Below are 71531 nucleotides of genomic sequence, written 5' to 3' on the forward strand. Positions count from 1 at the left end.
TGGTGTCACACGCTGCCTTGGGAAAGGCCCAGAAAGCACCGGGGAGGCCAAAAGTGCCACCAAACACCCCAAATCCCCCCGGCGGGAGGGTGCTCCAAGGCAGCCAAGGGCCTTCTTGCTGAGCACCTTGTTCCCTACAGAGCTGAGCGTCAAAACACAAAACACTGCCCAGCCAGGGGCACAGTCTGCAGCAAAAAGTTGCTCCAGAACCATAATAATAATAATAATAATAATAATAATAATAATAATAATAATAATAATAATAATAATAATAACAACAACAACAACAATAACAACAATAACAACAACAAAGTAATAATAATAATAATGATGATGATGATGATGATAATAATAATAAATACAACGTTCTACCTGGCAATGCAAACAACAGAGAGAAAAATCAAACACTAACAAGCCTCTTCTTGCCTTTTCTTAATAATAACAATTCCTATAATAAGACCACAGAGCTATCTTGTTTTCTAACAGGACTAAAGAGCTAGGTTACATGCTAAGAGAAGCAGCTCTGTTTCAGAGCGGTGCATCTGACGTGGGCCAAGGGCACTTGGGTTTTTAACCCCAGCTCAGAGGCAGGGAAAACACACTGCAGTGGGTTGCAAAATGCAGAGCCCTCCCCTCCTTCCTCCCAGGCTTTTGCACAAGCTGTGGCCAAAACCGCCGCGTCCTTGTCCCAGCTCGGACCTGGGGCAGTGCCCACACCATCTCCTGSCTGGGCTCTGCACGGGCACCAGGAAAATCTCCCGAGCTGGCACGGAGCCTGYGTTGGGTCCCAAGCCCAGAGCAGATTTTCTGAATAAGGCAGCTGAAATAAAACACATTGTGTTTACACACAGAGCTGAAATATTGCGTTGGGTCCAAAATGGCCTGCTTTGTGTTTGATTAGCTTCAACTCTGTTTTCATTATTAACTTAGGTAATCTTCAGAATACGATTTCAAAATGAATAGCTAAAGCATTTTAATTGGAAACATGTAAAAATGAAACCTTCTGATTTCCATACCTATGTATTTCATACCTATATTTGTTATCCTGGCGACAGGAATCACGGGAGCTCCCGGGGAAGGTCTGCAGTGTCCCACGGTATGTGACACTTCTGCAGTGTTGTGATTATGTGAGAATCCTGGCTTTCCTTCCAACCCAAAGGGAAGCTTCTAACCATTGAGGAAATGCGGAGAAAAGCTGGCAAACGCCACTTCCCAAAGGCAAGAAAGATCAGAAGACAAATGAAAAAGAATCTCAGCTGAATCAAGGGGCTGATTTTCAAGCCAACTGCATAGTTTTGAGGACCAGCTATTGACTTCTGAATACTCGGCGCAAGAAATGATACTATAAAATTCTTCATGAGGGGAAAAAAATGCTATTTACTTGCTCCCTTCTTCCCTCCCTCCCCTTCYTCCTTCCTTGCTAGGGCTCAAGGCTGTTGTTCGCCCTCCTGGATGCTTCCTGCTCTGGAGATGCCACTGGAGGAGGATGTTGTGAACCCGTCAGATGGAGTGCGAGGCCCGGGGATTTTCCAGCCTTACAAAATGTTTTCCTGGCGTCTGCCAACGGCATCGGCAGCAGTCGCTGACCACGTGCCCCTGGAAAAGCACCGGCGGGCGGGCTGCCCAGCGCTTCGCACAGAGGCRCCTCGGGCTCCCGCGAGCGCGGAAGGACGCAGCCGGCACGCTTGCCAGCACGACAGCACCGGTGTTTTTAATGGCTTTTATTCTTAATTCCACGCGTAAGTGGAAGGAAGGTGGTGAGCCTGGATTGAAGCACCACAGCTGGTGGCTTGCTGACGTTCAGGTCACCGGGGGCGCCTCCAACACCCCGTGAATCTCGTGCCAAGTATTAAGTCCCTATCACTTGGCTAGGGGCACTTGCCAAAAAACCAAGAAAGAAACACTGAAAAGAAGGCTGCCCTGGAATTAGTTTATTGTGAGCACGTGAGGAGGAGTGTTGCCGGCATGGGATGAGGAATTTTGCATTCGTGCTCATCACACAGTGAACGAGCAGGACTCGGACACCAGAGCGGTGTCCACACTAGGTCAGCCCCAGGGCCTGCCCAGCCCTCTAGTCTGATCCCTGGCACTAGCTCAGGGCAGGGGGAAGACACCTAAGGCCACAGCGGGGTTTCTCTTGGCCTCGAGTGGGCTCRGACCTGAGGGATTTGGCAGGGCACTCCGTGTGCTGCATGTGCAGCCAGTAAGTGAACAAGAAAGGAGATCTTTTCTACCTCTCATAAGGAATCCTACAGCTGTCACTCTGCATCATCCAGGGAAAAGCTGRTGGGATGGCCTGAATCCGTGTTACTGAGAGAGAGCACAATTTTCAGTATTATCTGTCCTAGCAAAGGTTTTGCCTTAGGTGAGCAGAAGAAAGCAGAGGATTCCCCCAGCAAGGCATACCCAGCACAGGACAGCCCACAGCAGGGTAGGTGCTTGGTTATGGTTTTTTCTTCTTTKCAGCCAGATTCTTCAATTAAAAAATCCATCTCCGCAGGAGAAGAGAGTCAAAGGCATCCATATTTTCAGGATATGACTTCCAGGGAGTTAGTCTTTATTTATACTGGCTTAATGAGAACCCGAACGAAGCTCCATCTTACAGAAGGTTCTGTCAAAACACTTAGGTCCTAAATTCTGCCTGCTGTTAACAATATGAATTTTAATCAGGTGCTTGAAATTTATAGCTTAATGTAAATTATGTGTGAATATGCTATGTGCCAAGCATATATATACCTGTTTGAGGCAGCTCCAGAGAAAATCTCTCTCTTGGATGTCAGCAGGAAAAGGTGGAGAAGGTCACATTTCCAGGCGTTATACACAGCCCAGAACTTGGTGTGTGCTTGGTGCAGAAAGCAGCCCAAGGAGARGACCTGGCCGTGGATTTAAGCCTGTGCAGAACCAGCCAAACTGGGGCAGCCTCAGGGTTCGGTGCCTGTGGCCCTACGAGGTTGTTCCAACTTTATGTTTCAGCACCACAAAGATGCTGCGTGGGGCCAAGAGAGTGGCAGGAAGAGACTGGTGAAGCCAAATCTTCACTCCTGGAAGAATCCCTGGGAACCAAGGCAACACACAGCCCTTCCCAGTACTGTGTCCATGTGTTCCTAGACCGGACTCTGGGATTTGGCTGTTTGAAGTCGCCCACATGCACCTGCACACGAGCGCTGCTATGTGTGAGAGGCCCCAAAGCAACCACCTAGTTGAGGCCATCTCGACTTTCCTGGTAAGCTTTCTGGCCTCCCGCAAGGTTTTCTTGTGGAAAAGGGCTGATGGACGGCCCAGGCTGGGGCCTGCACAGCAGGACACGCAGCATGGGACACGGGTTCGGCACCCAATGCAACACGATGGCTCCCTGCCCACCTGGATCCTGGCCAGCCGCCTCCTGCCTCCAGCTCCCGTCCCAGGAAGCCGGAGAATTCCTCCAGGATTGATTAATACGAGAGAGATCCCATGAAAATCCCATGATGTTGCTTGCAGAGCTGAACAAATTAATAATGGTGAAGGAGGTGTGAGGGAGGGAGGCGATGGCTGAAGAGGGAAGTCAAGCCTACRAGGACTGACATAACTAGTTAGGCGCCTGAAGAGACGGGAGTGCCAGGAGTCACTGGAATGGGCAACGTGGAGGAAGCACCAGGCAATTTCTTCCCTCTCGGAGGCGTGCAGTGTCCCGGCCATCCCACAGAAAGCCAGGGCCTATGCTAGAAATGCGGGAGTGCCAAGGGGCGCCGCTGCCCTGCGGAGCCATCGGTGCCAGCAGCACAAGGAGGGCGCTCCCGGCACCCATCTGCCTTGGGCAAACCAGTGCGTGCCCCGAGCTGGGAAAACGGGGGAAACTCTTCAACGGGATCTTAAACCTGCGTTTCTAAAAGCTTTCTCTAAGGACTAGGGCATGGAGAGATGGTTCCAGCTCACATACCTGACGGTCTAAACCTGTCAGGTAGCCTATGGGAAATGCTCTCCTCCCGATTTCTCTGCCATAGTGTTTTCCAGGGATAATCTGGAGATGCTGCAGCATCTTCTTTCCAAGCTGGTACCCTCATTTGCTCCGTTTTCTGCCCAAATCGGGCTCCGGTTGAACACCCTGTTGATGTGAGAGGCGGCCGTGGACAGCGGCTGAGTTTATTCCCGCCTCGGAGCGCAGCTTTAGGAAAGGGCAGGGGTCAACCAGGCGCCGACTCAGGTTGTTGCTGCTAAATGTCAAGTGCTGGGGCGGCTCCCGGGGAAGACATTAAACACGTAGCTCCCAAATTAAGTGCCAAGGGCACCGAGTGCTTTTCCTACGGCAATCGAGGCTGGGCCAAGCTCTCAGCTTGCGCTCAGGAGCGACCTCACCTTCGTATTTTGAAGGCTGTGAACTTTTGGACTAAGCACTTACTACTCACGGAGCAGCATATGTGTTTAATGACTTTAGGAAAGCCCTTTATATTTACAGCAAATGCTTGAGTCTTTTCTTTTGTTTTCTAGCAAATTTAATCCAGACTGCTGAATTAACAGTTTATATTTTTTATATCCCTATTTCAGTTTTCACTTTGTTGCTCGCTGCTGTTTGTTTAATCCATGCACTTTTTTTTAACTTATGACCTGAAGGATAAGATCTCTCAGTTCACTCCACTGCTTTTAAATTCTTAACAGATTCCCTAAGAACATCTACTGTGTCTCAGTGACACTCATTGCACCATTTGTATTTGTGCACGGTTATTCCTCCCAAGCACATCAGACTTCCTTTCCCACAATTCAGAATGAGAGATATTTACACTGTTGAATAGATTAATTTTTATTTTGTGGCCTCGTGTCCATGACCCGGATTTGAATTATAAACCTGTCATGTGTTAGATGTCATTATCTGCTGATTGCAGGAGCTAGTGTTACCAGGATAAATTTAGAATTCATATGAAATTCACCATTATTAATTTGTTCAGCTCTGCAAGCAACATCAGCAAACATTCGCTGCCTTTAAGTTCATACATAATTAAGTTTGCCCCCCCAATCTTCTGAGTTTTAGCTGTCTTTATTTGTTTTATAATCTGATATATCTCATTTCAGATTCAAATTACTTGTATAATTAGCTCACTAATTCAAGTGTGTCAGCATGTCTTTTAAAGACTAATATACTCTAAGTATGTGCATAGACAAAGTAGTATTATTTGAAAGAAAATACTATGTATAGCCTTCAGTTGTTTTTTTCTTTTAAAAAAAAACCACAGAATCTTGTACTTAGATTTTGCTTTGAGATGATTCATCTGAGTCCTATTTTTTTTTTCTTTCAAACCCAATAATGTCTCAGGACTATTTCCATCTGGTAGTAATAGTCCTGTTTATTCTGGAACATCTCAGTTTATATTATGCCTCTGTGTCACAAAATCTATTCAAATCATGCAAAACCAATCTCGCTGCCAAAGTCAATAAAATTACCACTTGTTGAAGAAAATAGCAAACAACGGAACTTCACAGCGATGTCAATAACACATCTTTTGTCAACACTAGGGAAATCTGCAACCTTAAAAAAAATAAACCAAAGTAAGGCATTCAGCCTAGTTATACTATTAATTATAAATTATCATGTCCTTTGAGAGTTGAAAGAGTTGTGTAGGTCTGAGTTTATGCCGAGCCTAGTGCAAGAGAAACCAGCACATTTTGGAGCTCCCAGGGGGTTCTCTCTCAGGCTGCACTTCCAGCTGGGAGCTGAATTCTCCTGCCCTTTGTGGTCTTTGTGTGACCACATCCAGGGTGCCATCCTGGAGCAGAATTACCTTCCCTCTTCCTCCCAGTGACAGCTCTTGTAGGAGACAGATTTTTTTCTTTTTCTTTTTTGAGTCCTTTGCAATTTAGTCTTTGGCTAAGAAGAGATCTCTGGGACAAAGTAGCTGAAAAAAAAAAAAAAAGAAGAAGAAACAGGTATGTCCTTTCTCCAGCTTCTCGTTGCTGCCCCCAAACCATCTCTTGCTTTGTGCCAGCTCAAGTGCAGCCATGTGATGGACCACCCTGTGGAACTGATCCAGAAGAAAAATAACCATTTCTGTGGACTTATTTTTTATCCTGATCAGGTCAGGATGTGACAGGACACAGTGCTGCAGAGTGCTGCAGCCACAGATGGGGAATGTTTGTAAGGGGCAGGGCCAACCAAGAGGCTCTAAAATCCATCAAAAGCTTTGTGCTTTGCAAAAGATACAGATCATATACAGTAGTAAATGCTAGGCTTTAGAGGACACCAATGTGTATTAAGAGATGCCCACACCAAGCCTAACAGGTTTATCTCCTACCACCTTTTCCTACCACCTTTTCTCTRTGCTTTCCTCTCCCAATATCTGCTTTTAATCAACATCTTTGGGACTCCTACCTGTCTCCCCTTCAGCCAAGAAAATCACATTCAAMTCATTGATCCCGGGTTTTACAGATGATGAACATAAATTAGCAATCATTTGTTACACTAAAAATAGCCAGCTCATCCTGAGAATGAGGCAATTCCCATCGAGTGCACTATCCCAACATGCCACTAGATGGTACAACAGGATTCTGTGTGCAGGATTTAGCAGGCACTTGGTACTGCCGGGTACAACCTTCTCAGTGAGCAACTCAATTAATTCTGGCTGGAGATACGTAAGTCTACAGTGTCGTTCAGAGTTTCTCATACAAGGACRCACATCATGTCCTTTCTCCTTTACCGGGAAATGTTGTGTTCCAGCACTCTGTCTCGGTGATGACTTTCCAAGTATTTTAATCTGTAAGGTATATTTACAGAACGATTGCACAGAAGAAGTCTCACAACCACCTAGTTAATACCTACAAGACGATGAGCTACCAAAATTAGGCCATGGGCTTCTCTTTTGGATTGCATCCCSTATGGAGATCTGTTTAGAAGGTGACAGCACCCAAGAGAGACTCCTGCACTGATGCATCTTCCACAGGAGCCCTCCGCTCTTGATGGGCACTTCCCTCAAGTGCTCTGCAAATTTACACAGAAATGTTGCTTAGAAATGTTAGCTTAGAAACACAGGAATGTTAGCGTAGAAACCCACAGTACAGACCTCAGAGCTGGGCTGGGTAGTCCCCACCTGCTCCATTCAAAGGGACACCAATCTCTGCCACCTCCTCTACAAAACTCCCCCAGAGGCCAACGTCCCATAGCAAGTTGCATCTGAAGAACATTTCATCAGTTCAGCCAGATCCACAGTCCCCAAACTGCAGGGAAACCTCATGTTGAATCATTTGCTTGGAGGGGAAAAAATCTTACAGGTTCCCCATAGATTCCTATAGATTGTGTGGCCTTTCTGGGGGAAAGTGTAAGGAGACAATGACTTATCCTTCAGTGGATTTCATGGAATGACTGACTAGCAGGATACATTAATGCTTGATCACAGGGCCAAGGGAAATAACAAGATTTTTTTGCACATGCAGAAGCTGCAAATTAAGGCTTGAGATGATAATGGTACTAGTAAACAACACATTAACTTCAAAATAGCTGAGCTGCTATGAGGGGAAGAAATAAAAGGCAGTCAGAGTAAAATGCCCAGAATTTATTAAGGCATTTTCATGCCTCAACAGTGTCTCGCAAAAATCCAACTTATTTTAAGCACAGTATTTGAAACTGGCTCAGATATGAGAGATGAAAGTCACAAGGAGTGAAAAATCTCTTCAGGACTAGTAGCAAAGGGCAGTGATTTCCAAAGGCTTGCAGAAAAGGCAAACAGGTGCCACAAAAATGGGAAAAAGAGGTAAAATGTAACTTAGCAGTGTGATTAGAGTGCCAAAAGAGAAATAAAAAAGATTAATAAATATACCAACAGTTATAAAGATTGTTAGTCTGCTTTAAAACATCAGAGTGCACAGGAAAATAATATCAAATGACGCAAAGATACAGGAAAGCAGGCAAAAAGTTAACAGAATGGACAGAAAATCTATCTTATTACATTGAGAGGAACTATCTGTAGACAGCTACGTGCTGGATATATTTCATATGGGAAGAAGAAAAGCACTTTCTCCATCTGAAGCTTCARAAGTTCGGGCAGACCTGCTGAATAGACAGTATTGCCACAGCAATACTGTGCTTCCCCTGCCACATAAGCGTCCACTTAATCATCCACTCCTGACTTATCTGTAAGCACAGAGCCCAGGACTTCCCTGAATTAATCTCTGTTTGGACTGTGCAGGGAATTGGGATAGGAAAAGACCTCATGAGTCATCAAGTTCATTCCTGTGCTGTCACAAGCMGCAGTATCACAAATATTCTGAGCCGCCTCTTAAAACAACTTGCAGGGTCTGCCTGCCATCGAGAGACACTTCCAGAACCTGCTGCCTCCACTTCATGTTCAGCATAAATTTATTTTTTGATTATACGCTATGATCCCTGTAGTAAAAATGCCTTGTAGCATAAATCTGCCTTCTCTGCCCCTATTCCCTGGCATACTTCAGCACAAGGGTAGTTTCTTCAGTTATCCTTCACTTCGCTAAGCTGCATCATCCCAGCTCTTCCAGCCCAAGAAAATGAACTCTCCGTGATCCATAACCATCCAGGTCATTTGAACCAGACAGGTTGCCCAGGGAGGCTGCAGGTCTCCATAGCCAGAGCTATCAAAAAGCTGCCTGCACGTGGTCCTGGGCGCTCCAGGTGACCCTGCTTGAGCAGGGGATGGACTAGACGATCTCCATAGATCTGTTAGGATCAACAGAGCTCCTCCATTAGGCCTGTCCAAACTGGGCTTGCTGGGGTCGACATCTGCTGATACAAACCCTCTAGCAGCCATGACTCAACATTTTCCTGAGCCTTGCTGGAGTGGAAAGGATTTATTACACTAGTGGCATACTAAGACTTTCCCGCATTTTTTTTCCCAGTACAAAAGGTAATATTGATCATTCCTACCTTTTCCTGGATTGGCATTTCCACAATTTCTGTCTATTTGATTTGTTAATCTCTTTTCTGTCTCCTGTGTTTTAAAAATGCATTGCTATTGTCCACAAGTCTGCAGACCATTCTTCGTTCTATTCTCTTTCTTATCACTTTTCTGCAATCACCTATCTTCTAATTCACATTGTTAGCTACTTCTCTTTTCTTCCATTTGTTATATATATTTTTATATTTCTTTCCATTTCTCTCCAATTCAAGCTGTTTTCTAAGCAAAATAACTCTCTTTTTATGCTGTGGTCTTTTTTACTTATTAAAATGGTCTTAAGCAGTTTACCTGCTTATATTCTTCCTTGCAGGGATTTAATTCAGTTGGTTTCAGTTTATGAAAATGGCTCTGTGGAAGCACCTGGTACTATTTAAAATGTCTGACGTCGCTTTGCGATGCAATTTGTGGAATTGCAGTGCAATCCACTAGCAAAAATGTTCCAAAATACTTTTAACCCCAGTGGCGAGATAAATTATATRGAGTGAAAAATTAAGAGTCTTTTTCAATTTTGAATTAATGAGCCTGCAGCCAGAAGAGTGCAGGTAGTTCAGAGCACTTCCCTGCCAGACATCTGACACCTGAAAAGACTTTCCAAAAAAATCAGTCAAGGGCTGAGAGCACTTTACAAGAATGCTTGAAGTAATTAAATATTTTTAGCTAGTTGACAAGTGGAGAGCAGTCGGGCAAATGCCTATCTGTATTTTCAAGGAAATGCATTGCTTATAGGGTTTTAAGTAAAAGATGGGGAGGAAGGAAGATGGAGATATGAAAGAAGCAATAGCAAGGTGTGTTGCATATGGATGGGGTTGAAAGGGAGGGATTACTTGATTCTTTTAGACAGAAAGAAGACTTGAAATGCCACTTGCACAGATGGGACAGTTTTCTTTGAGCATGAAGCATATGGTGGAGACAATGGCCAAACAGATTCTMCATCTTTTTCTCTTGTTCTGGACATTTTTCAAAAACTTGATTTGTACTCCTTTGATTTTAGTCCTTTACTCCTTTACTCAGTTAAAAAGGAACTGTCTGTTCAAGGCAGTTAAGCTAAGCAGGGTGGCTTGAACCCACAACACTTTTTCTGGACTGTTTTCCTTGTGACATGTATGTAATACATGGCCAGCAGACAGCACAGATAGACTCCCATAGGGCTTTTTGAATGCAGCTACTGCACATTTAATTCAAGGGGAAATGACATTGAACTATGACAGTCCCTTAGATTGGAGGGCCATTTCAAAATCTATACTAAGTCCAGTACCTCTATGAAGAACACAAAAACATGATGAGAACTCTGTCAGATCCACCTAGAGACTTCCCCAATGTACTCCGAGGCTATAAAATCTGTGCAGGCCAAACTAAGCAGTGTTCGACTTGTGCCACTGCCATATCCCTGTGAGAAAGACCCCAGCAGACCTGTACAGATCTGCTGTGGTTCTCTTCTTCTGTTTAACATCATGGGTTTTTCATCATGAAAATCATAGATTGATGTTCTTCCCTTGCAACATTAGTCAGTGACATAAAATTTTGTTGTCTCTACCTTGTCTTAGAGGTGCTCAGAYGGCCTGTGCTCAGCATATATAAAACATCCCTGAAGCTGCAGGACGAAAGCTTGGACAGAGAGCTGTGTCCTGGAAACACTAAGGACGGCTCTGTTGCACCTAGAGCTTCCTCAGGACAGAAAGRTCCACACGCAGCAGGTCCACATTATCACAGATCTCATCACCTTCACTGCAAATTTCATGTGCACTTCTGTAGACCGGTGGCGTTGACCTTGCTATCCTGGGCACTCCCACTCCTGTGATACCCTGCTACGATTTCTGACAACATGTAGAGTTTTGGTAGCTGCTTTGAGAAGCAGAAAATCTTTATTTTGCTTAGAAAGCYTGCACACATTTGGGAAGGCTTTACAGCTATGACAGAAATAAGACGATATGACAATTTGGAAATCAGGTTTAGAAGATGCTTGAGGATGCCTGTCCATTCAGGTTGGCTTGGCACCGTGGGCTCTAGTGCTCTGTCCTCGCAGGACTGCCTCACTCTGCCAAGGAAAGCTCCACACGCAGAGGGGTCCTTGCCCCTGTCCCAAGGGTGTTTTGTACCCACAAACACATAGTCTTGGGAGTTTCTAATATACATGCCAACTAGCCTTCAGTTGTAATTAATTTGTTACTATTCTGTGTTTTGCTTTAAAAGCAAGGTTGCATAGTAAGAACACAACCTTAATAATAAAGCTGGCAAACCTCCAATTACATCAGATTTGAAAAGAGTTTATAGACACTGTTATAAAGAGAACCAGTGCTGGGCAGCAGCTGTATTTGCAATGCAGCAGTGAAAGAAAGGACAAGAACCATGCTTTTCACAGCTCTGAAGCTGGACTGCTTCCAGGAGCCACAGCAGCAGGAGGCCTCCGTGCCCCTCTTGCTTGTTGTGCAGAAAGCTAAGGTAGACATTTCCCGTTGAAATGAGAAGCAAATTGTGTGAGAGTGTCCTATCCCTGTTGCCAACGTTTTGCAGCAGTGCAGCCCCACACCAGTTGAGASACTGACACTTTGCTACCGTCCTCACAAGTATTTCCTGACCTGGCAGTTTCTGACGATGTTACTGCTTCCCATGACTTATGCACAGTAGTAATATCTGTCACAGCAACAAGTATTTCAAACTCAGGAAAGTCGAATTACTACAGCTGCTCAGTGCTGGGATACACCAAGCCTGAGACACAGAGGCAACTCTAGAAACAGAGCTGAAATTAAACGAAAATCCCATGTGGCATTTGCAGTGCTCCCTTCTCCCAAGAGCGGAGATCAACTTTCTCAGGTCACAGCACCTGCACAGCAATGCTCTATGTTTGCAATATCCTGTAAATAATTTGATTGGCAAATCCAGTCCTCACAGTGGAGTTTCATCTACCTTTCCTCCAGCAAGCTGGCACAATAATTCAACTACAGCTGTTCAGCCTGGCACTGAGAGTTGAGCAAATTCTGATCATCCTGCACCTCCTGTGGGGTGAGAGAGCGCACATTTTGTGCTGAGCAGGCTTCCCAGTACCTTGTCTCTGCATATCCATACCATACAGAAGGAGAAACRAACCATGTTGTCTAGATTTGCAGGACTCATGTTGGTCTTTACTGAGATGAAAGCAACTCTGAAGAAAATGGAAAACACTGGGACACACAGCTAATACACATTATAAAGCCAGGGCCTTTATAAAGGCTTGATGAGAAAGCTTTTCCTTGTGGGCATTTAAGCCCTGGGAATCTATCTGAAACAACTTGTACTGGAGTCTTCAGGGAGCTTCCACTTCCCACCCTGACCAGCCCAGATTCTGCTGTTCCTGCCTCTGTATTGCTGGGGATTGGGACTCCTGAAGTTCCAGGGTTGCAGAGGATCCAAGTCAATCTCTCATCTCTAAGACTACACAGTCTACTGACTTCCTTCTGCAGCTCCTTTACTTGCTGACACCAATATCCACCTCCTGCATGCAAGGAGATCAACTGCCCTGGCCTCAGCTTCAGTGAGAGGACTCAGGCAACCCTGTGACCTCAGGCCTGCGGAGCTGTGTCCTCCTTAGTCTGACTGTCGCAGGCTGTGGTGGGGACAGTGCCCTGTGACACACGGTCACTATGGGGCAGCAGGTGGATGCTGCTTGGAGAAAAGTCTCTGGTCTCCTTCCGTGCATCCTTCGGAAAGCTGTGCCCTATCCAGCCATAGGACAGGTCTTTCCATAGCACCTGCAGGACTGGTGGCTGACCCTCCCCAGTTAACAGCCAGCTGGGACACAGCTCCAAGCTCCCRTGGCCCAGGACCAGCTGTCAGAGCTCACTGGAAGCAACTGGAGCTTTCTAGAAGTCACAGCTCCCAGGAGCCACCCTCTCCAGACACCCTGGTGTTCCTCATAGCCTTCCCAGGAGTCTCTCGATGACCCCAGAAGTCTCTAGGGGAATGATGAGCACCTGGAAGCTGCCATGCTTGCTCACGGCCTCTGCCAACCCTGATCCCCTGAGCCACATAGTCCCTCTCTTACAGGCCTATGGCTTCTTTTTCTTTGGGGGTTTTAGCTCTTTGGTTTTGAAGAAGATTAACATCTCAGCTGCAGGGCACAGTAACACAAGTTATTTAGACTTTTTTTTAAAAAAAAAAAAAAAGAAAAAAGTAGTCAATAGGGTTGTTGTAAACTGTCAGTGTACAATAAGTTTTTAAGTTCTGCTGTCAGGATTGTGTCACTTTGTTATCAGGACTACCGACCTTCACAAAATGGCCACAGCTACTCCTTGTAACACCCCACTGGGTGCGGGGCCATTTCCTGGCCAGGCCGCCAAGCCCCAGGACAGCRCCAGCAGGTCCCATGCACGTCTCCGTGCTGGGAGGACCACCCGAGGTTCCCTCTGGGGGCTGTACCACAAGATGGCCACAGGCAGTGTGGGCAGGGCCAGGAGCTGCCACTCAGCCCCCCTGCCCCTTTATAGGGCTCCTCAGACCAGCCTGGGGCAGGTGGTTGTTGTGGTGTTTCTGGGCTTTGGGTTTCTGCTAGGATGATGGGGTTGCATCTGGATTTTGGGCTGCTCCTGGAGCCCCTGGGCTTCATCAAGGTCCTYGAGTGGGTGAGTGGAGCCCTGGGCTTCTCCTTGTGCTCTTTCTTGGGGGTGTCCCTGGGTCTTGCGGCAGGTCCTGCCTGGTAGGAGCCTGGGCTTGGCTTTGCTGGTGTGTTGCAGTCTCCTGGGCCCAAGGAGGAGCCTTKGCCAGGCTTCCCTGCTAGCCTCATCCTTTGCTTACTCCTTGTCTTTGCCAGYTACCTGAGCCAGAAGCCTGGTTTGTCCCCTTTGAGCTTTGCTGGAGTGTTTAAAATCTAGCTGTTACCCCTGGAAATGAAAGTAGTAGCTCTAGTTGAGGGYGAGATAAATGTCCAGGCTCCATGTTCTTGCCCTTTGATAATATTAAGGGAATGTGTGTGATTAGACTTAAGTGCTGGAATATAACCTCTTGGATGACTTTGAAGCTGCTTGTATGCAGCATGGAAGGCCTCTTACTTCACATCCCAGAACACCTAGGAGAAGGAAGACTTAAGTTTTCCTTAGTGGGCTGTTAACCTGAAGAAAAGTCTCCATAACAAGTCTATAGAAAGCAGAAGAAAACTGAAGATCAGGGTCTGCTCTTGGAYTAATGCTCTGTATATGTTTCTGTAGATTTTTTCCATCTTTGCTTTTGCCACGTGTGGAGGCTTTCAAGGTGAAATTACCCTTTTGGTTTCCTGTAAGGGAGTGGAAAATGAAACAGTTACAGCYGCTTTTGCTTATCCATTCAGGTGAGTTGGCATCTTCAGCTGTTGCTCATACCTTTTTCCCCACATACCCCACTCACCCTTGATTCAGTCTAGCTCTAAAAGATAATTTTAAATGTCTGTACTGGGGAGGGAATCATGTGAAACCTGTGGCTTGCTGAACAGCAGTCAAGAACTTGAAATATTTTTGTTGCACTCTTCCAAAGCACTGTGGTTGTCAGTGCCCTGTAGAAAGTTTGGTAGGTGTGACAAAACATTGCAGGTCTATCACTATAACTCAGGTTATGTTCTAGCACTGCATGGATGTTATGGAAAATGATTGCTTAATAAGCAAAATAATAATTAAAATCTTAACCTCACTTATGAAGCTAGTTGCACTGGTGACTTAATCTAATGAGCCATTGGTATAATAATTTTATGAAAAGAYCGGATGGAAAAACTTGCTCTTGCAAATTATTTTGCTATTGGATTTACAAAGTGGCTGGGTACACAGTAACCAAATACTCTTTTGCTTTTTTTTAAACCTGCAAAAGCAGGTAAAAAGATCTAGAAGTGTAAAAATGGGCCGATTTCTCTTCCCTGAGTGCTAAGAGGGAGGTTTCTCTTTGATKTGGAAGATGCACAGCTGAAGCAAGCTCCGGCTCTGTAATCAATAAGCTGTTGAGAAGCACAGATGTAACAACAGAAAAGGATTAAAATGCAAACTAGTAAAGGCTGCTGCAAAAGTGCAGAGCTTGGTTGTGAAGCTGAGCCTTGTAGCAGCACTTGGGGAGGAGAGGAGCAATCTGAAACACTTCTGTGCTACCTGCTCACTGGCCAGCAGGGCTGGGTTGAGGTTGCTGTGATTGGGGATTCAGTACTTGCATTTGCTTTCAACTAATGATGTAATTTGGTGTCTTACAAGCCTTCAYGAGTTTATTTAACTACCTGCCTGTGAACTTAGTAGTTTAATTTGGTCTGTTTCCAAATTGAGTTTTCTTTCTTCAAGAGAAATCTTGATCTTATGTCTAGAATAACTGAAGTTGCTATGACCTTTTGATGTCAGAGGCAGATCAGTCTGAGATCCTCACACAGTATTATAGGCACATCTTAGTAGTATGAGTCAAGTATGGTTTTATAGAGTAACTTCAGACAACCTAAATGCTGAAGCACTGTTTTTGTAAAGCATGACTGTATGGAACTTCCACCTTGTGGTAAASTCTAACTACATGAGGGATGTAATCTTTCCAGGTTAAATACTGTTGTGTTTAGTGCACCAGACCCGATGCGCTGCGGTGATACTTGGACTGACTTCTATCTTGTGGGCAACTATGCCTCTTCTGCGCAGTTTTTTGTCACGCTCGCAGTGCTGGCATTCCTCTACTGCACTGCTGCCCTTGTTGTGTACACTGGATACATGCATGTGTACCAGCGCAACAGCAAGTTTCCACTGACTGTAAGTAATACTAAAATGTTAAAGGCTTCTCTTCATCAAAGAGATGAGAAATAYTGCTCATATGAGTATATGAACTAGCTCATGAAATGCAAGAAGGYGCATGAGTGCAAATTTTTGAGACTAGTGCCTATGACGTGAGTAGAAAAGGGGATTTTAAGATGCTATAGATGTTCAAGAACTCAGAGTTCAGACAGCTCTTGAAGCRAAGAGTGGAATGAAGTTCTAACTCTCCAGGTAAACAGTGTCCTCTCTACAACTCTTTAGATCATGTGTAGGAACATACTGCTATTCCAGATGGGGAGCCCATCTGCTAGGCTCTAGGAATGTGCTGTGTAGAACAGCTGCTGTGCAATGCAGTGAGTAAAGGGCAATAACTGCCTTGCAGTTTTGAACATCTTAAATACCAAAGTCCTGACCAGGATCTTCAAGAAAGCTTCTAGAGCATGCCTAGAACCAGACCTAGAGACCCTTGATACACAATTTGAGCRATACCAGCCAACCAAACTTAAATTCGCTGCATTCTTTCTCCTCTGCTATCCCTACTTTGTCCAACTTTGACTTAAAGTTTCTGCCATAAGTATTAGATACTTGTTTTACAATGGAATTTCTTATCAAGGATAAAATTATTTATGCTTGATAGATAGAAAAGGCAGACAGCTTTCTGTAGTTGATCACCAACACAGATTATACCTTGGGTTGTAATTACAATATCAGTACCTAAAATGTTTATGTTTATTAGCACTGATGTGATTATTTTGGACTAGTAATTGGTACTGGCTTTGACTTTTCCTTGTCACGTTCATGCAGGTTTTTGGCTTACTCATGAATATTCCTTCCTTGTAGGACTTGATAGTCACTGTGGTAACAGCCTTCCTGTGGCTGGTCAGTACCGCTGCTTGGGCCAAAGCGGTTGCTGACATCAAAATCTCCACTGGTGGCAGCATTATTCTGGAAGCTGAGTCTTGTAAAGCCCCAGGAACAAGCTGTGTTCTTGAGTCTGTAACCCACATGGGAACTCTGAACGTGTCAGTGGTAGGTACATCTTATGATGCATTCACTGGCCCCATATGGTGTGAATTAGTCTCTGGCAGCAGAGTGCCCTGTTTCTTGCTCCTTGCATTGCTGCTTAAGATTTTGTGGGTACTAGTCATTCAGGCCCACTAATACTGCACTGTATYGCTGGCCAAAATAACAAACACTTTTTGAAGAGAACGTTCATTCCTGTGAAGAAGGATCTGTTTCCAGAACTGCTAAATCTGTCATTTACAGACACACAAATTCCTGGGTTCTGTCTGGAGCTAGGAACTTAGAATATTTTACTGGACAAGGCCATTGAAATGGCTTGAGTGGTGCAAGTAAGAAACTACATTGGCTATTGTCTATTTGTGTCAGACCTGGCTTTTTTATCTATTGTGAGAACTTCCTGCACCTCACACAGCTTCTTTATAATGTTGTGATTGGTATAGAGTGCTAATGTTCATAGAACTCTCTTTTGTCCTGCTCTGGAAAAAGGAAAAAAAGAGAAAATGAGGCACTCCCTGCACAATTCTCAATATATCATGCTTTTTCAAAACTGACTGTTCATTAGCTCAGCAGTGATATGTGGTCTGAATGTGCTTCTGCGGAGCTGACTCATTCTGTTCTTTGCATTGAACTAGAAAAAGTTGATTAGCAAACCTGTGAAGTTTGCTGAAATTACTTGTAACATGCCTTAGAATTAAGTGTCTTGTACCAAAATCAAAGGGATGCCAAGGATGACTGCTGCTTCTGTCTTGTTTTGTGATCTCTAAACTTTTCACTATGTTTTTTCTTCTCTTTAACCTGCAGATGTTTGGTTTGCTTAATATGGTCCTGTGGGGAGGAAATGTTTGGTTTGTGTACAAGGATACCAACTTGCACAACCAAATAAACAAGACTTCTCTAAGCTCAGGAATATATCCAAGAAGAATATAAAAACAAGGAGATGCTCCACTGCTTCTGCTTCATCACACTGCCAACCATCTGGATTCACTAAGATTTATTTCAGTAATTGATGACACTTTGGACCAACTTCTGTACTATGGTTTGACACAAGATCTTGGCTATCCTAGTTGAAGCATTTATTATCTCAAGATATTAAGCCTTTGAAAGTTGTGCAGCTTTTTATGACAGTTTTGAAGAGCRGAATGTTAAGATTATCTCTATGCTGACCCCTTCGAGAGGGTTCTTAAGCTATTGTCATAGAAGGTATGGGTTAGGAGAGCACCTGCATTTGGTTTATTGTTAGAACTAAGTAAGCTGCAGCAAGCCTTGTTTGARAACTAGTATGTAAATCCAACTAGGATGTGGGAAATACCACTGAAAATACAGTTGAGCTTTAGGAGTGATATCTTATGAAAGCAATCAGTAAAACTTACAGATCTGTCAGTTGCAGCTATCAGATGTTTGTAGAACTCTTCTACTGCTGTAGCAAAAACCTACTGACAAGTCTGAAAGGGTCTTATTTCTGTATTGAATGCATTGGTACTGGGTAATGGCTTGGGGCAGTCTCCAAACAAGAAAAGAGCTTACAGTGTYGCTATAAAGTCACAATTTACTAAATCAATCATGTGTACAGTAAATGCCCTTGAAAGTATTGTCCCAAGTTGACTCAAGTTCTGTAGAGCTCGGTGTAAATATACCCCAGCTTGCTTTGGGCTTCTGTAAAATCCTTTGAGGTGCATGGGCAGTGGTTGTATATGAAGGCATACCACTAGAGATGTCTGAATGTGACAAATTCTTAGTTGACACTGTTCTCTTTGTTAATACTTATGGGGAGCAATACTTGGTTCTTCTTGTGCAGGTCTCTTTACTGAGATAGCCAACTTACTGTGGATTGTCCAAAAATGARTGTTTGGGTAGATCCTCTAAACAAGCTGCTCTTCAGTCAATTTCTGATTCTTAGACTGTTTGTGATTTAAAAATAGGCATAACAGTGTGTATGTAACACTGCTTAGTGTGTCAGATACTGATGTTGAGAGTGAACTTTTGAGACAAAGGGCATAATAAAATGTCTGCTGCTGAAAGAATGTGCCTGAAGTGCTGACTGCTGTGACAGAAGCAAGTGTGGTAGCTTCTGGGGGACAACTCATTCTACTAGTGAGAYCTGGTCATAGCTAAAGCTTTCTGTAAAGCAGAAGGATGTTTACACCAATGCCTTGGGTTTCTGTAGAGGTGGCTAAATGCTCTTGTAGACTCCATCTGCTCAATGCTGTTCTGGGTTTCTTTCTGATAGCCCATGCTAGAGAGGGATTTTGCTGCTTAACTGTCTGAATTTTCATTCTGAATATCTTATTTTTAGAGAAGGGGGTGTGATTACTACAACTGAAGCTTTTATTGAGGTTTCAAGATTATAACCAAGATRCTTAAGACATTATTTTAAGGTGTTCTGCCAGCTCCTTTTTCACCTCATTGACTGCATGAACTCTGTTTCAAGTACAAGCTTTAAGCCTTAAATTATCATTCATCTTTCAACAGTTCTTACCTATTGTCCTCCTCTGGATTGGTAGTTGTCACATGATTTGTAATTTTTGTTTTTATATCACTATATATGGTTGAGAAAAGATGGATAGAGAGAAGTTTGATTACTCTGTAATTGAAGGTAGGGCTCTCACTACATTGGCAGATGAGGGAGAAGAATCAAAACTACTCAGCCCTCTCAAATGTTGTTTTCCTAATGGAATGATAGGCAGCCAAGATAAAATAGCACAGGTAATTTGATCTTGGAGAACTAAGATAACCTTGTACAAATACTATCACAGAGACCAATATTTTCACCTCTCGGTAATTCTATTAGGTTAATTTTTAGAACTAGACCTGTATCAAATGGGTCTTTGTCACCTGATGGAAGTTTATTGTCCCTTGAGCAAGGGCTTGAGCGATGTGACGTTGTAGACAACCCTTCTCTATAACCTCCCTTCTAGCACTAAGTGTGTGGTTGCCCTTTGCCCTGTTTTTCTGTSTTCAAGCCAGAGGCTTTCTGCCTTGAAAAAGGCAGAATTTGCACACTGGTTTAGAATACATACTTCATCCCAAATCTAAAATCACTCATTTTTTTTTCTTATTACATAAAAAATCCTTCTAAGACTCGGTTAAATTCCTCAGCCCCATAACTTTTTGAGATTGAAGGTTGTCTGATAGACATAAAGCATCTTTTAACTGACAGTGTTCTTAAGGGTTACATTCCTGTATTTATGTATTTGTGACCTGGAACTCCAGCCCTACAGCACTTGGTCATTGTGAGTAGCCAGGTTGGTCACTAGGATGGCTTGTAGCTGCAATGTGGTGCTTGTGTCCACAAGCAGACATGGATTAGATCAGAACAAGCTTCACTGATGTTTTGGGACTAGCCACAGATACAGCCCCCTGCTCCAGCAGGGACACCCAGAGCACGGGGCACAGGGCRGCATCCAGGCGCCTTTGGAAGATCTCCAGAGAAGGAGACTCCACAGCCTCCCTGGGCAGCCTGGGCCAGGGCTCTGGCACCCTCACAGATACAGCTGCATGTCCCCTTCTGTGTGACCAGGATAAGACTTGTTTCCCTTGGCACAGGGAGGGACTGGTGCTGAATGCAGCCAGCTTTGCTGCTGCTAGGCCTGCAGCTGAGATGAAGCCCAAAGCAGCATGTGCACAGCAAGCAGCTGCTCTTGTCTACACTGGACACCCACATAGCACTGGGAAACCTTTGCCTTTGACATCACMTTCCTCCTGGCAGGACTGAGCTGCTTGGTGCCTTGCTCAGGGGAAAGGGAAAAACAAAAAGACTCCCTGGCTGATTTATCATTTATCTTGATGGCCCAAGAACCATCAGAGAAGATGAGGCGCTGTGCAGGTTTGTTGTACAAGCTAAAGCAGAGTTGTCGCAAAGCGAGGGGCCAGTTTTTGCTACTCAGTTACCATTAAATATTAACCTGAATATTTAAATTATTTATGAGAAAGATGCATGATAGGATTGCATCCCGACTTTTAGAGATTGGCAAATGGATGTACCTTTTTTTCTCAAGATTAAAATTAAATCCAGTTAAAACTAAACTTGTCTGTACCCTGTAGCACTCTACTTGTCAAGATATTTTGTTTTCCATCCTTGCTTCAGGAAGGCAGCAGTTGTAGTTGGGTCATTCTATGCTTAAAASTTGCACCCTTGTTGATGCAATTAAATGCTTTACTCTTCATTCCAGGCCAAGCACTCTAGGTCGCAGAGAAAACGGTGCTAACCCTAACTGCTTTGTCTTGTATTTTCTTAGGTCTATAGACACCCTGGTTGATGCTCCAGTGTCCAGGAGGACAGTGCATGTTTCTGTTTTGTGCTAAGAAGTTGAGTTCCTCCCTAGGACCCAATGTATTTAGCAGTTGTTTAACACTCTCCATGCCCTGCTGTGGGTTTGGACCATTTCTCCTGACTTACTGCCTGTGGCTACTGCTTCCTGCAGCTCTTCCCCTTATTCCTCTACCTCAGCCACTTCCCTCTGCCACTGATGTCTCCAGTTACTGTAAGACACGGGTCCTGCTCTGCCCACACAAGAACTTACCCCCTTTTGTTTTCCTGAGAATCCTGTTTTTGTAACACTCAATTTATTATTTCATCCTGTTCCACTAGTTTGTTGCAGTTGGACTCCCCCTTGTTCTGCTGTATGAGCATTGGCTGTGAATAGCAGCTGTGCGTTTGGGCAGCGAGTTCTCATAATTCACTCCCCTTCAGGGAACCTGATCCATGTCCTTGCTGCCAGGAGAGCCACCTCCACCAGGAAACAGCGCCTGGCACTTGATAAATGTCCTGCCAATGTGTGAGCAGCTCTGCCTTCATTCACAGAACACTCCACATCTTCTCTTGGCTTACGGATTAACGTCAGTGACACCATTTTTTTTCCTTACCTAACCAATAGACAATTTGACATAACACATCTGTGGAGTGCAGGCTCCAGGTTACTTATCTCAAACCCTGCAGGGTCATTTCTTGCATTACAGCAGCAACAATACTTTGACCTGCCACACCTCCCTGCCCTTGGGATAGTAATCTACTAGTTTTGTATATACTGTGCTTCCCAATTCCTTTCTCTTTTCCCATGTATCATATTATCCCTCAACTCATCTTCCTCTGGTGGCTTCCAGTCTAATTCTCCCTCACTTTCTGCAGCCACAGCAGCTATTTTTAATGTTTGCATCCTGATTTGCTTTAGCAAGCATCTAAGTTTAGCCTTGCATTCAATACGATGTGGTTTCTTTGGAGCTCTCCCTTGCTCTGGGGTGAATCCCTGCACTATGCATGTCAATCCTGGAACGTGCTTCTGCAATTTCCTACTTCTGCAGTTCTTCTTTCTCTTTTTACAGATTGAGAAAGTTGTACTTCCTTTACTATGTTTTTGAAATGCTCGGTTGTACTTCCTTTCTAAACACAAGTTTACTCCAAGTTCCTTCTCCTAGACACAATTTTCAGATCAAAGCAGTTGATGGCTTTAGGAGCACCCTGGCTCTAGGAGCACCAAGTGTTTCAGCTGCTTCCCAGAACGCTGCTGCTAAAACAGGAAGTTGATCCTCAAGTTTTGGTTCTTAAGCTTTACACTATCTAGAGAATATTTATCCTGCAGCACCCACGGCTCTCTGGGCCAGCTTGGCACATGCTTCCTACCATGAAGAGGCACCTATGACCTGGAAGCTTTAGGGGGAAAGGAGGAGGTGTTTGCTGTTCTCCTGCATGGACCAGCTCTTCAGCTGGGTCAGCCAGCTGGGTTTGGGTGACATTAATGGCCTCTTTGAGATCCCTGCCTGCTCCTGTGTCAAGCAAAGAAGCAAGAGTGGGCCAGCTGTAAAGGGCACACAACAGCGAGCTAAAGAAAATAGCATCGTGTCTGGTGCCATGCCACTTYCCAGCCTGAACAGAGCAAAAATGCTGGAAAGTTTTCAGATCAAAATTGTGCAGTTCTCACATACAGGATTCGTGAAAAACTGAACCTCAGGATCCCTTTGCTCTAGTTCCAAGGGGCCAGCACTGTGTGTGAGCTCTCCAGCAGCACAAAGCCCTCATCGTGTTTCTGGAACAACCTAGGTTTACACCAGGTAAACAGCCTGCCCTTAAACTGACTGTTTCTCTTGGGTAGTACCTGAACTGACCAGCAAAGGGGAGGTCCCTGTCTGAAAACAGAGGAGGGGACAAAAAGAAGCTCTATGTATAAGTGTGGATCCAAAGCACAAGAACAGGGCGAAGGCCATTAAAATGGCAAAGATTCAGAGCTGAGGGCCAAGTTACCCTGTGTTCTCAGCAGYGACTGTGATGTACAAGGTCCTTTCAAGACAGGGTCCAAGCAATAAACCCAGTCTTGCTACTAAGGGTAGCCCTGGCTAGGACTCAGAGGCTGCAGGAATGGGCATGGTGCTGGTAGGGTCTGTTTCCAGAAGTTCATAGGCACGAGAATACCCAACAGTTACATTTAGAGAAGAATATGGCAGGTGCCAGGCTAGATCAGCATGGTTATTTTTAGCATTAGTTTCCACAGAAACTGCATCAAAAGTGATGAGAAGGGACTGGCGGGCTCRGGAGCCTTTGAGGTTTGCACTCAGTTCCATGAAGAGCATCTGTAAAATGAAGCTAAATCGGGACGYAAGTTTGAGAAATGCACCGCTAAATCAAAAAAGCCAAAGGGCCCAATATTCYGATCTCTTCCTCAGCCTTGGAGACTCTTAGTCAATGAAATTATTTCATTTTGAATTTTACGGATTAAATGCCAGCACAGTTCCTGGCTTGGTTACACTAGTTGAGTCCAATATCGCCCTTTTTTGACTTTTCCCTAGCTTCCACACAGAGGATAGGCCCAAGGCAAAGCAGGAGAAGGCAGAGAGAAACATTTTACTATTCTGCACAGCAGGCTGTGGCCTAACCAGAGCCCTGGTGATCCCCCTCCAACCTCTTGAAGACCTTGAGAAGGCAATGGGAGCTCTAGCAAGAAATCCCCTGGAAAAGGGGTTGCCATTGAGACCCCTTCCAATTTATCCATTTATCTGGATATCATATTTCCATTTACCTGTTAAAAGAAACCACAAATATGAGCTGACATTTGGGGATTATGCATTAACCTTGCTTGTTAAAACCAATGCACAAATTACCACGGCCCTTCTCTCTCATCATCCCCCAGAGCCAGTGTGYGGTAGATACAAGCTAAAAATACCCCCTGACTCCCAGCAAAGTAGTTGGGGGAATTGCTCACTGARACTGAGGTGTCAGCTTGGCAAACTGCTGCTCAGCATTGCCAGGACTCTCATCTTCCTGGGCAGGTCTGGAAGGGGATATTTAGATATCTGGGGAACTCCTGGGAGGGRCTGATTGACAAATCTGGGTCTCAAAAGGCTTCAGATGCTTTCAGAGCTGTCTGGGTGATGCTGCATCTCTACGTTTTTAGTCCTTGCCTTTTAATCTTTGATGACAAGTAAGTACCGCAGTCTTGCAGTTGGTGTAGGGAATAGACAACAGCTTGTCTGACACAAGATCACTGGCAGGAGCTGGGATCCATTCCGATCTCTTTGAACTCTTTCATTTTCCTGAGCTTCTGAAATGCTGAACTGCTGGAGTTTTGTTGGTTGCTTGCTTGCTTTTGGGTTTTGTTTTTTTTTTTTGGAATTTGGAGGTATGTCTGATTTCACATGTGCTTCTACCACAAGCTGTGTGGCTGTGTGCTCTTAAGGCAGTTCCTAAGCAAGTACATTATATTGGATACGACAGGGAGGAGTGTTCAAGGAATCTRGGGTGAAATCAGGTCGGCTCTGACTCCTCATTCCTGCCCTCTTGCCTTGCTGCCCCTGCCTGTGCATGGAGCTCTGGAGCTTCCCTACCAGGCTCATACTCGCATCTAGTCCCACGAAGTGCAGGAGTGTCCATCCTGTAGCATGTATGAATGATGGTAGGGAAGAGGCTCAGTAGAGTCTGATGAAGGTAAAAGCTTAACCAAAAATAGGGGGATTTATTGTTCCAGAAATGACTCTATTTGCTCCACAAAAAGAAAATCATACAATGGGAGCAGCTCTTTACGGAGAGATCTATGCTGTTTTGGTTCCTCAGTCCCTCATCCTGGTTTTCTCAAATTTCCWTGTTCTTTCCTTCTTTCTTTGTCCCAATGTGCATCTGCCCCCTCTCGTTTGGCTGGCTGCCTCTCAGGGGAAGCATYGTGCTGCGCCCAACTGCTCCATATATAATTTTGCAATTACACAGTTTTTCCATATGGAAAAGGAAGATCTCCTGGCCCCGTTCCTGCCTGAGGAGCCCGTCGCTCCACCGGGGGTCAGTGTTGATCCATGGAAAGCCGAGGCAGCGGGAGCCGCGCRGGGAGGCCTGGCAGGCCCCGGCTCCTCGGAACACCCGGCTATTCCCTTTCTCCCAGCTGCTCCCGTTGTTTTGGAGCTGCTGGGAGGTGAGCCGTGGTACTCACCGTGATACTGCAGCCATGGGCAGCAGCATCGATCCCTTCAGTGCTCTCAGCAGCCTTAGGGCTGCTGCAGAGCTGTCAGCCTCCTGCAGCCTCAATCTGATACTCAGGCTACRGAACGTGTGAGGATGTGAGCCGTGGTGGTGGTGCTGGAGGGCCTGGAACCACCATGAGGAGTCACTGCCAGTGCCCGGCCTGCAGGGCCAGAGCGCGGGGCAGCSAAGGGCTGGGGCTTCCTACAGACCCTGGTGAGGCTTCCTACAGCAGCCAAAGGAAAAGCCAGGAGAGGAAAACGCCTCCTGGAGGCTTCGGAACTGTTAGTTAAGAGCAAAGCTATTGCAGGAGGCCAAGGCCACAGGGGAAGGTGGCAGTGGTGGGAGTGAGCCGTGGAAGCCTGTCACCCCTCCAGTGCGTGGACATGAGCCATGGAAGCCTGTCACCCCTCCAGCGCGTGGACGTGAGCCGTGGAAGCCTGTTACCCCTGCAGCGCATGGACGTGTACTTCTCTGAAGTGCATTTCATACCATCTCTCCACATGCAGAAGGACCACAAAGGCAGTTCCCAGAAAACAACCCGTGGGTGTCAGGGGGCCAGCAGAGCAGGGGTGCCTTGCTGTGATCCGAGCAAGCAGCTGAGCTGGGCTTGCCTCCATACCCTGCTGCCTGCTGATTTTAAACTTCCTCGGGCACCTGGTGCAGCAGCACAGACCTGCCCTCCTCTCAGCGACTTGGGTTGAAATGCTRCTGATCCAAGGGTGCACTTGACATCTCTAGTGCGTGGGCATGGTTATCTGATCTCAGGAGCCAGGAGGAGCTGCTTTAGGGCACAGCTGATCCGACCTCCTCTACCCAGATGTCTGCTTTGCAAATAAGTTAACCCCGAAACAGCCTTTTTCTGGCTGACGCACAGGGAGCTGGTGGTGATGGCTCAGACGGGCACATGCAGGTGAAGCCCATCAGGTGCCAGGCCAATGCTGCAGCCAGGCAAGGCCCCACACGGGAGTCCCTCTCACCTGGAGCCTTGCAAAACCCTAGTTTGGTTTGGGGATTTCAGGCAGATGACAAACCCAGGCAGGCCTGGGGTGAGTGCAAGTTGTCTGAGGCAGCCCAAGACCCATCCCCTGCGTCTAATGACCCACCAGTCGTGAAACAACAAACTCCTGGACCCACCTTCTCCACCTCCCCAGCCGAAACGGCTCCTGTGCATACAGAAGCCCTGGCAAATCCTAGGGGAGGAAAACTGTGGTCCCAAAACCCTGCGCCTGGGAAYATTGCTAGAAGTTACTGGGTGCCTGATGCCCCAGGCCTGCAAAGAGCAGGTCCCTAGCAGAGGTTTTTGCTCCAGGTGCCCTCCTGGTAAGCGCTGCTGCTCCTAATGAAGTGCCCAGGTGCCAGAGCCTCTACCAGGGGCAGCCTCCGGGCCAGGTGCTCCTGTGGTGCCTTCACTACCGTGATAAAGCCAGCAATAAGACAAGAAACAGAACAGGTTTAAACAACCCGGCATGTGCTCTAAGTGCTCTGCCTCCCGCTCTCTGAAAGCTTTTACTGCATAGCAAATGCCAAAAAGGCTGGCTTTTTGGCAAAAAGGTCTACGTATTTTGATTTAATTCATAGTTCAGAATAACCACCATAAAATAATCTCTGGTTTTCATTATGTAAAGTAAAGATGGTGGTTACTGTGGGAAAGGGTTTTTTTTGACTATTATGTTTTTTGAATATTGTTTTGAATTTTATGATCTGCAAGTAAGTGACACATTTTGAAATCCGAAGGTGACCTCAGAGCAGATGGATATTGCTAGATGTGTTTCATAGAAACCACAAACAAATAAAGCACCAGAACTTTTGCATTCCCTAATAAAAATAAAGTTACATGGCCAGGAGCAGCTCAGATTTCTGATGCTTATTGCAAATATTATTTTTAAAACCAACAAGTGTCAGGTCATCACTGTCATCATTCAAAAATAAGTGGCACCAAAATTTACACCTTGTACATATATGCAGATGAATTAATATGGTTTTTGAAGACTAGCGAGCATGTCAGCGTAATGTAGTCCAACCTTCAGCAGAGTATAGCAGCCATTCTTCACTTCTGAAGTCTCCAAATGATGGAAAAGCTCCTTTCCCCTAATTAATTGTTCCACTGATTAAATGCCTTTATTGTTTCACTCCTGCATTTAATCCTTKCTCTCAGTCCATCTAGTTTTCAACACTGAATCGGTGTTATCTGAGAGTCTTCTTGAAAGAAAAAGCACATAAGCCAGTCTAGCAATTAGGTTTCCAGTGTTTAAAGCTGTACTGCTCAGCAGGAGTATTTTATATGAAGCAGCATGTGCACATTGAGGTCAGTCAGTTCTGTCTCCTCTGAATTTGTTCTACCAAAGACAGGCCAAAGAAAATACTATTGCTTTGGCTTGGTGAGACTTGTCTTTCTCTCCTGGGAAGGAATCAAGAATGACTACAACTGCACAAGGGGCAGCTGATGGGCAAATTGGGCTCCTTTTACGCTTGGATAAAGCTTTGCTCTTCCTTGACTTTGTGGCTTCTGAGCAAGGAATATTTTAAAGCAGTTTCATGCATTGCCACAAAAAGCTCACAGAGTGAAGACCATAATGAAAAGCTAGTTGGATCTACAGATCCACATGCGTTGAATTGACAGATCCTACACRTGCTGAACCAACAGTGTGAGGTGGGAAGCATGAGGCTGAGCTTTAGGCCCAGCTCACTTGTTTCCCAAAGCAGCAACTTCCATGGGACCCACGAGAACACGGCTCATTTTGCTGAGCCTGAAAAGGCTGAGGGCAAGAGCTCCTCGATCTCATGGGTCACTGGTGCCCCTGCACGGGATGGTCAGTCATTTACAAGCACTGCCAGAGCCACCACTATGATAACTGCTGACCAGCCTCGGGAGACCAGCACTACTGGCTGGGCTTTGCTTACCTGCATATCCAGGGCATGGGATGATACTGTGTAATGCTGCTTTTATTTTTCCTGAGAAAGAAGGAGGTAAGGAAGTTTGTGTCAGTTAGTTAGTGGTAGGAACAGTAGTAAAGGGAGACGCGTTTCAGCTCACTCTTTTCAGTTTTTCTGCCTGAAACTACTGCCTATTTCTGCCTCTCTTTGCCTTCTGTTTAAAAAAAAAATAGTTGGTGGAGGAAGGTTATTAAGGTTATTATCCCCTAATCACTAAAGTAAAATGAAAAGAATTCAGGAAGCAGAGCAGGCAGCACTAGAGAAATACTCAGCATAATGAATAAAAAAGCCCGTGCTGTCTTCCTGCCGTGTAACCAATGCAAATAACCTCTTCAAAGGGCAAAGATTTAAAGTCTGCAAGTGCCAGGCATGCCTGTGGGTATCTTTGTGTCATGAAACAGAAAGATTAGTTGCAAGAGTAATATCAGTTACTACAGAACTTCCTTATGTCACCGGAAAGCCACCGACATTGAAATTGGATATATTTTATTTACAGAAAACCAATGCAAACAATGGTAAGTTGGAGCTCTAAATATGTGACTAGCCCTCTTGGTGCTGCAGGGTCAAGCAACACTATAACAACCATTGCAGGTACAGTAAACTGATAACAAGTTCAGAGGGCATAAATCACTCTCTCCTATCTTTATCATTGTGTTATTCATGACAGGCTGGGTTTCTGATTGCTCAAGGAAATGTCATTTGACCAAAGACGTTTGGTGCTTGTAAGGAAAGTTGATCCTGAGCCAAACTGCTCCTTTGGAGTGTGCAAAAGAGCCACAGCACCACGGAGAATGGCTTAGTAAAGCCTGGGATCTTCACTAAAATTGCCATCCAGTTCCCCCATGGAACAGCAAAAACCGATATGTCTGACAGATTAGATAAAATCATCCTTTCCTGGCCCTGCTGACCTTATAGCAAATGTTTTCTTTTGCCACCAAGTTGAAATGAGCCACCAAAAAGAGTTTTGTGATCAGGAAAGAAACAAAGAAAACCACAATATCTTTGAATATTGTCAGCATTTATATTAATTTTCTTCAGGTTAAAATAATTTTCTGATATCTTGGAGGCTTTGCTTGTTTTACACCAGGTGCTTAGGCAGCACTTACTTACATTATACAGGCTCAAGCTTGGAAAAAAAGATTTCACCACATATGTTTACTGTAATTACTCTTTTGAGTGCGTTCCACTTGATTCTGCAAAACTCCAAATACCCCAGAGGAAATACCAAAGGGAAAGATACTGAATGTTGCTCATGTTACAAAAGATAAATAAGCTGCAAACATTAGCATGACAGCTGAGCTATCATAACAAGCTGTGGGGGTTCTCCAGTCCAAAACTGCTTTCAAGCCATGTTCTCCTCTACAACAAGAAGGGATGCGGAGCAAAGGCTGAAATAAAATGGTGAATGAAAAGAAAATATTTTTGACTATTACCACCAAACTCCTCAGTTCCATTGTACCTTGCCCCCTTTCTGCTGTTTAGTAATGGACTCAGAAGGGAAAAGCAAAGCAAGTTGACCTCACATTTGTTCCTTCTTCCTCCGAGGAGCCCTGCTCCCAGCTCCCGTTGGCTGGTGTGTATTTGTGTCTGTACAGACACCACCCAGCCCTTTCGCCTCTCCAAAAGTTTGACAGCCATGGGCAGGGCTTTCTTCTGTCTTCTCCTCCTCTCCCCCTTTCACTTCCCTCACTTCTCCAGGAGCTGTTGACTCCTCCACACCACCCAGAATGCGTCTTTGTGCTCGGAGAAGCAGAGGGATTGTGTTTACACCCGCTCCTAGGTCACTGCACCGACTGCCACGATGCCTTCCCTTCTCCCCAGTCCTGTTTGCACACAGCAAATCCAGCAGTGGCCACCTAATGTTTTGCAGCTAAGATACGTACAGAGAAAATAGCATCAGTCAGCACCAGTTGGTTCTTTGGTTCTTTACAGCAGGAACTGCTGCCTCCTTGGGAGGCTCTGAAGAGTCCCATGCACCATCTTTAAGAGTGGCTTAATAGTAACACAACATTTGTTCTRGGAGAGGAGGCTGGTAATTTATCTTGGTTTGGTGAGGATAGCCCCTAGTTTGCACGCTCCTCTTTCAGCTTCTTTAATTTCTGCCCAGCCTGGGCTGGTGTTTCTACTTGCTCTTTCATGGGCTTGGCAGCTATTTTCCTCTCTGCTGTTGGCTCCTTCCTCTTCTCTGTGGTTTCTTTTTTGCTTGTAGACTCTGCTTTATCTTTCCCTTCGCTGTGCTTTGCTGTGGCACTTGATGTTACCTGCACAACTGGAACCAGCTGAAGGGGCTCTTGGGTCTCTTTCCACCTCCGGGCCCCCGAGCGCGTATTGAATTCATACATTTTGCCCGTCACTTGGAAGAAAGAGAAAGAGAAAACCACATGCAATTAAAATCATTCCCGCTTTAGCAGATGATGAAGCGATAGTTGTCCACAGTATGAGGATGAAGCTGGAAACACAAAGCACCTGGAATATCAGGTGGGTTTGGGAAGGTCGCCCTGTGAGGAGCAGCCTCATTTCCTCCTGTGAGCGTGAGGGACCCAGGAGCTGCAGGAGTATCTTAGGGCAGCCACCATTCATCAGTACAGAACTGGCTCATCCACGATCTTTAGTTGTTATGACCAGCTCTCCCCAAACTTCTGCTTTGGCTGTGCTAGGAAAGGCCATTCTATACGTGTGGACCTGTTTTTTTTAAGCAGTGCTACCTATTCAGCAGAGCAACACCCACCAGCAGCACCATACGCTGCAGGTGTCCTGGGGACCACGCCAGGTCACCCAGGGTGACCTGGGGCTCTGTGATCTGGAATCGCCCACAGATTTTAGCTGTATGCATCAGTTTGCAATTTGCACTGAGTGCTTGTCGCACATCTTGCTGTGAACGTTGTCTCAAAGGACAAGTCATTAATACAGTGAAATAATGGGTATTTTCTGTTTATTTATGTATATATACAAAAACCTCTTAAGTTTCAGTTGTTTAGCATACATTGCTACCTTTTCTTATTATAAATATTTCTGGCCCTCCAGATTTTGTGAGTAATTTCTACCTCTGCCCTGAAAACAGGTAACTTTTCCTTCAGTTCCTTTACTACGTAGCAATAGGAGGAAAAAGATGGTGTGATTGCCTCAGAGTATAAATTACTGCCTCTTGCTAAACAATCAGAGAATCAGAAGCCGTAGTGGCACTTCATCTAATTAAACATTATTAATATTAGACAAACAAAAGAGCATTAAGGCCTGGAAAGAGACATAGGTTACATGTTATTGCCTGTCATAGTTTGTATGAGAATTAATGTTTTCTGACACAGTAACACTATACGAGCAATTAAAGATGAAACTGGATCTCTTTGCATATTATTTTGATGACTACTTTCAAGGCAGGCRTGTTAAAGCAGCGCAGATCAGGAAGCAGTTCCTGAGCAGCCCTGCTAATCATGTTCAATAGATAACATCCTAGGAGTTATTAAACCTCGTCTCCAAACCACAAACCCTTGATGCTCTAGGGTTCGGGATGAGCCATAGAGGAGAGAGGGGAGAAGAAGGCAGCATGCATTTCTCTGCTGTCACCACAAGGATAGSTTATAATTTAATTCTCCTGCTTGACACACATGCCCTTGCCCTAGGGTACAGTTTGGATAGGCCCAGATATTCCTAAGTCTGGTGTGGTCAGGTCAGCCAAGGAAAGAAGCTGTCCACTGTCCTGCCATAACGCTGGGAAGCAGCTCTTGAAGTGGTCCAGAGAAGCCTTTAAAATGCCATTACATTTGGGAAAAAGCCTGGACTTTGGAGCCCATCCCTTTGGGTTCTCTTTATAAATCARAAGAGGCCTTAGGCCTGCACCAAAGCAGCCTCAATCAGCCTTGAGGATAGGCTTAATTGCACAGTAGCTCCTATTCACTTGCCTAGATCCTACCCAAGTYCCTGTGCCTCATGTTTCCTATTAGCTCAAGGCCCACAGCCCAGATCCAGTGAATAAGAAACACAGAGTGCAACAGATGGGTGGAAATTTGGCCAGATGAGTTCAAGCCTTGAAACAAGCCTGCCTTTTTCTGTGTAGTTTTTAGACCCACCATTTCAGACCTATCTTCAGAACGCATTGTTGAGGACCTGGTTTAGGCRACTACATCTCATTTTGCCAGCCCATGTGGGGACCCTTGGCCTCCAGCACCTCAGGGCAGGCCCAAGGCTTGAGTGGGCCCTGCAGCGTGGGCTTCACGTGGGAGCTGCGGTCAGAGGGATCCCCCCTGACAGAAGCATTTCTGTGCCACGGGCCCTGCTCAGAGCGCAGTGGCCCCGCGGGGAAGGAGATCAGCACTCTGGACCTCCTGGGCTGTCCTGCTGGGCCCGGCCTGCCCTAGTTTCTCTCTCCGCAAGTGCCTGACTGGTTAAGCACTACTCAAAGTTAGGCCACTTGGAAGGTTCCTGCTTTCCAGGGTGACACGCTTGGTAGCTGATGCCACCAAGTGCATCCAAATCCAGGTGCTTTCTCCTGTCCTCTACAGCAAGGGACACCACAGYCTCAGGTGAATGCAAGGGATGCTCCAAGAGAGCAGGAGTGTAGCTCACCCCCTCGGCCCTGCTGGGCTCCCAGGGAGAGTTTTTGGGGATGAAACCAGTACATTGGTGGTTACACAATCCCTTGGCTTCTTCCCTGAGAGGGGAAGGATGAAACTACATAGCATGACAGCACAGGAGCAGCAGGCTTGGAGCAAATTCCTCCTTAACTCCCAGCCTCCTTTCCAACCTCCCATACCAGATCCATACAGTTTGTCAGAGGAGCAGTACATAACATAGCCATTACATCTAYGCTTTCAGGAGACAAGAATATATTCTACCTTAAAAACACTACTAGGGCACTGTCTTGAATTTCACTACCTGTGAAATATAGCTCCCATTCTCCTTGGAAACTGCCGCACTGAAATATGAAAAGCTAATGTCGAACCGTATTTAAGTCAATGAATCTAGCTTGTTTCAGGCCAAATATTCTTATCCACTGTTAATTACTTTTTATTACCTGGGTCTCTGGCTTCTCCATCAAAGATGGTGTTCAGCTTTGTCATTTGCTGTGAAGAGAGACAATATGTGAAATGAATCCTGTGAATTAGTTAAGCAAGAAGGAGCAGTGACTTGGAAATGTTGACCTACCTGGATGGAGGCAGATTTGTATGACCTGTATATCACATTCTTGCAGGCTGAGTTTAATCAGAACTGGCAACAAAAGCTATTTGTGGTGTAGGGTGTTGCTACTGGATGTTCAAAGGTGAAGCAATAAGATCTGACATGCTAAACGCCTCCACGTGTGCAACCGCACAARGGTCATCTCCACCCTGAAGAGGTCTGGTAACCTCCTTGCTAAAGAACCTGGGGAAGGGAAGGTCAATTTGAAAGCACTTTGCAGCCTTTATGCCTTTGAGAAGGAGTCCTGAGATGCTCTGTACCTGTGAGCAAACACCTATTTCTGAGGAAATAACCTCTTTTCTCTGCCGTTTGGGTACCCCGGGGTACACATTTTGCTCACACTCCCRTGGCTCAGGAGTAGCTGCAGAAGTCGGTGGCATTTCAGCAGGGTAGCCCTGGTGCCAGTGAAGCTGGGGCGAGTTGTCCTCCTCCCTGCTGGGCTGCCTCCCTCATGCAAAGGGCTCTATAGCCATATTGTGTGGCAGGGTGCACAAAACTTTTCTTTTCAGACTTGAGGATGGCTGTACTTACCAATATCATTTCTTTCTTAGGTTTCTTCTTTTCTAYGGGAAAGAGAAAGCATATTGTAAAAAAAAGAAAAGTTTTCTGACCATGATGGTAGATACTAATGCCATGATTTCCCCAAACAGAGAGAGATGTTTGGTACTCAGCTTCTGAGACATCTCACATGAGCTTTGTTTCCTTTCAAAGAAAGATCCCTAATGCTTTTTGAAAACCAGACTCTTTTGTAATAGTCTAGATTAAGAACACAGATTTGCCATGTTCTTATTTCCCAATTTCCTAAATTTCCTAAAGCAAATTTAGGCTTGAAAAATCTTATTCCTGCAGTAAGAAGTAACAAAGCAATAGTTTGTTTAACCAATTTCCCTTTCTAAATAGTATGGACAGAGAAATTCAGATGTGGTCTTTATGGAAGCTTATCCATACATTTATTCAGTGAAAAATTCTTTGGATTTTTTTTTGTTTGTTTTGTTTTGTTTTTTGACCTATCACTCATTCTCTCATTCCAAAATGTTACAAATGAAGTTTGCTTCAGAGGTGAAATTCTCCCTGCTGCCCAGCACCAGGCAACCCACACAGGTCTCTGCACTGCAAAACTCCCCTTTGAGCTGTATTTTGAGGGCTCCTGTGTTGCACAGGCCCTGCACTGGCCCTCTACCAGCAAGCAAACTTCACCAGTGGGGAGGTTTGAACTAGAAATGTAGATCTTCCCCCCCCCATGAATGTTTGCACTTGCAAAGCGTGTGCAGTCAAACATTCATTTGCAGGCAAAACAGGGAAGTGCCGCAAATCTAGTGAAGTAAAATTCCAGCTGAAGAACAGTTTGATTATGTGTGAATTTACCACACAATTAACTCATCCCACATGCAAACAGACACCACAGCAGTGCCACGAGCTCCTCAACGCTATGAATTTGTGGATGATACCCAGCTAGTCGCTAGCTTGATTGATGTTGACCCAGCTTGCTTGATGCCCTTCCTCTGGAGAACAGCCTGTCTGTGCCCCGTCCAGCTCCTTGCCCGGGCGTGGGATCCTCGGGAAGGCAGCAGATGGACACAAACCCAAGTGGCCAAGGGGAACCTGCCCTGGCCTTTGCCACGCAAAACTGAGGAACCAGTTCTTCAGAAAGCACCAGTTTTGTGGAAAGTTGCCGACACCGAGATGTCTCAGACAGGGCAACCGAGAGAACAGCCAATTTTGCTGAATTTTTTCAGTTGCGTTTTTTCCAAGCTGGGAGATACTGAGTAGAGGGAGTCATAAAAGCAAGTTCTTAATGAGAAGACATAAGCTCTGCTTGCTAGAGGGAAGCCTGTGGGACTAAACTAAGCAAGGCTACTTTAAAAACACTGTATTTTTTAGGGGTAACTTATACCCCTGCTAAGTTTTATGACCCCTTTAAAAACAGTGATACTAGGAAATAAATCCTCAGGTATATAAAGTAATGGGCTCGAGTGAGAAAATAAAGTGGATCAGAGATGAGGGAGTTAAGAGAGGAAACGGGTCTTGGAGACAGCTATTGAGAAACTGAATTACTTCTTTTAACAGGTAGCATATGTGTGAAAATATATCCATGCCAGAATGTCAGGATAGTCTCAATTTGKTTTTTACCTAACTGCTGAACAGTTTTGAAGACCAAAAGGACCAGGAAATCAGTTAGGCTGACCTCCCATAATCAGTCAGGATATTTAATTGGAGCCCGCTTATACTAAGCCCAATTTTTTATCTGGAAATGCATTTACACACTTTGACTAGTAAACAAGGTGTTACTGAGAAGTATTAAAAAAAAAAAAAAAGCGATACAAACCTGGAATATCCATCCTGTAAATAAACAAACAAACAAGAAAAGATTAAGAGTGTAGTTAAGGAATATCTGACTTACTTGACAAGTATCAGGCTTTTGACAAGACAAGAATATTGTGCTTTGGTGCTTTCTTCYCTTCACTTGGCAAGAAGGCTCTGCTTCCCTGAGGTTGGGGATTTGCTTGATTTGTTTGGTTTATGCTTTTGTTTTCACCAAATGCCTGCAGCACTTAATGCTGCCTCCAAACAGCAAAAACCCCTGAGTGTTGCTCTAACACTTCTCCAGAAAGTGATATTTTAAAAATTCCTATTGATGATAGCACGATGGATTTCTATAATCTGCAAAATTATACTTTCAAGCATTAGTCGTGTCTAATTCCATCCAACAAGAAGGTCAATTTGTTGGATTTCCTGTACTCAGATAATACCCTTTAAAATATGGGAAAGATTTAAAATATATCTGAAAATATAAAAATTGCTTTTTAATGGGAGAACATAAATGCCAATGAATCAGTTGCCCCATTAATAAATAATAACAATAGCCAAGCTATATGCTGCTAGATTCGTTTTTCATTTTTATCACAAATTACTAAATTTCTTCCACACACTATTTGAATTATAATCACAGTCATATATAACCTCTTTTCTTTAAAAATGTACTATACTTTTTGAATTTCAGTCCAACCTGAGGATACTTATGGAATATTCTTTTTTGGGCCCAAGAATAGCTTCACTTAAATTTCTGTTCACCCTTCTTTTTGTAAAGTAAAATGTCATTTTTAGGCTCTCTGACTCAAGCCCCATAAAAGAAACCCCAGTCCTTGGGGATCTCTACAACTTCCCAGAAGGAAGCAGAGCTATTCCAAGGTGCTTCCTTGGCTTTTGCCAGGTAAGAGTAATTAGAGCTACCACGAAGCTTTATGGGCCGGACTCTTACAATGATCTTGGGCAAAACTCCAAGAAATCTGCAGAGTTTTGGTCTGAATAAAGAGCTTGGGTTTAGCATCAATGCTTGAAAAGGACTCTGAGATCCTTAGCTAAAAGGAAGAGCTCTATGCACATGATAACCACTGAGATGGGAAGTTCCCTTGGAGTCAGCACCCAAGTACGTTTGTATTTATGCTCAGCACAGTTGGGCACTGATTCTGTCCAGGCTTTACAGGCTTAGCTGCCTTTATAAGTAATAATTATTAATTCCATAATTACCACCAGCTAGTGCTTTTGAATAACTTTATAATTAAACTTGATAATTAGGGGAGAAAAAGGAAAAGAAAAATCCATGGACATTTTCTCCTTGATTTCCTATCTTTAACACCAAATCTCATGGTAGCCAGTACATTTATTACAGCAAAGGACACACCACTGTGAAACATCCAGAGCCCGGATGTCATTACTTCTCAAGAGCCTGAGTTCCCTGTGTCACTACCAGGTGTTTTCAGGCACTACCCAGCCGGGCACGGGGGGACTCACAGGGGGAGGCCGCCGGCGTTCCGGGCGCGAGGCCAGCAGGCGCGGAGGCTCCTTGCCAGCAGCCCGAGGAGCAGCAGGCCGCCRAGGGTCAGCACGAAGGGCACGTACCACGCCGACTCCGAGTAGAGGTTTTCCCTCCTCGTCACAAGAGTAAAGCCAGGCTTGTAAAGCAAAACGGGGGAAAAAAAATGTCCTCATGCTGCATGCTCACAAGGCAGTGAGACTGACAGCRCTCTTCATCTTGCTTGGCTTAATTTTYGCAGGGCTGCATGACCTCTGCATTGTGAGGGTGACAGAGCAGTGGAACAGGCTGCCCAGGGAGGTKGTGGAGTCTCCTTCTCYGGAGGTCTTCAAAACCCACCTAGATGCCRCCCTGTGCCACATGCTCTAGGTGTGCCTGCTYGAGTGGGAAGGTTGGGCTAGATGATCTCTAGAAGTCCCTTCCAACCTTGAACATTCTGTGATTCTGTGACCCCCAGGGTGCTCGGGATAGGAGGTACATGAAGATAGTGGGAGACAGCAGCTCAGAGGAGGACTGAGATGGACCACCAGGCTCCTGGGGCAATTGCAGGCAGGTGAAATGTAGCCCGCCCGTGATGCAAAAAGGAGGTTTCTGACCATGTTTGAATCTCTTATATCAAAGCATTGGTGTTTAAAAGCCTCCGGTTGCCTCACAAGCTGCAACTGCACTGTCTGAGGATAAGGATGTTCAGGGAATATTGCCATTACCGAGTTAATGGTTTCTAGATACCTAAGGCAAAACTGGAAGTAGGTCATCTCCACTGCAGTAATCGTTCAGCTTCCTTCGTAAGAGGAGCTGAGCCCTGAGGAATTGGGTTATTGTGTAAAAATAATGAAAATCCTTTTTTTTTCCCTGTGGCTTGTTCCAGAAGGGAGCTCCACACTTCCTGAGCTCCCACATCTCTCCATTCGCCAGGAGACAGTGCTGTGGGCTGGCACATCACTTGGAGCTAGCAGCTCATTCATTAGGGTCCCATTGTGATACTAGCTTCAAACAGGCCAGAAATGACTCCTTTACTCTACCTGGGTCAACACCTGGTATAGTGTGTCTTATATCGCCAGTTCATCTGGCATCTTCAATCATCTGCCAAAGTTTTTATTTTACTTTCTATAATACACTTGTAGTTATACTGCATACAAAAGAAAAGAAAAAGAAAAAAAAGAAAGAGTTTCTATTTGTTCTCTGTCTAGTGATGGCTATAAGCTAACTTGTATATTCTAGCAAAAAATCAGAAGGCAGGTGGGCTGTTTTTCACTGTGTCTTATACTGTACTATCAGTAACTGTTAAAAGATAATATTGAGGATGAAGAGTGATCTACTGTCAGTCAGTCATGCTGGGCATATCAAATCACTACAGAAACTCTAAATAATCTTAGTGTTACCATGACTCATGAGTGACTTTTGGTGATGGGGATCCTTCCCTGTACTACCAGCCTTCCAGCATCCGTTTCACCAAGCCACACACTGAACACACATAACTGGTAGTGAGAGGAGCAGAAGCTGTAATGAACGTGCTCTTCTGGAAAATAGTCTGAAAGTGGAAGGCTGATATCTCCAGGGAGGCGGATTTAAGGCTGCGGTGTGAGGTCTAGACTGTGCTGTGGCTGTGGTAAAGCACAGGGAAGAAATACAGAATAAGTTTTTTTAGCTTAACTTTTTGTTCCCACATCAAGTAGGGGGAGGAGAAGGCCGTGAGAAAACCATTTATTCCTTCCCAACAGAGCATTAGATAATAACAGGGTTATTCATCAGTCTGCAAATTTGGACTTAAGCATTTTCATAACAAAGCTTTCAAACTCTCATGTACTCCATGTGCAGAATCCCCTGGCTCTGGCTCAGTTACAGGTAGTCCTTAGCAGATCAGATAGTTTTACAGTTAATAGCTCTTTTATCCCTTCACAAGCATTGTTGTATTTTCACTCCTGAATGTGAGGAAGAAAAGGCTAATGCCAACAGGCAGAAAACAGGGGGGCTTTGGGCAAGAGATAGCCAGTGTGGCAAGGGAAAGACCCTGTCCCACATCCGTGGTGTTGCCCATCTTAAACCTCGGCGACACACTGGGGATGTGCAGAGATGCTTCTGTTCCTGGCAGCCAGGTCAATGTTTTATGTTAGGGTGACCTCAGTGATGTAAAAATGTCCCTTCCGAGTGACTGGGATTTCCTCTTGTTCTTGTTGCTGCCTATTTTGACCTTGGCAGCTGCAGATTAATTTGTGTCCCACTCTAAGGAAACAAGTAGATGTGCAAGGCAGCCAGGCAGTGACTATCTGAGAGCGAAAAACAGTCCCTGCAAAATGCATGAGGTCATTTCAATGTTCCAGACAAGGCTGACCCTTCCTCTGTGCTCACTAGGTTCCCAAACCTTTAACTTTCCAAGTATGTGGTAAGGGCAGATGTCTGCCCTTCAGGTATTTGCCTTTTTGTTTTAAAAACTAAACTGAAAAAAAAAAAAAAAGATACATTATAAGTCTATATCTAGGACCAATCCTTCACAACAGTGAACATATTAATCACCACGTAGTGATTAATACACCACAGCTTTAGTGTAAGAGCACAGGGCTCAGCACTGCCCAGATCTGGACCTGTAGCAGCTTTTCTGTTTTTCTTTTACATAYGTCTACCCACTTTCTTTATTCCCAAGGAGAGAAGCTCACAAAAGAAAAACAGATGAAATCCAGTGAACTTACTGTAGTGGTAATGACAGTAGTTGGGTTTGGGATAACTCTGATGCTCAAAGTAACTGTACCAGTTTTAACCAAGGCTGTAGTTTTGGCCCTGGCAGACAGCAAATTGTCATCCGTTATATACACACGCAATCTGTAAATCCAGCTTGTATCAAAACCACTGTCATAGTCAAACCTAGATGCAAGAATCAACCGAGACGTGTTGGAGCCAGCACTCGGTGAAAAGGTGAAATGGTTGTTCACGTTGCCTGCAAGTGGTAGAAAAAAATAAATTACATCACCAGAAGGAAGAAAAAAACAAGTAATTGCCTGAAACAAGCAAAAAGATCATTTTCTGTTGGCAATTTGTTATGGATCACTTTACACCTATGTGGTGAAGTATCATTGACAAGAATGGCTTGAYCTTCTTGATTACTATATCAAATAAAGTCATTAAACCGTTATAAAAATGCAGAACTGGAGACCCTGATGTCACCTGTACGAGCTGGCAAATAGGGGATGATCAGGAGTTCTCCACTAAAAGTAGCACATAAGCTGTGCTAGGCTTTTATTTACAAATACAAGTGAACCATCAGAATTCAAGAATTTTTGCAGTGCTTCAAGCTTGCACCCTGTGACACAGTACCTTCATTAATGAAGTATCGGAAAGACCTGGGATGAGAATCGCGATCTTGACATACAATCCTGAAGCCATTAACATTAGTCCCAACAGCCAAGCTAACTGGGATTTGAAATGAGTAGAAATTGGGTGAACAAACTGRTTCTTCATCATTTACTTCCAAAACATTGACAGTTACCTGAAAGAAAAGAACAGCAACCAGCTGAAGGACAATTCTGAACCGAATTGCCTTCTATTGGCTCTTTGCCTTTGCCCTTTTCATTCTTCTGACAAACAGCTGTTAAAGAGCAATAAAATTCCCTTCCAATCTGCCTTTTTTTTTTAACAGAAAATGTTGATGATTGTTTGACTTTATTTTCATATTGGCACCAGCACTCCTTTGGGAACAGGTTCCTTAACCTCAATCATGTCATAAGACCAAAGATCTTCTGATTTGTCTGATGATTTGAATTACCTGAGGTGTGTCACAGCAAGCAGGAGAAATAATAGTAGAATGTATTTCATTAAGCTTCTTTTCAATGGCCTCAAATTGCTTCACAGTCATTAGTTAGGCTTCTTAGCACAWTTAATAATAATTAAAAACATTATTCATGGAAGGAAGGAACACTACCTGTAGATTGACCCTTCCCAGTGAGACAGAAATGCTGTTAATGGCCTTCTGCAAGGCCACTGGTTGGAGTCACTTGTGCTTCATGCCAGCTAGTGTTAGCTACCTGGGACAAGGAGGCTTCCCTCTCCTAAGTTCTCCTCTAATCCTTGTTGATCTTTAATATATAAATAGATAAACTCATTATCCTTATGAGTTCTTGATGTTACATTTTCCTTAATCACCACCTTGAAACATTACAGGAGATAAGGAGATAAAGTATTTCTCTCCTAGCTTCTTGGTGGATGGTAGTTGTCTGGAGCAAAAAAAGTAAGCCTAGCTCCTGTATCTCATGCAAAAGATGGGATTTGGCAAAAATCAAGTGTGAAGCAGTGCACACAGAAGAGATGTGAGCCACTAAAATGGGAGAAGCAGCCTGGGATTCTTCAGAAGGAATGACTGCAATCGCCTTTGTGGATACACCACCTACATCTATTCTTCTAAACAGAAGAGCTCTAGGGAGCTTGAGCACTGCCACAGAGTTTAGTGATACCATGGTCCCTAGCATGCACTTGTCTAGTGCCACAGTGCAGTGTTTGGGACAAAAGTGGATGTCATGGTCCACTCCTAGTAGAGACCATGGACAAGGCTGTCTCAGTCTTGGGGATATATGAATCCCCCTCATAGTTCATTCTGACAAACCACAGAGTCCTCGGGCTGTACTTCAAGTACAGAGCATGTTCCCTCTGTCTCACATTGTGAAAACACCTTTCTGCTGGGCTGCAGCACGGTCTTAACATTAGTGCAGTTACTCTCCTGTGGAAATGGACGCACAAAATCAAAAGGATGCTTAATAGCCACAGGAGCACCATCTGAAGTCCAGAAAAAAACTTGGCACTAAGCATAGGTGTAATTAGAATGTGCTCCTTGTCCTCAAGATCCTGTCCTTACTCTATTTTCTGGCATATGTGTAGCCTAGAGAATACCTTAAGTTGTCTAGGACACACAAACACACAAAATTTTACTGTCCAGGCTAAAAAAGATAATAAAAACACAGAGTTAAAAAATAAAATCCTTTAGTTAGAAATAAATCAAGACTGAATGAACACCACATCTTTCATCTGAATAATACACAGCCCAGTGCAGGGATGAACTTGCCTTATACACACCAAAGTGGTTTACCCAGTGTCTTACTGTTCTTGTCTGGAAGAGAGAAAAATGTAGATAAGAGAGGAGAAGTAAAGTGGGTTTACTCACAGATACTGTTGCAGTTTTCTCTTGGTCTGAGGCCTGTACTACGAGAAGGAATCTTTGAGTGGTTTCATAGTCTAATCTGGCTAAGATCTTCACATCTCCTTCAGTTGGGTTGATCCAGAATATATTTGTGTAATCCCTGGTGCCCCCTCCAGCTACAATGGAATAAGTGATGACACTGGGTGGCCAGTCTTTGTCTCTCGCATTCACTTTTCCAATGCTGGATCCAGCTGAAAGGAATGAAATCCATATTTCATTAACATTTTAAACTTGGAAAAGGAAGCACAGAGTACTTCTTCATACCAAAGCTTGATGAACCTGAAACTAAGCATTTGTTTCAGTGTTTCCCACCAAAAAAATGTAAAGCAAAAGTGTGAGAAATACTAGGTTATCATGCTGTGTTACAGYTCTCCCATGTATAGACTTGCCAGTCAGCAATAAATACCAAAATGTGGGGAGGCTGTAGAGAACCACAACAGAAGAGCTTTGACAGTGAGGACCACCCCTGGAGCCCTGCACTGACATGCGCTAATTACCACCCAGTGCTGGCTGGGGTGGGAGGAACAAGGTGCTTTCATTTGTCCACCTTGCAATTCAGCTGCCTCTCTTCTTTCCAAGGTGCTTAGACGGCAGCTTGAAGTGCCTTCGTAGGGAGCATTTGCAAAGCAAGCGACAACGGACAGTGCTGTGCACTGGGACTGTGCTGCAGGCACTGATYGAACCCTCATTCCATCCAGATTTTCAGAATATGTCAGTGCATGCAGAGGAGTGACAGTTTGTATGAGGGAGAGGCCACAACAAGATGATGAAACTGAGGAGGATGATGAGGAGGAGCCAAGTTCCTCCGAGCACCAAGCAGTGCAGAGCAGGCTGGCAGCTCCACGGGGCACTCAGCTCTCACTGAGAAGCAGAGAAGCCACCACATCACCCTGTCAAGTCCTGAGATGTGGGACTCACTGAGGGACAGGAAGGGTCCCAGCTAAGGGGTCTTCTCTCATCTGCACCACCATCTATGGTGGCTTCTTTGCATCACTGCAATTCTTTCAAAAAGATTTGATAGATTTATCAAAGGTAAAAAGATGGTCTGAAAAGCAGAAAGAAATCTGAGTTTGATTCCTGGCTCTGTCACAGGTTTCTTGTGCAACTTGCTGGATTTGTGTGTGTCCCAGCTTATCACTGCAGTTGCTGAGAGTCTTGTCTATTCAGAGGTACAATGTGGTTCTACACTGTAACCCCAATCAAATTGGGATTTTGAGCTATTCTTCTCTTCTAATTAAATAAAAATATATTTGAAGCAAAAATATATTTACCAACACGACATCATTATTTCTATCATGTAGCTGCTACTTACTGTACCTTTAGTAATTTCTGAAACATTAAATTCATACGGTAAACCACTGAAGACTGGAAAATATTCATTCACTGGCTTTATCCTGATGTAAATGTAGATGATATCTAGAAATATAACAGAGGATTAAATCAGAATTATGTGACTGTGAAATTTTCTCATGCATATATTCAAAATGCATATGTCATCCTTCTCTCTCCGTGCTATTGCAGCACAGGAAAATATCAGAAGTGTAAAGGGGATACTTGCTTGAGTAGTTAGGCCAGGCAATATCTTGTACCCTGACAGTCAAAGAAAATACTTCAGCTCCTAGATTAGTTGGGTTTTCTAAATCAATACTTTCCGTCATCTAAATTAAAAAGAAACACAGTTGTATTTATACTTCCTTACATAAATCACAATACACATGGTGCTGATTGGTTTTTTTCAATGTTCTGTGAGTGGGATCTCCTTTAGGGTATAGAATTGCCATATAGGGGTTATATAGGCTATCAATCAATCACAGGATATTGAATATCATGTTCACTCTTCGCTGTCTCTTGGCAATTCAAGACCAACTCCCTCTGCCAAGGAAATACCTGTTCCCCGAAGTGCAGGAAGTTGGACTGCCTGGAGCAAAAGGTCTGGGCCTTTTACCTGGTGAATTCAAAGTGTTTGCAATAAATGGGCTGTTTCTGAGCCCTATGTTGACTCAACAAGAATCTGCTCTTGCTAAATAGTAGGAGCTGCTCCTTGACATCAGGCCTGCAGACCTGCCTCAAAGGTGTCAGGTTCAGCCACAATGTTTATCCAGGAAAAAACTGTTACTGAACAGTGGCTCTCACAAATATTTAAACCCTAATTCCTTGGATTCTCTGGAGGAGRCCTATAAATGCTGGTTTCCGGGACTAAAGCATGTGCAGCCACAGCTTATACTCTACAGGAGAAGTCCAGGAGGGATATGACACTGCGTTATACAGACACAGCAAGGAAAATAACACTCTGTGCAGCCACAAAAGTGCTTTTTAGGTTGGTAGAGGAAGCTAAGAATGGTAGTCATTGACTAGAAAGACCTCAGATCAAAAATTAAAGATMTCCAAAATCATTTTACCCGTCCTGCAGCACTCTCCTTTTTTAGATGGACTGCCTGTGTACTCGCTAGTGTGTGTAATGTGCACCCTGCTTTCTTTATTTGACCACTGTTTTGGGTAAATCAACGAAACACCCACCATTGCACATGGCCAACAAGTGGTGGGAGCTCTGACCGTTGCACATATGATAGCAGCTCTCAACATAAAACCCAAATTTTGACACACAAAATCGCACAGATGCAAATCCTACTCTGATTTTATGAAAGTTGACCAATCTAAGTCAATCTAAGGCCAATCTAAAGTTGACCAATCTAAGCTTTTACATTTATGGTCAATCAATTTAGAAAGTAATTACTCAGTCTGAGGTTTCTCAAGTGTTTTAGTTCTTCATGCTGAATAGCGTGTATCTTCAGTGGTCTGCCTGAATAAAAGTGTGAAATGGCACCAGTTTTCTCTGCTTATCTGCAAAAACGTTGGTGCTTCACACTCCCTAAAAAAAGGATTTTTTGGCCATATCTAGCAGTTAGATTAAAAATTGCAGGAAAAAAGCTCTCTTCACCAAATTCTCCAATAACTGTACAAAACAGCCTGTCAAAAGGTATGTAGCTCTCACCTAGTCAAAGCCATCATTTTCCACATCACACCATGAATTACACTACTTTTTTATTGAACATATAATGTATTCAAAATAAGAAAAGCCCTTAATAACTTTTCAGAAATTATCTCCTGATATGAGACTATCTATCYAACACAGAGCTATAAATGACTGACCACAAGTCTCCCAGACATGGAATCCAGAGCGAATTTATTGCTTCCCAAACCAGATAGTCCAGTGAAATTAAATAGATTGTTTGGTGGATCAACATCTATATCTTTACAGAAATTTCTGAGATCCAGAAGAAGTGTCCCAGCAGTAGTATTTTCATTTATTTCTTCCCTGTTTAAAAGAAACATATTTCCCATCAGAGTTCTTTACATTTCTCTTCTTAAGCTCTTTATACATTACATGCTAAAATGCTATGATACAGGTCTTGGCTTGAGACTCTGGTTTCTCACCTGCAGGACCATCAAACTATCAAAAACACCCCCGAAATCTGAGTGATTCCCTGAATGTTTCAAACAGGACAATTTTGACATTTGTCTTTCTGTGCCCTCACACTTCACCTTTTAAATGGGGATAACGGCACATCTTCCTGCCATACAACTTCTAATAAAAACTAATTGATCATCTCAAGCATCCTGGAGCATGCACAGCCATAGCAAAGCCCATGGGTAAGTTATCATGCACAGAGAAAACAGGAGGATATCTGGGCTCTGAAGACCTTACAGAATGCACTAGATAAGAAACACACAAATAATCAGGAAGAGATTTAGAAAGAAAGTTCAGGGAATTTAAAATCCAGCCCCAGAACTCCCTGGCAAGCATTTTGCATGGAGCAATTCCCCACTGCTTAGCATAAAGTGAGAAAGAAGGAGCCTTGTGCCATATGGGTCAGATAAGTAATTCTACACAACCCATGGCTCTGATATATTAAGGGATTTGGTACCTGAAGAGAAAGATAAAATACCTAACAATATACAAGTATTTTCAGCCCAAATTTCCAGTGCACACGAGACAGAGATTTGAATTTTGTGCCCTAAGACACTTAGAGTGAGCACTAAGCCTTGAAGGTTTGTGAGGAATGTCCCTTTGAACTGGAGACCTGCCCCATGTGCTCTGGGCTGGGCACTGCATAGGGTATCTGAGGCTGCTCAAAGGTGGTACCTGAAGGTGGAAGGACTGCATTCCGGTGCGTTGTCGTTGATATCTTCGATCATGATCGTGATCTCCATCTCACTGGCCTGCCCTCCGCTGGGGCTGTCCTCCACACGCACGACCACCGAGATATTGGGGTGCAGTGGCAGAGCTTCTCGGTTGATCCTCCTGGCCACCTGCACCACACCACTCGCTAGGCAGAGAGGAACCATAGCTCAGATGTTCATAGTCTGCAGGATCCTTGGGGACCTCAGCAGAGGGCTTGGAAACCACTTATATCTGCCCTACACCCACCAGATCTGGTGCTAAGCAGCCCTAACATAAGAGCATTTTTGGGAAACAGTCATGGCATACTCATCCCAGCTCAGCCTTGCTCCATAGGGGCATCTTCCCTGCGCATTTTGTGTGCAAGAGGGGCAGGAGTTGCCCTCAGAAGGCAAGGGAGATGCCTGCCTGCACAGAGGACATCCCCGTGTCACAGATTTCCCTGCCTCACCTCTCTGAACCCCTGAGAGCCACATGTGCTTATCCAGGCAGGAGRGAGACAACGGGAGAGTCCTGTGGTCTAACTGCAGCTGTTGCGAGAGCAACCCAGAATGGTCTCCACAATCCTYGGAGATTAAAAAGAACAAAGGTGATCTTACGTCTGCCGACAGGACTGCTGTCTTCCAGAAATAACTCAATATTTATGAGTAAATCACCTTTGCTCTACCCTCTTCAGGGTGTCTTGCTGAATCCTAGTGAGCTGACGCAAGAAGTTTTCTCTAAGAAGCTACAGACTGAACATTTTCTCTCTAAAGGTGGTCACAGAAAAATAAATAAATAAATAAAAGGTAAGCCTGCTTAAAACTCTGCCAAAAGGGTTTCTTTCCAATCCTGGAATGTTTGTTTGTAAGGTGTCAGAAGGCACATTTCTGTTTGTCTTACACGGATTTATGGAGAAGTACTTTTCAGAGGACTGGATACTGTAAAAAAGCCTGCTGGGAAAGTCTTCCTCATCATCAGGATCCTTAGCTGTTATATTGGCAACAGTAGTGCCCGGGCTTTGCTCCTCTGGGATCTTGTAGATTCTTTGTTTTCTGCAAAAGAAAAGCAAATTCAGCAAAAGGCACGGGGGTGTTTGCGAGGGCAGCTGGGCCGAGGCAGAGYTGACTTGTAGCAGCAGAGTCATGGCCATGCTGGGCCAGAGACGGCTCCAAAGCCAGTCACCTCCCAGGGTAAATACCCAAGTCACTGGTTCTGCCAGCTGGATGTGGTCACGAAGCATTACAGACACCCAAGTAAGTGTCCTTCCCTTTCCCTGTAGCCTTTTAATAGTAAAAGGGACTTGACATTCACTGAATCATGGAAGCTGAAGGTGGAAGCGGGTGGTAAGTGTTTGGACATGAAGTCCATCTCCCTACTGGGTCACAGGCTTGCAAAGCCACTTCTTTTAATCCTGTCATTTCGTAGGAGGAAAACAAAACAAACCCAAAAAAATCAGAGGCTGTAATGTGATTTTTGTTTCTGAATGAACGGTGTGGTGGTTTTAGGTATATGTACAAATATATCCGCATGATATAATACACCACCCCAAAATTCCCCGTGTCTCCGAGTGCAGGGCCATATGGGTGGACACCTCTGATGGGCAGATCCAGGGGAGGGACAGCCCAAGCTGACCTGCCTGTAGGATCAGGACTCCCAGCAGTTTGTCCTGTTCCCACTGCATCTCTTACAAAGATAGGGGACATTTTCAAGCAYATCCCTTAGCTGCACAGGAGATCGGACCACTTCCCACACAGCCCTGCCTGGACCAWGTCCCATTGTCAATTTATCTGCAGCCTGGGGTGGTTCAAGCAGCTCCTCTGGACACTGCAGTGTAATGAGGAAGGAAGCACGTATTCTTCTTGACTTCTTTGTTTTCCACGGGCCAAAAGCTTTCCATTCATTTTACAGCCAGGCTTTCAAAAAGCTGAATGTCAGTGCAGTGCTGTGAACACCAAAACCAGATGCGTGTGCATACACTATGGGAACAATTAAAAAGACCCCTTAAAACTTCAGTATTGAAAGCTTTGATCAGGAGAAAACACAGAAGGGCTGCTAACTTGTCAGGTTTCCCCCACTCCCATCGCAGCACTAATTACTGGTGTCACAAGTTGCACAGTCACAGCGTGCAGCGTACATTTTAGCAGGGGAGAGGGTATATATGCACACAGTGAGGACAGCCTAAGTATAATTAAACCTCAAGCTCTTAACAAACCGTTTGAGCTTTCCTTTCAGGTCTGTAGTGTCAGTAGAAATCCTGACTCCCACAAGGGAGAAAATTTAAACAAATAYCAGGCTTTATTTGTGCCACATAAGAACTGAGTCTTACACCTTAGATGTTATAGATGCTGAAGTCACAGCAGCTTTCACTGACTTGAGCAAGGAGATGAATATTTAAGAGCTTCTTTAGCATTCCAGATGTAAGGAGAAACAARCAGAAATGGCAACATTTGGAGGAAATAATCACTCTAGAAGGTAATGTGGAAATGTTGGCACCAGGGTGTGGATTCCTCCTGCTTGTATCAGTACAGTAAAAAGGAGCAAGTTACTAACCTTTCCTTACTGGTTATTTCATCCATGAAGTTCAAGTATTAAGTAGATAAAAAAAAMCCCAAAATCTCTGTTTCTAATATTTCTGGGGCGCTTTCCCATGCAAAATGGCCTGGGTGCTGGCATAGGCCTATTTCCCATTCTGTGAGTTTTCAGTTGTATCCCTGGTTCCCGCTAAAAGTCCATTAATCTCCAGCAGCTATTTCTGATGTGTGTATTCTGGCACAACCATTTCCTGCTTATGACACTGAGAGGTGGGAATGTTTCAGAGATGACTGGGATTGTTTACAAGTCTAAGTGTCTGGGAAGAGGAGGAAAAGCCAGATCAAAAGTGGGACCTTTTTATGTCTAGACACTTCTGCATGAATAAGCTTCATTATGGTGAAATGCACATATGCATGAAGGGCAAAATCTGTATGATTGTATTCACAGAGAGTAAAATTCATCTCTTTGTCTGAACTTGTCCAAAAGTTTTTGCACAGCTTTAACCTACCTAACCACTAACAAGTGCAATAAACTTGATTGGCTTTTCTTTGCATGAGGGTTCACACTGGAAAACTAACAACTGCTCCTATAAAAAATGAGAATAAGGAAATGAAATGAGGGCAAAACCTTCCAAGAGGACACTAAGAATCATAACAAAATGAAAATACTGTTTCCTGTAGTACGATGTTTTTATATTAGCTTACCCCTCCATCACACACTGACACTAGTGCCAAAGCTGTAAAGCTGGGAAAACATCTATATTTGGAATAAAATGGAAGTTTTTCACTCACGTGATAAAGTAAGGTCTTTCATCATTGGTGTTAAGGATATTTATATTCAAGGTTTTGGTAGAGCGGAGTCCCTCCGGATCTGTCACAGTTATGTTTAAAAAGTAACTGATAAATAAAAAAGACAAAACAAGAATCACACAAGATCAACCTACATATCCAAATTCTCCTCTGCCTATAGTGAGCACGCAGAAAGACCAATGCATAAAGCGAATTCTCACCTATGTGGATCTTTCTCATAATCAAATTCTCTTTCAGAAAAAATGGCTCCACTTTCAAAGACTGAGAATGGCACAGATGCAGGGGCCAGTGAATACTGAAATTAAGAGAACTGCAAATTAATATTTGTGTCTCTTTGTTTAAATATCTCTCCATTCATTGCTTGCCTTGAAGAATGGGCCAAATTATAGCACAGGATTTGTAACAACACGTTGCAGACAGAGCAAATGCCCTCTGCAAAGAGAAGTTTTGCCCTATGGCTCCTCTTGTACAGCCTCCATGTACAGCCTCTTTTGGCCTTTCTGCAAACAAAGTTATCATTTCCCAGAATTTTCTTCTTCCTATCTAGAGTATTTTCAGATCAATGAACACATTTTTTTAACTGATGGTCACAGTTTGGTCTACGATTGCCAAAAAGCAGAAATTCATTTGTCTTGTAAGCAATTTCCCTAGTGTCTCATCTGAAAGAATGGTCATTGCAACACAGAAGACACAAAACTGCACTTATTTTTAGTCACGTTCATGTCCAAAAAATGTCTTGGAAGCCATTTGCAAAAATAGAGCCAATTTCTACCAGATCAGCTGTATCAAGTGCCTTCACTATCCCTTAGTCYTTGGTGATGAGAACTTAAAATATAATTCATGTGAGTTGTTGAGCCATGGTTTTCTAAGTTTACTCTTGAAAATGCTTCTTTCTAACTGGCTAAACCTTCTTCTGTGTTCCTGATAAGGAATTTTATTGCTGAAAGCTGCCAGCTATGAGCATTTCAGATACGCTGGATTACAYTATCTCTTTTTTGTTTTCCTTAATACAACTTACTTTGAGTTGAGCATCTTCAGGATCAGCTGCTTCAACTTGATAAATAAATCCAGGCGGTGTTCTGCTTCCTTCCAAGATATAGATCACTACAGCTGCAGAAACAGAAATATAGTCAGATAATTGGTAAGAATGAAGAACAGGGCAGCAAATGTGCTGATACATCCAAACTGTCCAGATGTATTATTGCCTGATGCGCGTTCTCACTTCACAAGTGTAATTCCATAATTGTCAGGGGAAAGAGCATAAATACTTGAAAGACAGAAAGAAAGCRAGTGCCTATGCACAAACAGGCAGCCGTCACTGGTAGCTGCAGTCCAGACCATGCCTTGGAGGTAAAGCCTGGTTGTCAACTGCAACACAAGAAGTTCCATGTGCATGTGAGGAAGAACTTGTTTGGTGTGARGGTGCCAGAGCCCTGGCCCAGGCTGCCCAGGGAGSCTGTGGAGTCTCCTTCTCTGGAGATCTTCCAAAGGCGCCTGGATGCCGCCCTGTGCCCCGTGCTCTGGGTGTCCCTGCTGGAGCAGGGGGTTGGACTGGATGAGCTCTAGGGGTCCCTTCCAACCTCAACCACTCTGCGGTTCTGTCAAGCTGCCCTCAGGGCACAGAGGAGAACAGCACCTATGGTCCACGTACACATCAACCATATRAAGGAGGCAGCTCCCTGACAGCCCCCTTTCCCCACCAGAGAGCTCGAGATCTTTCCTCTTCTGTCCTGCTCTTCCCTTGCTCATGAGGTAAATAAAGGGTAGATGGYCTGCAGTAACTCAAACGCTGCCTTGCCAAGGGTGCTCCCAGAGTGCAAGGAGCATTTCCTTCCATAGGAGGACTCGGAGGGTCTGGGCTGTCCCCCATCATGTCACTGGCCACACGAGAGCTTTGGGCACGGTGCTGAGCGGAGCGACGGCTCTTCGGATCACATTATTTCCTTCATGCCCTTTCACATCTGCTGGACCTCGTGTTTCTGGACTATTCATTTCCAGCATGGCCCCTGCGGAGCGCTGCTTCTCATGGGAGCAGCGGGGAGCCCCGAGCAGGGTAATGAGGATCCCCAGAGGACAACGATAGGAGTAGAAAGTTTAATGAGAGGGAGATGCTTCTTAATAGCCAGCGAATGCGCAATTAGTGTTTAATTGTAGCTGGTGCTGTTAACTAAAGCCATACAGTTATACAGATCAGACATCTGCGCTCACCAATTTATGGCAGCTCTAGCTGAGAATTAAGATGATGCATTTATTTGTAACAAGCTCCCACGTAGAGGGTGCCTCATGCTGTGCCAATCCCCTGAAGTGTCACATTTAATTATTATTGGATTCCAGCAGCACCCATGATATGCAAGACCCCAGCGACACRGAGAAGATGACAGAGCCTCTCCCTCGAGGAAGCTAATTTGCTTTACAAACAAAGCTCCGCAGGGCAGCAGGAGCATCAGTGCTCTTGGTTAAAGGGGCTGTGCAGCCGAGATCCCCAAGGACCACGAGCCACAGCCTGAAATAATGCTGAGCTAGCCCAGGTCGGGGGCTCCAGCAGCCAGTTCAGACCATGAACCCCCTGCAGAGCAGTATTTCCAGATAGAAWATTAAATTTTGTTCTGAACATCGAATTATGGAATGCTCTTCTGTGCAGTGCTGTTAGAATTAGCAAAGACCTCAAACATGATCTTAATATCTCGCAAATAATGAGAGTATATTTTTACTTACTACCTGAACTGCGTGTGCACAGGTAGTAAATACCTCACTATATTCTGTAACCCCTTGCTACAATTTTTTCAGGTCCCTCTCAGTAGTAAAGGAACAAGATAAGATTACTCAGAGAGCAAGTCAGTTATTTGCTATTTGCAAATAATTATTTGCAATTGTTTGCCTTGGCACTGTAGTCCCCTGGATCATCTGCTGTGCAGCCTGCAAACCTGGCACTGATGCCCGCCAGGGTCTGACACTTTGGCCTCGCTCCTGGTGCTGCCAGAGCCTCTTTGCTGCTGCTCCTGAATCCTTTCCATTTTCACCATCAAAAATCACAGCTACGAGATCTCACTTTTCAAATTGTTTTTCCACTTAATTCTTCATATGCAGAAATGCAATAAACAGACGTAAAACACTGGCAAACGTGCAGATGTAAACCATTGGCAGAGCATTATTTTTACTGCTACCCCCCCAAAAAAATATTGCACATGCATAAAATACTCTTTAAACCTATATTGCTTCTCCAAATTAGTACAGTTTTCAAGAAACTACTGAACATGTACCCAGGCTTAAATGCTTATATCCCTACCAATCCTCAGGTTCCTAATACATATTAGGGCACTTCATCTCATCAAAAAGAGAATATAAATATTTATTAGTACAAATAGCAGTTTCTTTTACTCTTCCATTGCTTGAAAACGACTACATAATTTTTGGTCATAGCTTAAGCAAAAATGAAGGGGCAGGTTTTTTTGCTGAAAATAATGCTCTGATAAAAAGAGCGTGCTGTTCCTCCCTCTTTTTCCTAAGGGAAAATGTTTAGGCCACTTAACTAGGGGCACTGTGCGCAGCTATGTTTTATCTCTGATATCACCTTCTTAAGTGCTGTTCTTTTCAAATACCATTATCTTACTCTGAATTGCCATATTTCCTTGAAATACAGGAGGTTCATTTTTATCTTGTACTTGGACAGTCAGCGTGTTAAGGTCAGCTCTCCCGCTTGTATCTTCCATGAAAATCTGTAAATCAAAACTCTTCGGCATAGTTTCATAATCTAGGACAGGGTTTCCAGTGGTAACAACCTGAAATACAATAAATTATTATCAGCACAGTATGGATACAGCAATGGATATAAGTTATAGTCTCTATGAATGAATACATATAATTGGAGATCTTCCTTCCATAAGTGGTGAGCACTATTATAGATCATCTATTTGGCAGTGCAGTTCTTGTCAAGGGCAGAAATGACAGAAAAAAATGAAYTGAAAGACCACAATGTTGTGGTCTGTGGCCTCACTCAGGGACCTGGTGGGTAAGGAATGGTCTGGGGAGGAAAAAGCCTAAAAAAATATATGCTCTCTCTCAGACCCTTTTTGAGGGCCTTTGCTCTCAAGTCCAGAGGGACGTCTTGTGCTCCCTGGCTCCAGGCCTGGTCCTCTTTCCGCCAAGCTCCAGCCACGAGACTGCAACCCAGGGAGAGCCCTGCCCAGTGCACAGACAACKTCCCTGTTCTGGAGGCAAGGCCTTGTCCTAAGGAGAGCTGGAGCCTTCGGGATGAGTCCAGAGCAATGTCAGGACACTGAAGCTGAGTGCCGTGAACCTCAGTGCTGCACCTAACAAAGAAATCAGCTCTTCCCATTCTTGGGCATAAAACTGCTCTCATAAAACAAAAAAAGCAAAAAAACAACCTGAAGCGTGAAGCCCAACTGCAGGGTGTTTGGGGGCTGCAGTGGGGAAGCACTGGGGCTTGGAGCTCGTCAGCATCGCCAGAACAGTGCAGAATGGGRGAGTCTGGAGAGGATATAGAAGGGAGACGATGAAACAAATCCCAGCTTTTAGCTGCAATGTTGTGGCCAGCAGCCAGCAGAATTAGACAACAGAAGCCAAAACTGAGCAGATGAGCGGAGACAGTTGGAAGACAGTGAGCTGGGTCACACACTTTTTTGGTCTTCTGGTGCATGAAATAGTTGATCTCTAGGACCCCATGGATCTCTCTGTAACCGTATGCCAAGAGACAGCCACAATTTCCAGGATCGTCTCTCCCTGTCCTATACTGTGTGAATAGAAGTAGCCTTTAATAATAATAAGTGATCSTAACTCAGAAAAAAAGAAACCCTCTTCCAAAAGCTTGCAACGTGGATTGAGAGCACTACTCTTCAAAATGAATATAAGAATATTTACTGGAGAACGGAATGTAGTAAACAGATGCAATTAATTCAGAATGAGAAACTGTCTGATTCCTAGCAGAAATGACGTACTCTGGAGACTACCCCTGCAATTCACAGCCAAGTGTTTTCACTAGAGCTGGAACTGCTGCCAGACTGCCTAAATCACATCTTCCACCCTCCTTTGCAGAGACCTTGCAAGGGAAGAACTGAGTCCAGATTTTCTCTTCTCCAGTGTGTGGGAATGGACCGGAGTCACTGCACTTCCAGGYGGGAGCAGTGCTTATTTCTCAGGGCAGCCCCGCATGCACTTGAAGGAGCTGCAGACTTAGGGAGCTGAGAGTCACCCCATAACTATCTATCCCACCTGATGGGCTGGTCGSTTGCCCAGGTGGAGACTCGGCCGCAGAGCCAGGGCTGCATCACTAGCAACGTGACGGCAGCTCCAGGCAGCAACAAGTGGTCACACATTCAATGTATCTCCTCAGCATGGACTTTGAGAGGAGCRTAAGGTGAGGAGGAACCAGCAGGGCTGAGCTCAGTGACTGTGGCTTTCTCAGAGCACATCAAGAAACGTGATATTTCCTAGGCTCACTGCCACAGGAAAAAAAATAGCCTTAGCAAACACAGAATACCCTGTGCTAACTTTGCTGATCTACAAATCCCCTAATTTCATATATGAAAATTATCTTCTTCTACATTGCAGCAAGACTTAATAGCAATAGATAAAACTGAGGCATCTCATTACTGGATCACATTACTTTGACAAAACATAGCACTGATCTGCTACAAAATAGCATAAATAATTAAATGTAACAATGCACATCAAATAAATGAATTAAGCACACTCACGAGGATTCATCCCTCAGCTGCAAAGCCACAGAGTTTGTATGCAGCTTTCACTGCAAGCTTCTCAAGATGGATCTGCACAGGCCTGACCTTTCCTTTCTGCCCTTTGAGTGCGTTAGGAAATGCTGAGAACAGCCACAGCTCAAGCAAGGGACACAAAGCTCCACAGGCTGTTCTAAAATGTGGTCTGAAATGAAGGTAAACTGGGATTTTGGAAAAAGCAGTCTCCAACCTACAGCTTTGTTGGCTACTCCATTTCATTCTTGTTTCATTTTCTTAAAAAAAAAAAAACATCAAGGAGCCACTTTCATTCTATTTGCAAGTTCTTTTTCCTCTGGATTCATTTCTCAGCCCCATTCACCAAGCAGCAACATGAATGCACAGGAGAGGAACAAGCAGCTAGTGAGGAGCTGGTGCAGAGGCCTGTGCTTTGCAGCAGAAGGGATAGCTTTAATTCAAGATGCCAAAATACATGCTAGGGAGGCAGTTCCACATTATGAATTTTCTAGCTTAACTTCGCAATCTCAACCTGGGCCTGGCCAAGTGTGTGTCCAGCCATACTCCTACATTTAACAAGTGAAAAACCTTTTTTTGGAGACCTTTCTGACCAGGGTCATTTCACTGATCTGCTTCAGAAAGCAGCTAAGCAAAGAGCTGAACAGCAGAGTTTTGGTAACCTGCTGAGTGGCAGGRGCACAGCTTGTACCAAGGAGCCACCAATGCATCTGTGTCACAGTACTACTACCTTCTACTTCGAGAAATGCTCTTCTCGAAGCATCAGCAAAGAGAGCAAGAAGGGTCCTGTGGCAGGTCGGTGACCAGACCTTCCTTGGGAACACCCACAGAAATTAATTCAAGTTAATTTTTAATCCCCTACTCAGKGCCTAGCAATGTCTTCTAATGACACTCTTCAGTGTCACTGTTCAGGCTCAGACCCATGAGCTAGTTACAAGCAGATGACAAGTCTCCACACATTGACATTCAATGCAATGAAAAAGGCCTCAGCTTACAGAAGTGGCTTTGCATTTGCCATGGGAGAGATGTTTCTCTCCACAAATGGAGAGAAACCATTTTCCAGGTTCTAGACAGCTACTTTTCCAATAGGTTGCGGCGTGTGGAAGTGTAGCAGCTGGCTCCATCATGACCACTTTCTTGTGTACCACAACTCTGATTCAGAGGAATTGTGGTTTTGATCTGACTCAGCTCACTCTGTTTTGGAAGCGAATCAAATCTACTTCATCTACAGAGAAGAGTGGCCAAACTGGATCTGCATGTGGTTTTACTAATGCACTTTAAGTTCACAGTTGCTTCACATAAATTAACTCGAAACACTCTGCAGAATCGGGTCCTGTATGTCCTTCCTCACCTCAGATATTGTAGAGAATCACATTTGCTATCACAGAACAAATGCTATTATGATGATCAGTGTTTTTTGCCCAGATGCAATTAAAAATTGTAAGCTACAACTGCTATTCATTTGTCATATCTATTACAGCATGTCCAAATACTAGCACAGTCTGCTTTTGCAACTCTTTTCTAATTAAAAGATGAGTCACTGTGTGCCATTAGTTCTCAATAAACCAGGAAACATCAGCACACGTGATGGAACAGTGCTCAAACGAAACATAAAACTCACCCTGTATGCAAGGCCTCCTATGGGGATAATATCAAAGGCTTTTGTAAGTGGATTTGAATTTATTATGGTAGGATGTATTGCAATGCCTTCAGAGGACAGTGGGGAAACAGTAACATTAAAGGTATAAATGGAAACACCAGCTGGTGCGTTTTCTTCCACGGTGCTTGTTGCAGGTAAGCCCAGAAGCAGCTGGATTCTTCTTCCTGCAAGATGAAAATGAAGGTAAATTTACCCCTGGGAATGTTCAGGTAGCAGGAGCACAGAGCTTGTGCCAAGAGCTGCCATCGAGGAGCACAAACGGACCCTCTTCTCCCTTTGCTTATGAATGGTGGYGTCACGCTCTAGTAAATCCAGTGCCAGCGGCAAAGGAATCAACATTCCCTCTAATTCAGTCCTGTACTGCCGATGTCCGCATGGCTGATACCAACGTAGCATATYCCTACACTGTCTTTGGATATGCCTTCATAATTACTCTTATATTATTCTATATACTCCTATATTACATACTCGTATATTCTTATATTATATACTTGTATATACTCTTGCATTACTCTATACCCTCCTCTGGAAGGGATTTAAGGTCCTTTCCAAGCTTAATTATTCCGTGAATCTGTGATTCTGTACTGTTTCACCCACACAGGCTAATTACTGCCTTTAYGCAGTGTGGGGAACCTGTTTCTTTCCACTACTTCTGGGCAGCAGGACAGACCCACTTCCCTCTCATGCACTTGGAGAAGGGTGATCCACACCAGCTACCAAAGAGCATCCCCTCATTGCCATCCCTCCRACAGCAGCAGTATCTTGCATCTGCAGGGGTAGAGTTCAGTCCCAGCGCTTTTTGGTGAAACCTTAGTGACTGTTGTGCCACATTCTCTAGGATCTTGTTTTTCTGCATCTTTAGCAAAATTTTGTAGCATTTTAGAGGGAGAGAGATCACAAATGGCCTTTTTATGACAGACGCTATTCCTATTAGTGGATTCCAAAATAATTGTTCCCCATAGGATGACGGAAGAGTTTGGATCACAGCATTTTTGCTTCACCACAGAGCAAAACTAATTAACAGTGGATGAGTCAATGAGATAAAGCATGAAGTCTATGGTCCATTTCTTCTCCATCCCATGCAATGAAGTATCGGACYTTGAAAGCAAGATTTCCTGGGGCACTTCTTATGACAGTGCAGCTCTGTCACACACACCTCAAGGTCCCTCACTCACGGCCAGCAAGAATTCACACATTGAATATGGGGAGGAAAAGCAGGGATCATAGGGACCCTTTTCATGTAACCAGCTGTACGAGGCTGCAAAGGAAGATTTCACCTCTGGGGAGACTCTTGGTTTCTTCTATACCAGGCAGCTCTGCAGCCCTGCCCAGGAGCTTCTCCACTGCTTCATGAGAGCTCCCATGACCCTGCTCCAGGCTGGATTGACTCCAGCATGTGTCACAAAATGTCTTTGAAGGTGGCCTGCCAATAGTGAGGTGCAGGCTGGGATGGGGGAGATGGTAAGATAGAAACCACCTTTACAGGGAGGTAAATCTGAACAGGTCCCACTGACACCTCCACAGGACTGATTCCAGCAGGGACATGACTCATCTAAGTCAGTGAAAGTGCGACCYGGTGAAGGATGATGCTTACACTGATCTTCTTAAAGATTCTGGAAAGCAAYATCAGCAAAAATCACCCGTGCAGATCAGACTGAACTGAGAAGCTCTTCTGGGGATGTATTTCCATAAGAGGTCCTGATAGCACCTGAGGAATCCAGTTCTCTTAATAAGCCACAGCTTACTAATAAAATCATTTAAAAAAAGCAATGAAATAATTTAAAACATTTTTTTCTGATGGCTACAGAAAGAAGATTTCCTATCTTCACAAAACCTCTAGAGTTTTCTTTAGTTCTTTATTCATTTTTTTTTTCTTTTTAAAACATAAATTCTTACCCTTYGGTCATTATTTTTTAAGCAAAATTTTCACTTTTGTCTATGAGGTTTCTCTTCCAAATGATTTTCCAGAAGACCACCCTCCATATTCACAAGTTCTTGGTTACTTCCTTGCTTCAGAGAACAAAACATCCTCAAAGCAATTTAATATACTATTTAACAGAATCACCAACCCCAAACATTAACAAACCTTTAGCCCAAGATAAAGAACTCATGGGACTGACTTTGAAAACTGTAGATATTTAGTGTTATTTGGCTGTGATTTGTTAGTCTTTATAGTATGCTTGAGTCTTGTCTTCAAGCTCTTCTCTCCCTGTGATCATGCGAGTTAGAGGGACACTATTTTTGCAGGAGAGCTGCTATCCACCTGCAGCCTCCCGATCACAGTTTGAGGATAGCAGGGAATAAAACCARATACTGAGGGCTTCCTGAGTGCCAGCAGAAATCTTTCAGTGCCTTGAAAACAATGTGACCCTACAAGCAATATAAGGTGCTCCAAGTGCCAGTAAACTTTGAAGATCTGCTCTAACATGTATACATTCTTACCTGCAAATCTTGCAGGTTTTTATTTAACTGAGTGAAGATAATGGTACTTCCTTACTAATGTTCTCCACAATTTTTTCTCTCRTTTGATTTATTCCATCAAATATTAATGCTATTAATATTTGAAAGGAGAACAATAGACAACAATACAATAGTATTCATACTAGCACTGGCTTCTTGGAGAAGTGACCTCCTTTCCCAACACTGCCGTGCTGAGCAGTGCCTGCTGCACACTGAAGTGCCTCATCAAGCAAAGTGTCTTAAGGAGGGAGCCAATTCTCTTCTTCATTATACTGCTGTGACCACAGAATTCAAATCTATTTCAGTGAGAAAATAATTGTTACTTGATTTTTTTCCATCCATGCCTGATCTCTAAATCTGTGTTCTAAAGCTCCCAAGAGAAAGTGTAACAGCCAACAGTGCTCTAATTTTAGCAGTGTAATGAAATCATGTTCTTACCAGATATTATCCGCAGCAAAATGAAGAGAAGGAGCATGTTCTTCATTGTCCTTATGATCCTGTCCTTCACGTCCTCAGGATGCAAACTGAAGGAAGACCATGATATGTTTCCCCTATTTTACATCAGCTCCACCTAAATTCTTTCCCTTTATCATGTTGTTGAGTGAGAAAACAAAGGACCTGTGTCTCTAAGGGAGTTTCGAAACATGGTCAGCTTGTTTGCTTGTCAGAGCACTGCTCCTTGCTGACTCCATCCACAGACCCGAGACTTGAGAAGACAGTGTCATTAATAGGCCTTTTACTGCAATCACCTTAGTTATGAAGCTTTGGGAAGAGAATCTAGTGAGCTCCAAATCTGCAAATTTAGTGTTGCTTCCATAGCTCTCACAAATGAGGGCTCTCTTCACAGACCAGGATGAAATGCTCACGGTTTCTTTCTTGTATCAAGAGCCTAAAGTTTTCCATATGCTTTGGGTATCAGAGAACTACTCAGTCTACACACACTACGTATCTGGAGGGGAAATTGCAGCTGAAGTGTGTAACAAAGTTAGCTTTACTGTAGCCCCTTCAGGAACTCACTGCTGTCAACAGYGTTGACCATTACGCAAAATGTACCACTCTCTTAGACTAGGTATTTAGTTAGCTAGCCACAGGATGCCCACACAACCTTTATTTTTCTTGTCCCTAAGGGYAAGCATATCATTTTTCAGTGTAACTTAATATGGAGATGACACTAAAAGTGGGACTGTATGCAGTATAACTTCAATTCAGGTTGGAAGAGACCTGTGAAAGTCATCTAGTCAAACGTTCTGCCCAAAGCAGGCTGATTTAGATCAAGTTGCTCAGGACTTTTTTTTCAAGTTTTATCTGTTGTATCTTGTACTTCTGCACACAACCTTTCAGGGCTGCTACGAGGTAGGATTTACCACTTCAGGTTTAGCACAACGCTGAAGACACGACACTGACGTGTGCGACATGCTCCTATCTCTGCATGGTCCTATGTGATACCCTGTGGCTGCCTCCGTGGCAGCTGCTGCCACTTCAGAGCTCTGTCCTGTGCTCCTGTGCTTTGCACAGGGCAGCCATGCTAATTAATTGGATATACTGAACACTAACAGCTCTCTCAACACTGGGGCAGGCATCGCCTATGCAGGCTGCCTATGCACCTTTAAGCTGTAGTACAGCTTACTATACTACCGTATCCCCTGGAGGATTTTATTAGTATAATGAAACTACCTACACATAAAGCCTCGCATACATATCTGATACTGGTCTAGGGAATCAGTAAAAATGTGTTTATACTAGCAAAAATTTGGATTTTCCCTTTAGTTACCAGGTTGTCATTCAGCCCTTCCTTCAGCATTTCCTGGTTCCACGAAGAAATTTTCTATCTAAAAGGACATCCAACAGGGATGAAGCCTGCATGCAAAGACATGAACCAGGCCTGTACAACAAGCTTGCAATCTTTTACCAATTATCAGGATACTGTAAAACTGCTGCTGGCTAATATTTTCCCTCCTTTTAGCTGCAATGTGCAGTCTATCTTCTGAAGTAGTTAAGACTTCCTCAGAGCTCAGAGGTCACTTTTTTTGTCCTTTTTTTCCTTCTTTTACTTAGGCTTTTTTGTTTTGTTCTTTTGCTTTGTTTGCCTATAAACACTTATTTTGACCTCTGGTTTTGTCCTTGCCCATCTGAGAAACCACACAAATCTACTCTCAGCAGGAGCTGAATGCCCATACACAAAAATCTGCACATCAAACTTTTCATGCTTTCTTACAAAGACAAAAACAAGTTGATATCTGGACTTAAAAGAGAGCAACCTGGTCTCATGATAAGACATCACAGAAGGATATGGGAGATATGGATGGCGAAAGCATTTGGAAAACATGTGTGCACAAAATGCCAGCCTTTCCTCACCTTCACCTTCCCTTGGTGCAACAGGTTCTTGTACTATGTAATGCTCAGAAGCAGACATAGTGAATGTCTATTTTCTCCAGGTGTCAATAAGTCTCACAGTTTAGAGATGATTGCAGAGGCGATGAGGGAGACGACAGGAGAGCCGAATGTAGCCTGTGGTGAGGGAGGAAAGSGGGGATGGAAGGGCAATGCGGGCAGGAGGAGCATGTAGGAGCACAAAGGGCTCTGGCTCCTTCTTCCTTCAGTCACTGCTGGCATCTCCCAGTACGTCTCTCCAATCCCTCTTTTCTTACATTCTTCTGCTGTGTATATTTGGGTGGTTCTCTGATTTGCCCTGCCAGGTTGCAAGGTGAGAAAGACGTTAAAAAAGAGCATTAAAAGCGTTAAAAAAGAGGCCAGAACCAGGAGAAAATCAAGTAGAAAAACAATTTACTCACTTTGCCAAATACAGAACTGGTTAGGCGCAGATGAGTAGAGAAAAGGCCGGAGAGAGAGAGGAGCTGACTAGTGATGCTGGCAACAGCAGCTCTGTGTTGCAGGAAGGACACGAAGGAGCTTTCGGGGGAAACGAAAGGAGGTCAAGGCAGTGCGAGCAGCAGTGCAACCGAGGAGGTTCTGGGAAAACCGGAGGGAGGAAAAATTAATTGGAGCAGATGGAAAGGTCAAGAAAGGAGCTGCTTATTTTCAGTTCTTACTTTTCAAGACCATTTGAAACCTGGGCATTTTARAGTAGTGCACAAACACTTCTGGAAAATCAGGTAGGATAGAGAACATGGCAGAAACATGCTGTATGTGTCGAGAAATTAAGGGATTTTGTTTCCTGGCGAGAGCCAACAACTTGGACTGGGAAAGATCACATTGGCATTAGGTTTGGATGCACAGAGAAAGAAACTGGGGGACCTGGGTTGGACAGACAGAACTTGATGTGCAAACTTGCTATTGCCTGTCCTGAAGCAAGTCAGGGGGGGCTTTAGCAAACAGCAGCCTCAGACTAGTCCACTTGCATAGCAARATGTGCAGCCAGCAGTGCCCTGGTGGCCAAGGAGGCCAATGGGCTCCTGGCTGCATCAGGAGGATGTTGCCAGCAGGGGCAGGGAGGGGATCCCGCCCCTCTGCTCAGCTCTGGKGAGGCCRCACCTGGAGYATTGGGGGCAGCTCTGGGCTCCCCAGGACAAGAGGGACGTGGAGCTTGTAGAGAAGGTCCAGCAGAGAGAGACAAAGATGATGAAGGGACTGGAGCTTCTCTCGTATGAGGAATGACTGAGTTGGACCTGTTTTACCTGCAGAAGAGAAGGTTGAGAGGGGATCTGATCAATATGTATAAGAATATGAATGGGGAATGTAGGGARGAAGGGGCCAAACTCTTCTCAGTGGTGGCCAGTGACAGGACAAGGGGCAGTGGGTGCAAGTTGAAACCCAGGCAGCTCCATGTGCATGTGAGGAAGAACTTGTTTGGTGTGAGGGTGCCAGAGCCCTGGCCCAGGCTGCCCAGGGAGGCTGTGGAGTCTCCTTCTCTGGAGATCTTCCAAAGGTGCCTGGATGCCGCCCTGTGCCCCGTGCTCTGGGTGTCCCTGCTGGAGCAGGAGCCAACGCTAGATGATCTCTAGAGGTTCCTTCCAACCTCAACCATTCTGTGATGTCTTTTTTTCTATGTATTTAATTCTCAATTGACTTCCAGTCTATCAGTGGAAAAGTGATGTTCTCTTCCTTTTCAAATGCAACAGAGGTTCATGACGCAATGATCCCATTAATGGGTATTTCAGCCAGAGCTAGTGCACTAGCTCTAGTGCTAATGGCACCTGGGCTTCTTTGCTTAGCCACACACAGGGCAAAGGAGGAGTCTTGCTCTTAGCGTGATAATTACCCTCCAAAAAGAATAATAGCCTAAGGAGAGTTTTCATACACTTGAACCATCCTCTGTCCTAATAGTTATTATTATTATTCCACTAATTAAATTATCTAAACTGTCAGTTTTTATTTTCTTCTTCCTCTTTAAACAGTACAACTTCTCCATCTGCTGCCTTGGTAACCTTTCTTAAAATATTAAAACAGTACTTCAGCATCCTGCACCAAAACCTTACGCACCATTTCATCTAATCTCCTAGCTAAAAGCTTCCTCTGTATCATTCGTGAGTAACAAGCAAACTAAAAACCATTCATAGTATTCGAGCTACCTTAATCGCACCTGAAGTGATCCTGGCTTAGCTAGTTTAGTACCTGAACACAAACAATTATGTAAAAAAGTCCCAGACACCATCTGGGCTATCTAGCATTGACCTGTAGACACCACCAGCCAMTTCCTTGATAACTAAACCAAGGTGCCTGTTAATATGTGTTTTGATCCCATCAACATTTTGGGAAATTTAAGAAGAGAACAGCCTAAAATCTGTCCTAGTACACTCAGAAACCTGAAAGGAGCTGCTGTCAGTACTAAAAACAAGTTATTTCATTGCTCCAGTGGTTACACACCCCAATGGTGAGAGTATTTGCCAAAGCAGAAGGAATCTGAGGAGTCTGTCTTGCTTCACTTACCGTTTCCAAGGAACGTGAGCACTTATTTTTGGAGGATTAGGGTATATAAGGCATTAAGATAGGGGAGATTTTCTGACCCTTCCCATGCCTTCTGCTCCATCTTGCCTGCTCAGCCTCTGCCTTCCTTCCTGTTGTAGCAACAAACATGAACTGAGGCAGATTGCTTGAATTTTAACCGTGTGATTCATCTTTAAATATAAAGCTCTAGCACAAGTAAAGAGCCAGGGAAAAATGCACTGAAGCTAATGAAATCCTCTTTCTGAGCATTGGGAATTGGATCACGGCCTGAGCCCACGGGGCAATACTTTGCACCTCATGACACAGTATTTACTGCATATTGCAAGTTTGTCTGTTATTGTAAATGCTTGGCCACCTGAGCTGATTGGTAAATATATAAGAAAGGGCTTGAAGTAGCAAGTGATACAAATGCAACAAGWAAGAATGCTCTGGACTACTATGGGCACAGAAACTCTGGGGTTTCTATGTACACAGCGTGATGCACTTCACCTAGTCAAATACTTTAATACACCACCAAGAACTACGTAAACAGGCATTGCACCATGAAACGTACCACATCTTGCATGGGCTATCCAGCAAAAGAGATTTCCTTACATTTAGCTAAATGACTTTGCATTTTAGCACAAATAGAATATTTTTATTCTTGATTGGAAATAAAAAAATAAGAGTATGGAATTAACAGGAAAAAAGTGTTGCTGAACACAGGGCCAGGGTTTGGGTGGGGGATCTTCTGTCAGAGATGGGCAGCTTCTTAATCTAAGTTTCTCCATCCTTTGAACAGCAGTGAGGATAGTTCACTACTTCACAGCAGCGTAAAACATAATTTGTTCATCTTTGCAAGAACATAAGAGCTTTGAGATTTAATATCTAAATTAAAAACATACAGGAACCATTTCTTACAGCACTTGACGTGTCCCAATAAATCCTGAAGGCCCAGGGCTGGGAGACAGAGTCTGCACTGAAGGTTGCACAGGGCTTCGCTGAGAGACAGGAAAGCAGGTGGCAGCTCCACCAACCCAAAGGGACAATGGAGCAAGGAGTGTCCCCAACCCAAAGGGACCACGGAGAYGCTCCTTTGAGCTATTACAAAAGGCTTTGCTTTTGCAATCATCTATCTCCTGGGAAGGGCTTCCCCTGGGGAGATGTGGCTTCTGCTCTCTGCTGCGGCTGTGCCCTAGCACATCTAAAAGGCAGGTGGCAGGACAGCTCTGGAGCACGGAGTTAGGTTTGTGAGCTGGGAAAAGAGGTTGTACAGTGGGGAGGAATGGGAAGTAGGAGGCTAGGCTGTAAAAGGCTTGTCAGGTTCCTATGGAACAGGACAAAAAAAAAAAAATTCCACAAAAATTTTAGTCTCCACCTCACTGTCACTCGGGCAGCACTGGCATTTCATCTATGCTCTTGAAAAATAATTATAATGATTCTGGTCTCACAGAAGTCCATGAGAAACCTGGTTCTGCAAGGATCAATTTTAATAGCCCTGGGCCTGAATAAAGTGTCCCTAAGGCAAACAAAATCTTAGCTATACAGGATATGCAATATTCACAGCAGGGTCTAAGTTCCTTGATGCCTGTAAACTCTGGGACCAGAGCAAATCCTTAGAAAATATCGCACAGGGATAGGGGTCAAATTCATCTGATACAAACATCAATTCATTGCACTACACTCACCCAACTTAGCTAWCTTAGCTGAGAAAAAGTGAGCCACCCCTGAGCACCATGGACCAGCAGTATCTGATTTGACAGATTGCACCAGCACATCAGCACTGAACAGGCAGCAGGAAAGCCACACAATACAGTATGYGCTACACATATGGTAGCAGGAAAACAGGGTCAGAATATGTCCCTTAGCTGTGTGTCATTCCCAGGGCCACTGCTGGAGCTGAGGGAATATTGCCATCTAGTGCCACACAGAAATCCAGCTGTCTGCAGCAGAAAAGAGCCAAGCGATTCGGGCAGTGGCTGCAAAGCAGAATAAAATTGTGACAGGGACATCGGTTTGGTCAGTGTCTTTGATAAGGTTATTATAGAAAATTGCACATTTTCTTCCTTTAAAAACGCTGGTATGTTGTGGAAACTGAAATATCTCAGTTTCTCCACAGATACGTCTCTGAAGAAGAGAGCAGGTTCAAAGGCGGTAGAAGAGTCAAAGTAGTCATATAATGWTAGCAAGTGGCACTCAGAACTAGGGGATGACATTTCGAATGGGATCYCCTACCCCAAGAAAGCTAAAATGCAGTCCCTATATCTGAGTCAGTCATCGTGGGCTCCTTTCAGAAACAACACGGTACTGCCAGAGCACAACCCACCGCAGCATCGTCACCCTCCTCCTTTTGGGTGGCACGAACGGTACCTCCGRAATCTGCTTCTCCCCAGTGACAGTGACAGGGTTTGAGGGTGGCCAGAGCTGACACTCACGTCACTCCAGTGCCCAAGTTCCCGTCTCGCTGTATCCTTGTTACCAGGTAACCAGGTATCCTTGTTACCTAGGCCGTAATTTTGGTAACTTGGTGGAAAAATAACTACCAAGTGCAGATTTCTGAGCTCATCCTGAGACTCCTTGAGCTCAGTTGTGTGGTTCTTACTCRGGTAGGGGGATGTTTATTCCCAAATTAACTTCTACGGACTTTGGTRAAAACTAGTATTGTGCTATTTGAGAAGAGAAGGCTGACAGGGGATCTGATTAACATGTAWAAGTTCATGAAGGGAGAATGTAGGGGGGAAGGGGCCAAACTCTTCTCGGTGGTGGCCAGTGACAGGACAAGGGGCAGTGGGTCCAAGTTGAAACCCAGGCAGCTCCATGTGCACGTGAGGAAGAACTTGTTTGGTGTGAGGGTGCCCGAGCCCTGCCACAGGCTGCCCAGGGAGGATCTTCTCTGGAGATCTTCCAAAGGCGCCTGGATGCCGCCCTGTGCCCCGTGCTCTGGGTGTCCCTGCTGGAGCAGGGGGTTGGACTGGATGAGCTCTAGGGGTCCCTTCCAACCTYAAMCATTCTGTGATTCTATTCCACTCTGCATTCACTGACAGGCAAACGTATCCCAACCTATCCCATCCATCCCATCCATCTCTGTGGGCAACACTATTAGCAGCTTCCTTCCACTGTCGCGCCAGGAAAGCTGTTAGGGGAGACACAGCAGCTCAGGTCCCCTCAGCCAACACCCTGTAGAGCCAGCGAGGAGCTTTTTAAAACCAGTGCATATGTCTGAGATACTTTTAATGAGGTGATGGACTCCTTATCTCTGCCACTAGATACTTGCCAGATTATAACAGTTCTCAGTTACTGCCCATCTGGAGCAGATTCAAGCYAGTGGTTGAATTTCAAAGGCAATTTGAAAATCAATATCAATTAAGCAATCCAAATGTCCAAGTGCACACAATGCCCAGATTTTCAAGTCAGCCCATGCCCAGTGCTTAGATATGTTGACTTAAATTTATTTAAATGTGCCATCAGTAGCCTGAGTTAATTGGCGTGTTACTGTTTGTGGTTGTGACCTTCTCACTATTTCATTATCCCACTAAAGATATAAAGAAAAAGATTAAATCACAGAGGGAGTCAGAGTCAATAATGTAAATGAATAATATTTTCAACCTGAGAAGAGTGTGAATGAGAGATAGCTGTAAATATTTATTTTTAATAGCATGAATCCGAATTAAGCAAGAGGCTGCTATACTCATTTGCTTATATTTTAAGAATTTATTTTATACTGTTGAATATAAATCCTTACAGGAGATTTTCCCTTTCCTGCACTGGATTTCAAATATTCTGTAAAAATCATGTATCATAGGTTCTCCCAAGGCGGGAAATATTCAGAGTTTAAGGTGTCTCACAATAATGCTGGTCTATAAAGTCACTGATGTCAAACTGCCAGGAGTTATGGGGAGATAATTCCTTTTGAGGGAAGGTCATTTCACACATGTGATATTAGAGAAGTAGAATATCTATGCTGCTTTTAATGTCCATAAATAATGTGGAATTAAAATTCCTTCTAAAAAAGAAACCCAAAAAGGCAAGATTTATGAATATCTTAAAGCACCTATAAATATGACCTTCTAGAACCCTCATGTTTATTATCTCATCTCCCATCAGTAAGATTGACTAAAATATTTAAGCTAACAGGTTCCAGAAACAAGTACCAAAGAGAAGGCTGCAAATTCTAGAATTTACCCATACCCTCTAGTCCAAGGGCTCACAGACCGATCTTTCAAACGCAACATAAAACCAACCAGTTTCCAACCAACAAAAAAACAACCAATTTCCTCAGACTTTTGCCCGAGATGAAGGCTATTTCAGGTGATTAGGGTGTCTCAAGCAGGCAGGTGAGCATTACCTTTGTTATTTCAGTATCCCAACTGCTGTACTTAAGGAGTTGTGAACTTGCCAGGAGCTGCATCCAGCACAGAGAAACTTGACTGACTTCCTTGGGACCTCAAACAACTTTCTGGGTGGAGAAGAGCAGAGAGGATGGACATCTTCCCTGATAATACAACCCTGTCATAAGGGAAAATCCCCCTGTCCTAAGGGGAAATAAAGCAGCAGTGAGCTGAAATGCCAGATCTCCTTTATAATCAAGAATGGACACCCAAAATCCATATGTCTTGCAATCTAGTTGGTTGGACAGCCTGAATGCAAGGAGTAGTAATGTCCCTAAGTGTCCCTGGATCGGGTTAGGGACCAAGGGAATGGATGATATGGCCAGGAACAAACGGCCAGGGAACCAGGGAAATGGTCAGGGTCTAGGGGAAAGAAAATGACTGTGGAAACAGAGCCTAAAACGCTTGCATCCAGAGGAGGTGGAATAATGCAGGTTGTAAGGTACACGATAAATGGGCTTTACACTCCTCAGAGCCTAATAACATCGTGGTTGTTTAACTGATGAACAAATTTAAACACACTTCTGTTTTTAAATACATATATGCTTAATATTCTGCTATCAGTTGTTTTCTGATGAAACGGATTAAATGCTCCGTGAGGTATCAGAGGGGCAGCCACCATATCGCAGCTAAATAGCTTGTTTGTAGCAAATTACTTCCTATTCTTAAGAAAAAGAACTTAATCAAGTGTCAGAAATGAACTACATCTTGACAGATTAGCTGGGTTGCTGCTGTTAAAATGAGTTTGTTGCCAGATTTGTTTACAAAACTTCTCTTTCAGGGATGGATGAACTTCCTGCAATTTGCCAATCTTTTGAATAAATATTGTGGAGGATTTGTAAAATGAGAATTAATTAAACTTTTCCTCTGAGTGTAATCCAGGCTTTTTGCTCTGTGTAAAACATTGCCTGTAAGCAAAGGGGAAGTCTTCTTATCCTGGGGAATAAATAAAGTTGAGCACTCCCTTTTCCTTTCCAAACAAAATTTAGGTTCTAATAACTACTCCTAATACATGGATTGTATTTTATCTATTAGATTTCATATCTATCTCCTTAACTGTCTTCATAGTTCTGAACTGAGCTAAGTACATTTTGTTTGATCTTTCAAATCTCTCAGAGCTCTGTGCATTTTTYTAAGAGTCTTTTTGTTCTGGCTGCTCCTGTACAATACGTGGTGGATGTGTTCRCTTCTGGAAGTGAGGCTTTTTGATAATAACTCCAATATATGATTTATGTTGSTCTATAAAGAGTTTGAGTGTTAGTTCAGACACTATCTCAGACAGAGAGATCAGCTTATGGTCATCATCCATCCATTCATTCTGCTGGGACATCCGAACAGGTTGGATGATGAAATGCCCTTTCTGGCCAGGGAGTAAACAAGGGTAAGTGTTTATATTCTGCCTTTCCCTTCATTGCAATGTAGGCTTTTTATGGGCTTTTTGAATTGTTTTTTGTTTGAGGAATCATGAGGAAAATATTCTGCATTTGCAAAATAGCAAAAACTTCCAGCTCTTTTATGCATAAAGTCAAGAGATAGTCACCAAAGATCCAATCTAGGAGGATGCTTTTCTTGAGGATCCAAGAGGAAATCCAAAGATGGTAACTTTTTTAATAAAGATACAATCAATCATCTCATTTGGATTTGGAAGAAAATCCTTTTCTTTTTTTTTTTTTTTTTGTCAGATGCCACTAACCTGTGAAATTCCTCCTTGACACAGACCTTCCACTGCTGCCATTTGGAAGCTGCTGTTCCCAACAATGCCCGGCTCAGGCCCAGTCTGGCAGCTGACAACCTGGCCAGGGCAGCACCAATATGAAGGCCACCAACATCCCAGTTCAGGTGAACTAAACTCAAGCGCTGTCGATAGGTCCTACAGAAAAGTTACAGAAAGTTCATGGACTTCATAAAATACAGGGGATTTTAACAGTATTAAGTATTCAGGCAAAGCCTTTCTTTGATTCTTTACGTGTCAGATCAGGGGGACTGATTCTTCCCTGTTACCTTTCCTTAAAAAAGTTCCCGCTTTTGAAACTATTAAGACTGTTCTTAAAGGTTTCATCAAACAGAGCTACCTCATGCTGCTGCTGTCCTAATTAAATTAAACTCCACTGGGTCAATCCTCCCCAGGCCTTGCTGGGGGCATCTGAGCAGGGTTTCCCACRGCCGTACGTATGAACCTGCACGTTGGCAGGCTAGAGAAGCAACTCTCTTTAAAACCAGCTTCAAGCTTCTGCTTAAAGAGGCTAACACTGCCACGAACAACTAGGGAATCCTGGCAGAAAGTCTCCATCTCCTTCTATATTTGCACAGTGTCAAGCACACTATCAGCACTGAATAAATAATAATCATAGAAACCTGGAGTCAGCCAGGAAATAGCTGTGAGACATTCATGTTTTAAAACTTGAAACTGCAGGATTATCTGGTTGCAATTCCGGCAAAACTGTTCTTTTCCTTTTCCCTCTTGTTTTCTTTTCCTAAATAATAAGAAATGGTGTATGTAGTGCCAATGAAGGTACAAAAAAAAAAGAGTTTATTTGGACTAGTGGACTAGACGAGTCCACTCGTATTTGGGACAGTGGACGAGTGCACGGTGCGGTGGATCGAGGGCTGGCTGGATGGCAGAGCTCAGAGGGTGGTGATAAATGGGGCCGAGTCCAGTTGGAGGCCTGTGGCCAGTGGTGTCCCCCAGGGGTCAGTGCTGGGCCCGGTGCTGTTCAACTTGTTCATCAATGACCTGGACGAGGGCA

At 44.1% G+C, this 71531-nt stretch overlaps 2 protein-coding genes across 2 annotated transcripts; one reads left to right on the top strand and one right to left on the bottom strand.

The window, feature by feature from the left end:
* The first annotated feature begins 13383 nt into the window (after positions 1–13383).
* On the top strand, positions 13384–18619 carry SYPL1 (synaptophysin like 1). Its single transcript, XM_026046436.1, has 5 exons — positions 13384–13483; positions 14066–14184; positions 15391–15595; positions 16439–16627; positions 17423–18619. Exons 1-5 carry the CDS (start codon positions 13415–13417, stop codon positions 17546–17548), a joined length of 708 nt encoding a protein of 235 aa, XP_025902221.1. The 5' UTR covers positions 13384–13414; the 3' UTR covers positions 17549–18619.
* Positions 18620–30055: 11436 nt separating this feature from the next.
* On the bottom strand, positions 30056–59996 carry CDHR3 (cadherin related family member 3). Its single transcript, XM_026046367.1, has 19 exons — positions 59951–59996; positions 57014–57216; positions 53277–53445; positions 50685–50776; positions 49867–49961; positions 49649–49753; positions 47226–47377; positions 46308–46491; positions 45314–45479; positions 43722–43821; positions 43481–43579; positions 42128–42354; positions 40291–40462; positions 39669–39913; positions 36960–37120; positions 35494–35507; positions 33699–33730; positions 33004–33052; positions 30056–30345 (listed from the first exon to the last, which is right to left on the bottom strand). The coding sequence occupies exons 1-19, from the start codon at positions 59994–59996 to the stop codon at positions 30056–30058; spliced, it is 2601 nt and encodes an 866-aa protein (XP_025902152.1).
* Between the last annotated feature and the right edge of the window lie 11535 nt (positions 59997–71531).

This window comes from Nothoprocta perdicaria, unplaced genomic scaffold (assembly GCF_003342845.1).
Source record: "Nothoprocta perdicaria isolate Ctin4 unplaced genomic scaffold, notPer1 scaffold_44, whole genome shotgun sequence".
In the NCBI taxonomy this organism is placed as follows: Eukaryota; Metazoa; Chordata; class Aves; order Tinamiformes; family Tinamidae; genus Nothoprocta; species Nothoprocta perdicaria.